This window comes from Uloborus diversus, chromosome 6 (assembly GCF_026930045.1).
Source record: "Uloborus diversus isolate 005 chromosome 6, Udiv.v.3.1, whole genome shotgun sequence".
Classification (NCBI taxonomy): domain Eukaryota; kingdom Metazoa; phylum Arthropoda; class Arachnida; order Araneae; family Uloboridae; genus Uloborus; species Uloborus diversus.
This window is the reverse complement of record NC_072736.1, coordinates 86,486,821-86,558,909: the sequence shown is the minus strand read 5'-3', so window position 1 is coordinate 86,558,909 and position 72,089 is coordinate 86,486,821. Positions and strand designations below refer to the sequence as shown.

The window sequence follows — 72,089 nt, the reverse complement described above, 5'->3', positions numbered from 1 at the left end:
AGAATTAACGGCCAATTCTGCTGCTGAAGATTTTGGAAACTGCCGTGAATTCACTTATAGACTTTTTGTAAATGATAAAAAAACTGGTTTAAAATTTCTTGTCGACAGTGGAGCGGATGTCAGTCTGATTCCAGCGACGTCTAGTGACAAAGTAAGTAGTGACTTTAAACTTTATGCCGCGAATGGTACTGAAATTCCATGTTTCGGACACAAGATTTTAACACTAGATTTAGGTCTTCGCCGTGATTTCCAATGGCCGTTCATCATTGCCAAAGTTAGTAAAGGTATTTTAGGTGCAGATTTTTTGAACAGGTTTAATTTATTGATTGATATTAAAAACAAAAAACTAGTTGATGGTGTAACTAAACTAAGCATTATTGGTGAAATTACGTCGTCCGTTGATGAATCAAATGTAAGCACTTTAAACAAAAATAATATTTTTTCTGAAATCTTGGCGCAATTTCCGGAAATTACAAAACCTAATCTACTAACATGTAATACAAAGCACAATGTTGAACACCATATAATTACGAATGGCAGGCCGGTTTATTCAAAAGCAAGACAGTTGGATCCGAAAAGATTGGAAATAGCAAAGCAGGAATTTAACTTTATGCTTGAAAATAATATTATAAGACCTTCAAAATCACCGTGGGCTAGTCCACTTCATTTAGTTACCAAAACGGACGGTACTTTGAGACCATGCGGAGATTATCGCCGCCTAAATGATATCACAGTACCGGATCGTTACCCTTTGCCTAGAATTGAAGATTTTCAGCACATTTTAAAGGGCAAAAAGATATTTTTAAAACTTGATTTACTTAAGGCCTATTACCAAATTCCAATTGCAGAAGAAGATAAACAAAAAACAGCAATAATAACACCATTTGGACTTTTCGAATTTAACGTTATGAGTTTCGGTTTGCGCAATTGTCCTTCCACCTTTCAAAGATTTATTAATGAAGTTTTCTTTGGACTAAATTTTACTTCTCCATATTTGGATGACATACTGATAGCGTCTGAATCTGAAGAGCAGCATAAGAAACATCTTATGGAAGTATTTAAGAGACTTCAAGAATATGGTTTACGCATAAATCTATCCAAATCGGTTATGGGAGTCGACAAACTCGAATTTTTGGGATACTTGATAACACCAAGTGGTTCAAAACCTCTTCCAGAAAAAGTGCAAGTCATCACAAATTATAAACTTCCTGAAACTATTCACGAACTTCGTCAATTTTTGGGAATGATTAACTTCTATAGAAGATATTCAAAAGATGCAGCTAAAACTCAAGTTCCATTAAATGAATATTTGAAAGGCTCTACGAAGAAGGATCCAAGGAAAATTGAATGGACAGAGGAAGCAAAGAAGTCTTTTGAAAAATGTAAGCAAGATTTAGCCAATGCTGCCTTACTATCCTATCCCAATCCCGATCTACCATTAGCTGTACATGCAGATGCCTCTGATTTTGCAGTTGGGTCTGTTTTGCAGCAGTACGTAGACGGAAAATGGAAACTAATAGCCTTTTACTCCAAAAAATTAAACGAAGCGCAAAAAGTTTACAGTACTTATGATAGGGAACTCTTAAGCGTGTACCTTTCTATCAAGCAATTTAAATACATGTTAGAAGGTAGAGTGTTTACGATCTATACGGACCACAAGCCTTTAACATTTGCTTTTAAACAAAACAATAACAAAGCCTCTCCCAGACAACTAAGACAGTGGCAGTACATCTCACAATTCTCTACAGATATACAACATATACATAGTCAAGACAACGTGGTAGCAGACAGGCTATCTAGAATTGAGAGCATCGATTCCACTGTACTTGATTTCGACCAAATAGCAGATGCCCAAATCAATGATGAAGAACTGCAACATTTGAAGTTACACTCTAAATCACTGCATTTTAAACAACATCAATTGCCATCAGGGAAGTTTTTGTATTGCGATACTTCTACATCTGATATCAGACCATTCATACCTAAAATCTTCCGGATAAAAATTTTCAACATAATTCATGGCTTAACGCACCCTGGAATTCGCAGCACTGTAAAGGAAATTACTAAAAGGTTCGTTTGGCAAGGTATAAATAAAGATATCAAACAATGGGCTCAAAATTGTATTGAGTGCCAGAAAAATAAAGTAATTAAACATACCAAAACAGAATATTCAAAATTTCAAGCTCCAGACGAAAGATTTAGCGTCGTTCACATAGACTTAATTGGACCTTATTCACCTTCCAACGGATACACATACTGTTTAACATGCATTGATAGGTTTACCTCTTGGATGGAAGTTGTCCCTTTATCATCTATCACAGCAGAAAGTATAGCAAGAGCTTTCTATGAGAATTGGATTACCCGTTTTGGTGTACCTTCCCGCGTTACTACGGGCAAATGTCGGCAATTTACTTCAGAATTATTTAAAAATTTGGCTTTCCTATGTGGTGTGAAATTAAAACGTACAACTCCATACCATCCGCAAAGCAACGGGAAAATTGAACGCTTACACCGCACTTTAAAAACGGCTATTAGATGTCATAACTCTCTTCGTTGGACAGAAACCATACCAACAGTTCTTATGGGTTTGCGAGCTGCTCTACATGAGGACTGTCAATTTACTATAGCTGAAATGGTCTATGGGAAAACAATCAAATTACCTGGAGAATTTTTTGAAGACTCAAACTTACCAATACCTAATGATGATGATTTTGTAAGCAATCTCCGTAACCAGATGTCTCTCCTAAAGCCCTACGAATCCAAATCCAAATGCAAACAGAAAATATTCATCCCCAAAGATTTGTACACATGCTCGCATGTGTTTCTGCGGGTAGACAGAGTTAAAAAACCATTGGAGCCCCCATATGAAGGACCCTTTTTGGTACTGCAAAGAACACCAAAATATTTTCTTCTATCAATTAAAAACAACCAAGTCAATATCTCCGTGGATAGATTAAAACCAGCGTATGTGTTACAACCTGATGAAATTCTAACACCAACTTCAGAAAGTTATCATGCATCTGTGCCAACGGAGCCCACAATTGTGCCAAATAAGCCCATATCTATGCCAACTAAGTCTACATCTGTACCAACTCAGCAAACATCTGTGACAAACCAGCAACTACAGCCTAAAAATACAACACGCTGTGGAAGAGAAGTGAAACTTCCTGTTCGTTTCAAGGACAATGTCAAATTTTCTTGAAATTCACTTTCATGTTTACTCAAAAATTTTATTTTAGTGTGTTTATTTTGTGTACATAGTTTGAATTTGTATATATTGTATCACTGTTATTTGTATATATATATATATATATGAAATTTTTCGAACAATGTGGCCGCTAGTATTTCTTTACATAATATAAAAACTTAATACGCAAAAAAAAAAAAAACAAAGTCAACTTTTACATTACAACACTTTTATTCTATTCCCTGCGGCTGCCATTTTTATGGAAAAACGTCTACAACCATTTTCAATAACTCGCATTTTTTTATATTGAATGTTGCCACTCACATTGTAACAAAAAGTGTTATGTCCCCTACATCACTCCCCTACCAGTAACAGAGTTACGTTTCTCTGAAAACATGGGAGAAAAATTTCATATGGTTTGTCACAGATGTTTGCTGAGTTGGCACAGATGTAGACTTAGTTGGCATAGATATGGGCTTATTTGGCACAATTGTGGGCTCCGTTGGCACAGATGCATGATAACTTTCTGAAGTTGGTGTTAGAATTTCATCAGGTTGTAACACATACGCTGGTTTTAATCTATCCACGGAGATATTGACTTGGTTGTTTTTAATTGATAGAAGAAAATATTTTGGTGTTCTTTGCAGTACCAAAAAGGGTCCTTCATATGGGGGCTCCAATGGTTTTTTAACTCTGTCTACCCGCAGAAACACATGCGAGCATGTGTACAAATCTTTGGGGATGAATATTTTCTGTTTGCATTTGGATTTGGATTCGTAGGGCTTTAGGAGAGACATCTGGTTACGGAGATTGCTTACAAAATCATCATCATTAGGTATTGGTAAGTTTGAGTCTTCAAAAAATTCTCCAGGTAATTTGATTGTTTTCCCATAGACCATTTCAGCTATAGTAAATTGACAGTCCTCATGTAGAGCAGCTCGCAAACCCATAAGAACTGTTGGTATGGTTTCTGTCCAACGAAGAGAGTTATGACATCTAATAGCCGTTTTTAAAGTGCGGTGTAAGCGTTCAATTTTCCCGTTGCTTTGCGGATGGTATGGAGTTGTACGTTTTAATTTCACACCACATAGGGAAGCCAAATTTTTAAATAATTCTGAAGTAAATTGCCGACATTTGTCCGTAGTAACGCGGGAAGGTACACCAAAACGGGTAATCCAATTCTCATAGAAAGCTCTTGCTATACTTTCTGCTGTGATAGATGATAAAGGGACAACTTCCATCCAAGAGGTAAACCTATCAATGCATGTTAAACAGTATGTGTATCCGTTGGAAGGTGAATAAGGTCCAATTAAGTCTATGTGAACGACGCTAAATCTTTCGTCTGGAGCTTGAAATTTTGAATATTCTGTTTTGGTATGTTTAATTACTTTATTTTTCTGGCACTCAATACAATTTTGAGCCCATTGTTTGATATCTTTATTTATACCTTGCCAAACGAACCTTTTAGTAATTTCCTTTACAGTGCTGCGAATTCCAGGGTGCGTTAAGCCATGAATTATGTTGAAAATTTTTATCCGGAAGATTTTAGGTATGAATGGTCTGATATCAGATGTAGAAGTATCGCAATACAAAAACTTCCCTGATGGCAATTGATGTTGTTTAAAATGCAGTGATTTAGAGTGTAACTTCAAATGTTGCAGTTCTTCATCATTGATTTGGGCATCTGCTATTTGGTCGAAATCAAGTACAGTGGAATCGATGCTCTCAATTCTAGATAGCCTGTCTGCTACCACGTTGTCTTGACTATGTATATGTTGTATATCTGTAGAGAATTGTGAGATGTACTGCCACTGTCTTAGTTGTCTGGGAGAGGCTTTGTTATTGTTTTGTTTAAAAGCAAATGTTAAAGGCTTGTGGTCCGTATAGATCGTAAACACTCTACCTTCTAACATGTATTTAAATTGCTTGATAGAAAGGTACACGCTTAAGAGTTCCCTATCATAAGTACTGTAAACTTTTTGCGCTTCGTTTAATTTTTTGGAGTAAAAGGCTATTGGTTTCCATTTTCCGTCTACGTACTGCTGCAAAACAGACCCAACTGCAAAATCAGAGGCATCTGCATGTACAGCTAATGGTAGATCGGGATTGGGATAGGATAGTAAGGCAGCATTGGCTAAATCTTGCTTACATTTTTCAAAAGACTTCTTTGCTTCCTCTGTCCATTCAATTTTCCTTCGATCCTTCTTCGTAGAGCCTTTCAAATATTCATTTAATGGAACTTGAGTTTTAGCTGCATCTTTTAAATATCTTCTATAGAAGTTAATCATTCCCAAAAATTGACGAAGTTCGTGAATAGTTTCAGGAAGTTTATAATTTGTGATGACTTGCACTTTTTCTGGAAGAGGTTTTGAACCACTTGGTGTTATCAAGTATCCCAAAAATTCGAGTTTGTCGACTCCCATAACCGATTTGGATAGATTTATGCGTAAACCATATTCTTGAAGTCTCTTAAATACTTCCATAAGATGTTTCTTATGCTGCTCTTCAGATTCAGACGCTATCAGTATGTCATCCAAATATGGAGAAGTAAAATTTAGTCCAAAGAAAACTTCATTAATAAATCTTTGAAAGGTGGAAGGACAATTGCGCAAACCGAAACTCATAACGTTAAATTCGAAAAGTCCAAATGGTGTTATTATTGCTGTTTTTTGTTTATCTTCTTCTGCAATTGGAATTTGGTAATAGGCCTTAAGTAAATCAAGTTTTGAAAATATCTTTTTGTCCTTTAAAATGTGCTGAAAATCTTCAATTCTAGGCAAAGGGTAACGATCCGGTACTGTGATATCATTTAGGCGGCGATAATCTCCGCATGGTCTCAAAGTACCGTCCGTTTTGGTAACTAAATGAAGTGGACTAGCCCACGGTGATTTTGAAGGTCTTATAATATTATTTTCAAGCATAAAGTTAAATTCCTGCTTTGCTATTTCCAATCTTTTCGGATCCAACTGTCTTGCTTTTGAATAAACCGGCCTGCCATTCGTAATTGTATGGTGTTCAACATTGTGCTTTGTATTACATGTTAGTAGATTAGGTTTTGTAATTTCCGGAAATTGCGCCAAGATTTCAGAAAAAATATTATTTTTGTTTAAAGTGCTTACATTTGATTCATCAACGGACGACGTACTTTCACCAATAATGCTTAGTTTAGTTACACCATCAACTAGTTTTTTTGTTTTTAATATCAATCAATAAATTAAACCTGTTCAAAAAATCTGCACCTAAAATACCTTTACTAACTTTGGCAATGATGAACGGCCATTGGAAATCACGGCGAAGACCTAAATCTAGTGTTAAAATCTTGTGTCCGAAACATGGAATTTCAGTACCATTCGCGGCATAAAGTTTAAAGTCACTACTTACTTTGTCACTAGACGTCGCTGGAATCAGACTGACATCCGCTCCACTGTCGACAAGAAATTTTAAACCAGTTCTTTTATCATTTACAAAAAGTCTATAAGTGAATTCACGGCAGTTTCCAAAATCTTCAGCAGCAGAATTGGCCGTTAATTCTGATTCTGCTGCGCATGGGAGTTTTCCTGGTTTTTCCAGTTACATGGTGGTTTACATTTTTCCGGAAAGCATCTTGATCCAAAAGTAAAGTGATAGTAGCACAATTTTCCTTTTGGGTTATAACGCTTCCGACTTCTACTTCTGTCTCTTGAAAATGATCGGTTATTTCTTTCTGTACTACGGCTTCTTTCATTTGCTTGGCGATGAAAATGCAACTCTTCAATCCGCCGTTCTAACAGAGATACCTTTTCTAATAATAGCGAAACAGTATTTGGCGACGCGCCAGAGTCCTTATTTTCACTTGAATGGGCTTCGTATAATTCAGTCTGTGGATGAATGTCAATAATCTTATCAGCCATAATCGCCAATTTATCGATATTTTCATCACTAACCGCCAATATATGCTTAATATGATGCGGAAGTTTTTCCATCCATAATGTTTTCATTACAGTCTCAGAAATGTCATTAGTCGCCAAAGATTTCATTTTATGCAACAGATGACTTGGCTTTAAGTCACCGATTTCCACGCCAGCAAAAAGACGTTTCAATCGTTTGCTTTCGCTTTCTTTGAATAAATTTAACAAACGTTCTTTTGTAAGTGAATATTTATTCTCGGATTTATCAGCGATAATGTCCCATATAGTTTCTAAATATTTCGGCTCTATCTGCGAAACGATGTAATTAAATTTAGTTGCTTCATTTGTTATATTATTAATTTGGAACTGCGCTTCTATTTGAAAAAACCAAATTTCAGGTTTTTCAGTCCAAAATGGGGGAATTTTTATGCTCACCTTCATAGCTTCGGAAGACTTACCGCTATCTGACTGGCTTTCAGTCTTCGAGTTTTCATTTTTTTCAGAACTTGACATCATATTAAAAGAAAGTCCGGTTCACCATGTTCGAATCTGTCTAGGAAGATTGGGCGCCGGGAACTTTGGGCGCCGGGAACTTTGGGAGCCGAGCATTTTGGGTGCTGGGAACTTTGGGCGCCGAGCACTTTGGGCGCCGAGCACTTGGGGCGCCGGGAACTTTGGGCGCCGAGCATATTGTGCCCAGTATTCCCGGGGCCTAAAATGTTCGGCGCCCAATGTTCCCGGCGGCGAATTTTGAAACGCTCTCAAAGCTTACGTTACGGTAGCTACCGGTTAGCTAACCACGTGACAGCTAATGATCACGTGCTCCAATCAACTACTTAGAATGGTAACCGGTTGATCATAGAACGCTGGGGTTAGTTACCGGTCGACCGCGCCGAGCTCAACTGGTAGCTACCGGTTAATCGATCACGTGACATCTAATGATCACGTGCTTCATATTAATACGGTAACCGGTTGATGATAGAACGCAGCGGTTAGCAACCGGTTACTCAGTGGTCGACCGGTTATGATCGCCGAACAAAACCAATTACAGTACATTGGCGAAATCTTACATATAATAAAATAAGATGTTTGTGTGTGTGTGTGTGTTTGGCGCGCATCCCGGGAAAACGGTAAGGCCTAGAAAGATGAAATTTGGTACACAGGTGTAGTTTTTGCTGAAGTTGTGCACCTCGGGCTTCGATTTTTGATATTTTAACTAGGAAAAAAGTTATTTAATGTTTTATGTGATTTTTAGCACTTTTTAGTACTTTTAACCTCACAGACCCCGAACCAATCGCGCCAGACAAATATTTTTTGCACTATAGTGTCCGAAATTTAATTTTAAATATGATGAACAAAAAAATTTTGAAGATAGAGCAATTTTTGTATTTTTTATGAATTTTTGAAAAAACCTTTATTTTGCATTTTTTTCTGGGTTTAATTTTTCTCTAAACGCATCCCGTGAAAAATATAATAACCGCTTTTCTACAATTTTACTATATAGTAGCCAGAACATTTCGCCCTCTACAGAAAAAAAAAGTTTTCAAAAATGTTCAAAAGTTTTTTTTTTTTACAATTTTTTAAAGGCAGAACAAAGATATGAGCTATCGCTTCACCGAAGATCTGATGTCCGTTGACCGCTCTGAATATGACGTAACGCAACCACGTGATCTAACTGAAGTACGTAACTTGCTTTTTTCTTTTCTTCCTTTCGAAGGATTCATTCGCTTTTTTTTTCTTTCCAGGCATTTCATTTGTTTCTCCCCCCCCCCCCCCGGATGTTTTGCTAAACATTCGATTTCGGTTAATCAGACGGACCACATCGGATCGTTTTGGTCCCAGTCACTTTTTTTTTTTTTTTTTTGAATTTCAATAAAAACAATGATTTTTATACTTTGGCAAATTCCGCCACCACAAAGACATCAATTTTTTGTGCATTTTAATAAATAAGTAAGCGCGCTTTTTTTGCATGCTTTTCTTTTTGTTAGGGAATAAGATTGGAGTTTAGATCAAAAAAATAGAGATAGATGAGAAAATTTAGAGATGGGTCGAATAGGTAGATAGATATACATTGAGTGTACAAAAAAAATGTTTTTTTTTTTTTTAATTTTGTTCTCGAATCAATACTTTTTTTCTTTGAAAAAAGATTGTTGATTACTATCAGAGGTAAATTTCCATGGATCTAGAGAAAGATAAATCTACAGGTCGATGTACAGTGAGAGATAGACAGACCCCGTTATTTAAAGAACAACAACGGGGGTTGGGGGGAGGGCGCAGCTGCGATTTGAAAACATTGTTAATTACTGTCAGAGGTAGATACGCATAGATCGTATAGATAGATAGATAGATAGATAGACAAATGCAGAGGTCGATATAGTAGATGGAGAGCAAGAAAGAGACATGCCCGTTATTTAAGGAACTTCAACGGGGTGTCAATGCCCCCCCCCACACACACCATGACTTTGAAAAAACAATGCTCTCAAGTAAAAGTGAAAGTGTTTTTTGTTATTTTTCGACAAAATTTGCATGAAGTGCAAGCAGTTTGTGTCTCTCCTCCCCCTCCTTTAAAAATATTCCAAACGACGGAACTGGAGATAGATCTAGAAAATATTTTATTTAAATTAATAATGATATAGATATAGATCGATTGATACCGCCACGAAACTTATTTAAGGAGCTGCCGAAGGCGGCAACACTGGCGTAAAAACGCAGATGATAATATTGATATATAGAGAAAAACATTGATTAATACCGTCGCTAAATTGTCTATGCAGCCACCGAAGGCGGCAACCCTGGCGTAAAAAGGCGGACCAGCTGGTCGCCGAAGCAGGGCTGCGGAGTCGGAAGGAAAATGGCCGACTCCGACCCCGACTCCTGGATTTTGAAACGCCCGACTCCGACTCCGACTCCGGATGTTTTTGATTTTTTCAATTGTATTTTTTCAACTCCCTCTCTCCCTTCAGGGGAAGGGGGAAAACCCCTAAACAGAGATCGAAATATTGATTCCTTTTCATGAAAATTTCGCATTTTGTTTTTTATTGTAAACCCAAGACGCATACAACGTTAGAAATTCAATTTAAAAATCAAATTTTCCAACAGTTACGAGTTAAGAAGTGAGATGACTTAAAAATCCCTTTTAAAAAATTTGAAAAGGATTATCTGCAATTTGCCCCCCTTTAATGTTTAACAAATAGATATTGATCAAATCGTGTGCTTTCAATTTTTAAAAGCTGTAACTTGAGAGAAAAAAAGCTTTTTTTTTTTTTTTTCTAAATCCAAGTTCTTGAGAGGGGGTGGTTTTGCCTGGGTGACACCCATCAGGAAGATGACACCCAAAGTTAATTTCAGAGTTTATAAATACTTTAATTCTGAAAATTTTCGCGAATATATTTTAAATTATATTTCATCAATCAAATTTCAACGAAAATAGGGCACATATACATCAGGAGCTAATTTTACATAAAATGCGGCCGGTATACAAATTTGAACGAATAGCTTTTACTATACCTATATTTCTTCTTCGCTAAATTTTTAATTTAAATTTTATTGTCTGCTTTAGAATTAACCTTAATATTAAGATTTTAAGATTAGCTGCAATTATTGAGTGTTGCAATCAAGAAATCATTAACACTTATTTTGTTCCATACTTTTTAGTGAGAACCAAGCTTATAGAAATAGTCTTAATAAAGAAAAAAACATTAGATTATTTTTCATCGGATCTTTTGGATTCGTGCTTTCGCGCCAGAACGTTTTTGAATTTGTCGATCACCCTTAAACGTTTCAACCTTAGCTACGGGCCTCGATTTATTAATTTGTTACGTTTCTTTCGCTATTTTATAACTAAGATCGAACAAAACACTATATTTCTATTTTTATTTGAAAGTGATTACTTGAAAATGTTAGGCAACAAAACCGTTTGCTGACAGTCGCTATTAGTTAAGTTAAAAAGCAAGCAAACTAGAGGACGGCTACAGTAAGTTCGGTAAGCATTCAGGCTAGCTGATTGCCATAATGGCAGTTATTTTCTCATTAGTATCTTTTTATACATGTAATTGAACCAATTGGTAGTCAGTTTTTAAAAAATGCAAGGAGAGTCAGTGAAAAGGAAAGAAAAAAAGAAACCCGGAGTCGGAGTCGGAGTCGGCAAGTTTTCTAACAACTCCGACTCCGACTCCTTTACCCCAAAATCAGTCCGACTCCGACTCTTCAACTCCGACTCCGACTCCGACTCCACAGCCCTGCGCCGAAGGCGGCTAGTGAGAAATAAAAACGAGCGCGTTCTATTAAACAGCATGGTGACCTGGATACATTAAAGCAACCCCGAGTAAAATGTAAACAGAGCCGCCCCTTTAAATTGTGAGGTAGAAATTGCAATGCGAAATATTGCTGTTTAAAGTTTTAATTCGTTTTAATTTCACGATTTACTGTTTTTTTGTGTTAGGAAATATTTCCGTTTTCGTAGGGTTTCTTCTGAATCTTAATTTACGTCTGTATTGTTGTTATGTTTGGAAAATTCTGCTTGCTGTAAACATTCGCAATAAACTCACATTGAAAGAGACGCAGAACAGATTTTAACATGGTAGATAATACATGCTATTTCAAAATGAGTTTCTTTGACTGTTGATTTTTTTTTATATACTTGAGAATAGTAACTGAAATACAATCTGAGTGCGCTTCTCTTATGTTGTTGATGTTTTAATTTATTGGTTTTCTCTGAACAATATGTTGAAGATTTTGGTTATTTCATTAAAGTTTTTTAACAATAAAAATGTCGTGAGAAAATTTGTAAAAAATACTACCATTTAATGATCTAAGAAATACATTTTATCTCAGGAAAGAATATAATCCTTTTCATTTAATTTAATTTCACCTTCATCTGTCTCAGTTTTTAGTTTTATAAAAAAAATAAAAAAGGGAAAGGATGGGTGGGAAGATGTTGAGTCACTGCTCCTATGCTCTGTGGGGCTCGTGAGAATTTGAGCGACCAGTGTCAACCTTTGCACACTCCCCCCCCCCCCCCCCCCCCCCATTTCCTAGAAAAAATTAAAATGACACGTTTGGCTACCACCAACTACTCGCAATCAGTAGTCATTGGCCCCAGGAACTGTAAGCTTTTCCATTTCGATTGTTTTATGCTATATTCAGAGCTCTAAAATTTTTTTTTTTTTTTGAACTTGTTAATTTTGCCTGAATGAACTGATAATTGATAACAATTTGCAGATGGCACCAAAATCTTAATTATATTAAAATGTTCCCTATCAAAAAAGTTTACAGCAAATATTGTATAATTGACTTTGAATTCATAGCACCTGTGATAGTTAAGTTAGAGGGGGGAGGGGAGCCAAAGTGAGAGCCCTTGGCTAGTACATTCTTATTCTTGCACCCTTTGAACTTGTTCGTTTCCGTTTTTTTCCCTTACATTCATGGCATGTAAAAAATCCGGAAAACTTGCAGAAGGGGTTGCTATTCATATTGTATTGTAATTAACTCTGAATTTGGAGCACTTCAGAAGTGATTGGTAGTTGGGGGAAAGGGTTCCAAACATAACAACAATACAGACGTAAATTAAGATTCAGAAGAAACACTACGAAAACGGAAATATTTCACAACACAAAAAACAGTAAATCGTGAAATTAAAACGAACTAAAACTTTAAACAGCAATATTTCGCATTGCAATTTCTATCCACAATTTAAAGGGGCGGCTCTGTTTACATTTTACTCGGGGTTGCTTTAATGTATCCAGGTCACCATGCTGTTTAATAGAACGCGCTTGTTTTTATTTCTCATTTCGCCAATGTACTGTAATTGGTTTTGTTCGGCGATCCTAACCGGTCGACCACTGAGTAACCGGTTGCTAACCGCTTCGTGATCATTAAATGTCACGTGATCGTTTAACCGGTAGCTACCAGTTGAGCTCGGCGAACGCAAGCATTCCTTGCGTTCGACGAACCTCACCGGTCGACCGGTTACTAACCGCAGCGTTCTATGATCAACCGGTTACCGTTCTAAGCAGTTGATTAGAGCACGTGATCATTAGCTGTCACGTGGTTAACTAGCCGGTAGCTACCGTAACGTAAGCATTGAGAGCGTTTCAAAATTCGCCGCCGGGAACATTGGGCGCCGAGCATTTTAGGCCCCGGGAATACTGGGCACAATATGCTCGGCGCCCAAAGTTCCCGGCGCCCAAAGGTCCGGGCGCCCAAAATGCCCGGCGCCCAATCTTCCCATTTCGGTTCGAATAGCATTGCCTGTTAACTGTATCCACCTGACGTCTGAACGGCATTGTAGGACACAAAACCCAGTGGCCTGACGTAAAGTTGATACTGCATTGCATTGTAGGAACTGTAGCAGACGAAAAAATCCGGTACTACAGCGTATAATAATACATGCATTTATGAGGCTCTCTCTTCTATTTAAAACTAAGAGGTTTTTTAAGTTTCTAACTAAGAAACGTTGTAAAAGAATGATGAATACGAAATACTCTCTGTGTTATCGTATTTTCATGAGTTTTAGCCTCTTTGGTTCCACATCAGAAACATGGTGAAATGTCGTTCTCTTTTTACTCTTCCCATTTATCGGCATTTTTCATGCAGTCATAAGTCTGTATAAGCCCTTAGCATATTCGTGATGCCTATGAAGTATGAATTTAAGGTTTCCAATCCCGAATCCCGCATGATATTTAGCGGGATTAATCCCGCGGCAATGTTTTTTCAATGCAAAGTTTTTCCAACTTTTGCCGCTCATAAAACAACAATTTTCACGAGCATTATCTGAAATTTGAACCACCTCGTATACTTAGAGTGATTTATGATGAACGGTGGATTTACAATTGAAGAACACAATAAAAAGCGTTTTGTTCTTTTTTTTTTTGAGATTGAATTGGTATTTTAAGAGGTCTCAGCTTTCATAAGTTTAGGAATTGAGAAAAGGCGTAAAATTTATTAACTTTTTCAAAACCATGTCTAAATTTTAAAATAAAAAAACAGAAAAATTGTAATTAAGGTTGAAACACCCTCTGGAGTAGCCGGAATGCAATGTTGGAGCACTTCTGTAAGTTTAATAAGGAACGCATTAAAAAAAAAAAAAAAAAAAAAAAAAACGACTAACTTAAAGAGGCCCTAGGCCCACAATAGATTGGGACCCCATGAGATCTATTTAGCGGAATGCAACGATTGTTTTACTGGTTTGGGGACCGCCTGAACGCATTTTTGGCTTTGGGGCCCTCTTTGTTTATTACAGAAACATGTAAATCATGTGCATTTATGAATCCATTTTGGGGCTCCAGATAATTATGACATTAAATTTGCTACTGGCAGAATAAATAATAAAATAACAGTTTAAAAAACTAAAAAAACACGCTTTAGTAGCAAAATGAACTAAAAAGTTAAAAATAATCTTTTAATTGATCAAACATTTAATTTTACTGGAATAAAAAAAAGCGTGGGGGTGGGGTGCCTATTTACATTTTTGCATGGATAACAATTGGAAGAAATTTAAGACAACTGATAAGAAGCCCCCCACGCTTTTTTTCTATTGCAGTAAAATTAAGTGCTTGGTCAATTACTTGATATACTTGTACTTGTCATCCAAAGATTATTTTTTACTTTTTAGTTCATTTTCTACAAATACGTGTTTTTTTTTTTTTAGTTTTTTAAACTATTATTTCATTTGCATCAGACATTTTGAATGCTTTCTGGTAAGTTCATGAGCAAACAATTGTTACACTCCGCAGCTCTGATTTGTACGTTGTAAGTAATTCTAGCCACTGGCTATTTTTCCAAAGGAAAATTGGACCCACACAGGGACGGATTAAGGATTTTGGGACCCATAGGCATTAGAAGTGTTGGGGCCCCCTCACACGTGTATTTTATACATAATATTATATATTATTTCTCTAGCCTGTATTTTTGTCACCATGCAAAATCTTCCTTATTCCTTTATCAAATTTCATAACTTACCCCTCATTTTAAAGCTTATAGTTTTAGGTTCTGACTACAATTTTAAGTATTACCAATAATGTTATTAACAATTAATACAGTAACTAAAAGGGGCCCCATTTTTTTTTACTTTTTCCTTTCTTTTTTTTTTTAATGTCGAAAATAACTTTTTTCTAACATATTTTCAACTTTAAGATTTTTCTGGAGCCCCTCAGAACCTCAATGTAGGCAAATGCCTACATTGCCTATTTAGTAATCCGGCCCTGGACCCACAAACATACAAGTTAAGCTAATAAAAGCGTGTTAATTAGAACAAACTAATAACTTATCGTTAATAAATTAATTTGATTACAAAATATTGCATTGTCATCGAGTCTGAGGTTGCATTTCAAATTTTAAAAGAATCCGATCACAAAAAGTGGGCGAAAATTGAGTTGCAAGATGTTCGGTGTAGACGGAATTAGAACGTACGCGCAGTGATTCCCGGAGGTGGACGTCTACGAAGACCCGCGCCTTAGAGCGCTCGGCTACGAACGCTCATAAAGTGGTGGAATGTACTAACAGTACTAGCTCTTAGTCCAAAGGAGAGTTACTCACAAACATACAAGTAAAGCTAATAACAGCGTAATAAAAAGTATCCTTTAAGGATGTTTTTTTTTCCAATTAACAAATCATATTTTAGTATTATTTTGAAAATACACGTATTTTTTGCATAGTTCTAAAGTTATACATAACTCTTTAAGTAATTTGGGGCCCCTTAGGAAGATAGGGCTCCAGGCCCAGGCCTGGTCGGCCTGTGCTGTAGTCAAGCCCTACATTCAAAACCTTAAACTTACTAAAAGTTCACAATATTTTTTCAAATAAGAAGGGAACTCTGCTCAAGAAGCTGTTTCAGTGAAACCAACTGCTGTGGAGCAACAGCACGTGTTTTCATCAAGCGCATCATTTTTTGAGCAAAAATTCCTTTCCTGTTCCATACGAGCATTGTTAAGATACATTGAACATTTTAGAACACACTTATGTGTGTACTAAATGATAATTGCTAACCAGGAATTGAATTTCTAGCGCGAAACAATTGATGTACGGGATTCGAAAAAACTACTAATTCAAGTAACAAAAACAGTTTTTTCTAAAAAGCTCAACTTTTTCTATTTGACATTAAAATTTAATTAATCAAGTTGATCCCGCGGGATTGTTGCTTTACGATCCCGAAATCCAGCAGGACTGAATTCGGCGAGGGATTGGAAACTCTATATGAAATGCTGCTTTGTACCGTCATTTTTTCCTGTGATTTGATAAACTCAGAAAAATAGACCGTAGCTCAATAAAGCTATATTTGGCATTACTAGGACTCCGGTGTCTTATTTAACACCGAATGATCCTAACAAGGTCAATCCGCCATTTTTCATTAAAACTACTGACACCACATAATTTATACTTAAAGTTTTACATGGAATGAGTTTTTCTTATTTTAATGATTCATTTGACGAATACACATAGGCTGTTTAATAAGTAATAAGACTAACTTTACTGCCCCGAAACCACTCATCGGACTGTTAATTCCTGTGGCATGAGAAATGTCTGTTGTCTGTATTAACAAAATCTACCGATAAATGGCGCGTACAGACTCATGTTCCTGAGTATGACGTGATTGAATTGAAGTCTGTTGAGGGGCGCCTACAAGAAATAAGACTAATTTTACTGCCGCGAAACCACTCATCGGAATGTTAATTTCTGTGGCATGAAAAAGATGTCTGTGGTCTGTATTAACAAAATCTACCGATAGTTGGCTATCTAGGCAGATTGGGCGCCTAGCATTTTGGGCGCTGGGAACTTTGGGCGCCTGGCATTGGGCCCAATGTGCTCGGCGCCTAGTCTGAAGCCCAATCTTCCCATTTCGAATAGTTGGCGCATACAGATTCATCTTCCCGAGTATCACGTGTTTGAATTGAAGCCTGTTGGCGGGCGTCTACAAGACGCAGCCAGTTGTCAAAATTTAAGCGTCGTTGGAACAAATGCGACTAAAGTTTGTTTTCGTTTGCAAAAATCAGCATCGGAGATCTTTGATGCGATACGTGAAGTTTTCAACGATGAATCTATGTTTCGAGTAGTACTTTTTGCTGACATAAAGCTCTTAAGGCAAGCAGAATATGGAAGATATTGAACGTGAGGAACAACCTTCAACGTCTATCACAGAAACAATAATTTACATTGCTGCTATTATTATCCAGGGGAAGCAATCAGTTCTGGCTGTTTCCTCAACTTAAGAAACCATTACGAGGTAATCACATAGCTGCCAACCTCAAAATAAAAAAATAGGAGCAATGAAGGGAAAAAATAGGAGCAACGAGGGTTAAAATAGGAGCAAGAAATCGTGGCCTTTGCTAAGCTTTCCTTCTGTACCACAAGCTTCTATAAGTTTTAAACACCATTATTATGCTTTTCTGAATTTTCATGTTTGATTTTCAGCAAAGCTACAACCAAGATTAAAATGAAATTATTTTACCAAAAAAAAAAAGCATCGTTATGTAGCTACATATTGAAAAGTAAAAAAACATGACTGTTTGATTTCATAAAACTGCACCCTCTTTTTAAATATTTTTAATGCATATACGTGTATTAAAAATGCATTGCATAAGAACATATTGAAGAATAAAATACACAATTTACTTTTCGTGCTTGGAAGTAGAGCTCTTATGTAACTTCATAGTAAAGATCAATTCTCAGGAATTTTCCAAGTGACCACTAGACCCCAAAATTTTAGTGGCCAACACTACCGCTAAATTTTGAAATACAAAGGGGGGGGGGGAGTTTTTACATTTTTCATAAATAAATTAATGAATAGGACTTTGCACATTCTAAAAGAGTATTATTCAATACTTTTTTTACATATGGAAAATTTAAGTTAAGATAGGTTTCTGATCCTTTCTGCAAAAAGAATAAATAAATGAGAAGTCAACAGGAAACGGCAGTTCAAATGAAATAGCTTCTACAAAGCCTCCAAGACAATGAGGATCAAATACAGATAAAATTTCCCTTTAAAAAAACATTTTTTTTTCTTTTTTTGCATTGTATGTTATTTTTAATAGTTTGTATTGAGATAAATATACAATTCTATTTTCGGAAACTTAGGCAATTAATAGTCTCGTCTACTTACATTTTGCGGATGACCAAACATGGCGACTACGAAAAAAAAATAGGGTAATAGATTTTTGAATTAGTTGCAAAAAAGTAAATATTATAAATAATTAATAATCCTTAAAAACTATAATTTAGACGAAATAATCAGTATTTAGTAGGTTAGCATCTAAACCAATGAGGATAAAATAATATTCTGAAAAAAAAAATTTTGCATATTTCAAGAAAATAATTAAGAATTTTCTGAAAAAAAAGGCCCATTTTGAATTATTTTCAATAGTTTGCATTGCAAAATGCATCATTCCGTTTTTGGAAACTAGGTCACTAAAAGAGACTTAAGTGCTTAAATCTCACAAAATGACCAAATATGGCGACTAAGTCAAAAATTAGGATAGAAATGTTTGAACTTGTTCCATACAAATAACTTAAAATCCTCATGAAACTACAATTTAATTGAGAATATTCAGCACAATAACTTCCAAAGCAGTGAGGATAAGATGAAATTTTAAATAGTATGATTTTTTTTCATTTCTCAAGAAAATTATTTAAAATATTTTTAAAAAATGTAGCACATTTTACTTTACTTTAATGATTTTTCAGTTAAGAAAAAACCCCAAATCTGCTCTGTCTTTGAAAACTTAGGCACTTAGCATCGTCGACTTCCATCTTGTGAATGACCAAACATGGCGGCGATGTTTTACACGCGTGCAGCTGAAATGCTCGATCAAAAACTGATGTTCTCCAATCGTTGCTCTCCTCAGTGTTTATCCTGATACTAATGCTTCCAAAGCATCAAATTGTCTTCTCTTTTGTTGAGTTTGTACATAATTCCTGCCTTCAAGGATAAGGAAATTTCATCTGAAAACGAAAAGTGAAGAAAAGTCGAAAAATCGGAGTTTTTTTGGAATAAATCGGATTTTCGGAGTACGCAATAAAAATCGGAGAAACTCCGGGAAAAACGGAGCACTTGGCAGCTCTGTAATCATTTTGAAAGCAACAAAACATGTCTAAACTGTTCAGAGGCGGTTTTGAAGTAGCTCTCACAAACCTTACGTTCACAAGTTTTTAAAAAGTGAACGGAACATTGGAATAAATGCATTTAGTCCCGCAGAAGCAATTCTTAAAAAAACCATGTAAATTATGAAGGTTAAAGCTGCTCTTTACTTTTTATAAATTTAGTCTTATTACGTATTGAACAGCCCTCGTACAATAATTGGAGCCATCTGAATCCTAAATGAGCGAGATATTAGGCCCTGAACCAGTGGCGTACCTAAAGTCGTCCCCAAATAATGTCGTGGTTTGAGGGGGGAGGGGTTTTCGTGAACTGCGACAGTTTGTAACAAGGGGGAAGCAGAGGATAACAATAAATGAACCATCATATACAGTAGAACCTCTCAATAAGGGACACTAAATTGACTGGACTTTTTGTCCCTTAAATAGAAGTTTCTCTTCTTCGGAGGTAGATGAATTCATGCATGCCGACTTGATATTTAACTTAGTACAATATCTTAATAAACGTAAACTTTTAATATTTGAGATTAAATATCACTAAGTATTTTATATATGCTAAATAAAATTCACAGTTGTTCAAATTGAGCTATTATTGTAAAAATTTAGTTAAAGATTTAGGATAATGAAAGTTATTAATTTATAGAAATATTTTAGAAGTAATTTGTTTCATGGATTTTCTTCAAGACATGTAATTTACAATACAATGTAATGTAAATAACAATGTGATCATATTTCAAGTTTTCTCAAAAAAAAAAGTCATGGGCGGTGAAGAATCCGTTAGAGCCCTATGAATTAAGCTCCCCCTCCTTGTTAAGAGAGAAAAACATGATTGTAAATCTCAGCAATAATTTTGAAATACATATTTGCTGCTTTAATGTCAAGGGAAACTTCTATCAGTAATTTAAAAAAAAATCCTTCATGTCAATCAACTAAACGCGAGTGCATTTATTTTTTTATGCATAAATTACTGCAGTTTTTCTCCGTGACTGGTCCCTTACATGGAATGTCCCTCAATCGGAGGTAAATACATGGAGGTCCTTATTAAAAGGAACCGAGACCAGAAAATTGTCAATTAAATACAGGTGTCCATTAAAGGAGGCATGTGCTACTGTATTTATATTAATGAAAATGCTTATGAAAAAATAAACGTTATTTATATTAATGAAAATGCTTATGAGAAAAAAAACATGACATTGACGAGGGAGGAGGTGGTAATGTGAAGTGTGACACATTATGAAAAAAGGGAGATGGGGGTAAAAAGGTTGAAAACAATTGTGAAATCATTAATGGGAACAGCTCTTTTCTTCTTCAATCATATAACATCGACCCTAATGCATCGATGTTTTAGCAAAAACGTGTTGTTTAGGGTTTAGCAACGACATCGATGTCGTATCTCAAGTATTAACCTATCAACAAGAACAAGTTAAATCAGAGGGTTTTTTTTTTTAAATATATATTTTCTTTTTTTAACGCTATTAGCTTCACCTGTATGTATATATGTATCTTGTTACGGAATCTTGCAACTCAAATTTCGCTCACTTCTAGCGATCGGATTCTTTTGAAATTTGGCACGCGAGCTCAAATCCGTTGACTATGTAATATTCTATAATCAAATTAACTACTAACTGTTAGTTTATTCCAATTTTAATCAATATTTTGGCCTGAATTCCAATAATGTGAAAAATAAAGTTAACTCAAATTTTCAAAGTAATGTAATGTAAATCTGATTTCCGCACCCATACATCGATGACTGAGATGGATTAGCTGGATTAGACAATTACTCGACAGGCATTTTGAAGTTGAATGTTTTTATAGCTAGACTCTTTTTCACTTTAAGGGGTATAGTGGTTCTTATTGGAGTTCGAGAGACCGCGTTTCAAATGCTGCATGAGACCTCTAATTTTTTTTTTTTTTTTTTTTTTTTTGACAAATTTCATGAATGTAAAAGATTCTGAATTATGTTGAAATGAATATTTTTTCGTAAAACAAGTTAAAATAAAAACAAGAAAATAAAGCAATAGTTTAAAAAACTAAATAAAACACGCTTTTGTAGCAAAATGAACTAAAAAGTAAAAAATAATCTTTCGATAATAGTAATTGACCAAACACTTAATTTTAATGTAATACAAAAAACCGTGGGGTGCTGTCTATTTACATTTTTGCATGAACAACAAATGGAAGAAATTCAAGACAACTGATAAGAAGGCTCCCACGCTTTTTTGTATTACATTAAAATTAAGTGTTTGGTCAATTACTATCATCCAAAGATTATTTTTTACGTTTTAGTTCATTTTGCTATAAAAGCGTGTTTTATTTAGTTTTTTTAAATTATTGTTTCACTCTGAAATCGTTAATTGTAACACTGTAATTGGATCCAAACAATATTATGTGCGTTCCGCATGTGTACATTTTTTTACGAATCTGTAACTAATCAATACTGTTACAAATTTTGTAAGTATTTTTTATATTTTTGTATTTTTATGTGCTTAATTTGTTGTAATCTTGCTGAATTTGGCGTTTATTCCATTAATTTTCTCTCATAATTACCTTAGTTCTTGAAACTTCTCCTGTATGGAAATTTTTCCTGTGAAGCACAATTCAACATTACGCGAATAGGATTGGTGAAAAACTTAGGAGCTATCGCCAAGTCGGAATCATTTTTGGCACCAAATTTTACGAGAAATTGCCAAATGTGGCCAAGTTTGGCAACCTTTCGATTATTAACATATAAGGGGCCATTCATTAATAACGTAAGCGTTCCGAAGTGGAGGGGGGGGGGTCGAAAAATCTCTACATACCTTTACTTGGGGGGAGGGGGTCAAACCCACGCTTACGTAATATTTTCCAAGTCGATATTTAATATTAGAAATAGCGCAGTCAAGTGGTTTGGCAGAGATTCGTTTTCGTCTGGAATATAAAAAAACTTAGTATGAGCTGTTTTATACTTGCCAGAGCAAATGTTAATGACTTGCCAACAGCTGACCGTCATAGATTTTTGCGTGTTTTTTGTTTTTATTTTTACTTTCTGTTATCTGTTTCATTACAAACTGTAATTTCCTGCACCAAATTCTAGATACGTGCCCCAGAAAGCGAAAAATAACGTTCTCAATCAGAAGTGGCCTGCAGACCTCTTCAAGAATCTGCAACGGGCGATTTAGCGTCACGTTGTTTCTGCTACCGGGATCTTATACCCGTTTAGATCGTTTATGAAACATAAGCTTCCCATAAAAATTTTACCTATTGTCAGGGAATTTCAAAGACCTCTAATTGTTGAATGATGTGAATGATGAAGAAGGCAAAGATGCATTCCATATTGGAGCAAATGCCTTGAACGTTATCTCGACCCTTGTGTACCTATTGATGAAGATGATGCAACAAGTGGCTTGACTTCTGTTCAAGAAATTGCCAAAGAAATAGACGATGATACCGATGGAGCCCATCAAGCCATAGAAGAACCAGTTCCAACTCTTGCTGAAACAGAAAAATATCCTTTTTTCTTTTTCAGTCTTAAAATCGGGGTAGCTTCTGTTGACAAAATACTTTTTTAATCAAATTTATTACATGGTCATTAGCATTACATTCTTTCATTCAAATACATTTGTTAAAGAGTTTTGTGCAAATTATATTTACAATCTATTATTCTCAACCACATAGTTATGTAGAATTTCACGAACTCTACTATCGCTTCTTCCTAAGCATACCTTGCTTCTGAGGACCATAGTGAACTTCGCTTATGAAATACAGTTTTTCCCACTTAGGCATGCTAGCAATGGTACATTCAAATGGTGCACCCATTACTGAAGGCTTATTTGGGTCGAATTGGTAAAATTTGTAATTTTCAACTTCCTTAGCATCGGCTTCGATGCGAACAATATCCCCATTCTTAGCAAGCGCTATTTTTTTTAACTTAACAGTTACTTCAGAAGAGTTTTGAATTCGGATGTGCTCCTCGTGCCTGAATCCAGATGGGAATACAAAGATTCGAAGGACTAGATAACCAATGCGACTCTTTGCTGTAACAGGTTCTTGGAAGACCAATTTGACGGCCGTGATTTGATGTCGTCCTCCTATGCATCTCATCTCCAAAAAAGACTTCAGGGCATCTAGATTCTGAGGATTGAACGGTCTGAGGGCGATGGTTAATTTGTCAACTCGATCAGTTAGCAATGATAAATCTGAAAAATAAAATTCATTGGACTTAAAGTCAAGCATTAGATGTACGTGGTGACGTTCAGTCGAGAGAGAACTGAACGTCTGCCAGGTATATAGATAGAAATAGGAATTAACGAAAAGAGACAGTAACTAACCAATCGGCAAACTACAGAGGGTTGATTGCTGTCTCTCGTTGTGAATTCCGCGGTGTCCACGTGGTGACGTTCAGTTTGCTCCCGAATTTCTTGTTGTGTGGTGAGTTTTTTTGCACTAATGAAGAGGCTCCATTGTAGTCTTGAAATAGCTACATAGCTACTGCTGCATTTTTTTTGAGAATTTGGGCTGTATTTATATTTACTTACTTTACACTTTAATCATATTTTAGCACAAAGCTTATTTAATTATTTTTCATTTAAGGTTTCACTTACTTTTCCTTTTTGGGAGACAACGAAAAAGCGCTTTATACAGTGTCCTCCTCCCCTCCTGTTTCGTTGAGGGTGGGAAGGGGAGCGGATTTATAAAAACGCTGCAGTAAGTGTCAAGTATCGCTTTCAGCTTTCAACCGTTAAATTTGTGAATGGCGCTCAACTTCTTGCTTTTCAAACAACAGTAAGCATTACCTTCAACAGGGAAATAATGCAAAGGCCAGGTGATGGAAACATTGTCACGCATTTGCACTTATTTAATCATCAAACTCATTACACTGTTTTATAGATTAGTGAGTCTGTGAGAACTCTGCGTTCAATGCACAATACTAACAACGTGAGATTAAGTCTTATTTTCACATACTTTGCATAATATATTGGACAAAATGAGTGTAATATGTTGGCCTTAAAATGTTATTTCATGTCTATAAAGCTCTAATTAGTTTAAAAAAACGCATTTAAAAGGTCATAATTTTCTACTCTCAAACAAAGAAAACATTCGCTTTATAAATTACTACCGGTACGCATTTAAGCATACGGTACTCGAGTATGGACTAGTGATGGGCATAATCGAGATCTTTTGATAATCGAGATCTCGGGAATCGAGTACTTCTGATAATCGAGTGATTGATAATCGAGATCTTTTTAAGTCGATCACTCGAGTGATTGATAATCGAGATCTTTTGAAATCGAGAACTCGAACGATTGACTTCTCGAGATCTTCCGAATCGAGTACTCGAGCGATTGACTTCTCGAGATCTTTGAAATCGAGTTCTCGAGCGATTGACTTCTCGAGATCTTTTGAATCGAGTACTCGAGCGACTGACTTCTCGAGATCTTTTGAATCGAGTACTCGAGCGATTGACTTCTCGGGATCTTTTGAATCGAGTACTCGAGCGATCGACTTCTCGAGATCTTTTGAATCGAGTACTCGAGCGATTGACTTCTCGAGATCTTTTGAATCGAGTACTCGAGCGATTGACTTCTCGAGATGTTTTAAATCGAGATCTCGAGATGTTTCAAATCGAGATCTCGAGACGTTTGAATCGAGTACTCGAGTAGTTCATTTTCTGAGCCTTTCCAAAATTGAGTTGACTGCTACGGGGGTGCCCACTAAAAGGGGGTGGGGCATGGCGCAGAATGTGCAACTAAAATTTTTAGAGCCGGTTTTTTGAGAGGGTTTTTTAAATCTCATTTTCGGAAGTGAGGGAGGGGGTCTATGGCGCAGCCTGCGAAACCAAAATTTTTTGAAGCGGTTTTTTGAGATTTTTTTTTAAATCTCATTTCGGGAGGGGGGGGGAGAGCTTTTTCTAGACGGATGCTCCGTAACATTTGAGAGGGTGCGCCATCGCCATGCGAAAGGGGGGAGTGGACTCCCTTGACTTCAGTTGAATTCCCGAGTTGTTTTGGCAGGGGTGCGCTCGAAATAGGAATGTGACATTTAGCCTACCATTTAGGGGTATAATAAGGGGTGAACCCTCCTGGCTTTTAGAAGTTTTAGGTAAAATTGGGGGGTATTGACACCCCCCTTTTAGAAAAGGGATCAATACCACTGCCCCCAAATTCCATGAAAAATTCTAGTTTTTACATTTAAGTGGGTCTAGTTTTTTGTTGTTTTCCGATAAAATGAGCAGATACACCTTTTGTCCCCCTACCCTCCGGTAAAGTTCGAAATGCAAGCTTGTTTTAGGGGGTTGATTCGCTAGATTTTAGTCTTCATTTTGGGGTGGGTCGCAATCCTTGGGGGATGCAGGTTCGACTAAATTCCCTGTTAGCTTGTCAAAAACTAGGAGCTCGGCATTTGGACGACTGAGTGATTTATTCGAACGGTTATGCATTTGAACTAATGATTTTCAGTTATCACGTGATTATTTCGAATGGTTTCAGGCTCTCAAACACGAAGTTAATAATGTAAACAAGTAGGGGAATAGTTGCTCTGTACAAAAGTACTCATTCTTTCCTAGTTTATAGCTTTGCTTTTTTTTTTTTTGATGTTCTTGTTAAGAGTAATTAAGTATACTTATCTGACTAATACATGAGGAGGGAGGGTAAAATATTTCTGATTGCGTTTTCCAGAGGATTGGGATTCATTGAAGTTCATGATTTTTTTTTTTTCTTTCTTGATCCGCTCTTTTTTATTTTTATTTTTCATTCGTCGACTTTAGGAATATGCAATAACAGTAAAAGTGTTGGGAGTGAAGTTGAAATGTTTCTGAGTGCATTAAAAAGAAATATTGAAGTTTGTCGCGTGGGATTAATTTTAGCTTCCACTCTTCGGCCCGATTTTTAAATAAAAATTACATTTTATACAGATTTCTTTTCTTTTTTTTTTTTTTTTTTGAAATTCCATACGCAAGATATTTGTGACTTCTTGTGTGCGTAGCATTTATTTTCGCGTGGGTAGTTAAATTTAAGTATTTTGCTTGTTTTACTCGCTTCTGTTTATGTCATATTCCTTATAGTTTCGTAAATGTTGATTAGTATATTTACTCAACTTAAAAATTTTCAGTCAATTAATGTGCTGATTTTATGTTTTTTTTTTTTTTTTTTTTTTTTTTTTTTTTGTAAAGTTGAGGCAAAACTGCTGAAAATGCTTAGGCTCGCAACGATCCATTTCGGAACTTGAGGTTCCGTTGCTACGTTTCATTTTCCGTGCGCTGGTCCTCAAAAAGGTTAAAATTGATTGTCGAGTTTCTCTGAAAAGCAGATTACGTATTCGGTTTTCAAATCATCCGAGATGCTCGATAGCTGAGCATTCCACAACAAACAATATATTATACAAGAGAGAGCACAGGGGAGGGGGATAAATGGCGCAGATCGCGCCATTGAAGTTTTGAAGAGGAGAGGGTAACTTAAGCGGGCTTTAATTTATTTTAGAGGGTTCAACGTCGCATTTGAGGGATGAGTGTCATCGCCATGGGGGGGGGGGGGGCACCACTGCATTATAAACACCTTGCGTTTAAACATTTCATAAACGTTTTAACATGGCTGCCACAGCGTTGACAATCGCTTTAAAACGTTTACTCAACGAAGTGTGCTCTTTGAGTAACCCCATTCGAAAAAAAGCAGAAGCAATTATTTGATTCAATAACCTTATAGAATGACAGGGGTGACACATTTGAGAAGCAATTATTTGATTCTAAAACCTTATAGAATGACAGGGGTGTCCGTCCGTCCCTGTGAGCAATGGCGAGCTTTCTATGACAATCCCCCCTCCCCCAAGAAACGATAATCCGAAAAAGGGCTAAGACTACATTACATTTTTAATTACACGGTTTGTACCATACCGGTCAAGGGCGCCCATATGCAAAATTTTAAGGGGGAGGGGCTCAGATATTTTCCCCATGGTTTAATAGAATATTTTCCCCATAGAAACCGATTTCAGTACAGATTAGAGTTATTAAAATTTGCCATTTTTAATAACTTATTGATTAATTGCTGGAGAAGGAATGATTTTACAATTTTGCAAAAAAAAAAGTACTAAAAGCAAGGATGTCCTAATTTCAAAGAAGAGGGAGGGGGCTTGAGCCCCCACTTGCTCCCCCCCCCCTATATGGAAGCCCTTGATACCGGTTTAATATATTTTTAAGTTTAACAACTCTCAAGTTTAAACCTGCTAGTGTCGCCCAACGACTTGCCCATATTAACATTATCCCTCACTTTTTAATAAAAATTGTACATACGTACGTATTTAATCTTAATAACTGTCAAGTTCAAAACAGTGTGGAAAGCGTTTCTCTATCCTTTGTTTCAAGATTTCACCACCGGATCACACCAGGGGCGGATACAGAAAACCACTTGAAGGGGGTGGGGATCATGCTGAAGAAAGCCCTCCCCCATGAACGAAATTCCCGTTTTAAGTACGAAAAAATTCTGAAACTTTTTTGGGAGTCAATAAAAAGCCCCAAATCGGTCAGGAATAAGGCACATAATTGGGGATAAACGTTGCAAATTAATTTCATAAGCAATAAAACAAAATAGTAGTTCAAATATTTTCTTTGAAAAATAATTGATGTATTGAAAAGATAAGATATTGTCATCGTTTGCATTTTATGCATAAATTATTTGAACACAATGTGTACAGATACTATTCTCGAGAGTTCAGGGGGGGCGGGGGGTCATGACCCCCACGACCCTCCATTGTATCCGCCACTCACACAACACATGCCCCTCCATAAATCCGCTCATATGATAATAAACAATTTTCGTTCTAAAAATTCGTTCGATTATTAAGGAATCTCAATTATCGAAAATTCGAAGCCAAACATTCAACTATTACCCCATTCGAATAAAGCAAGAGAAAAGCAATCATTCGATTTTAAAAATCATTCCAAATCTATCCATTCCAAGAGCAAAGGGCACCACCTATGAAGCTCTTCCCCCAAGTGCACAACCCCCAAAAGAGACAAAATCCCCTGAAAATTACAATCCCGCATTTTACGTCAAATTCCCCCCCCCCCTCCCCTCTTATTTGCACCCATAGGAATGAATTACACGAGAAGTTAACCACTTGTTTTATTAAGAAATAACTAAGTACCTTTGTGCCGAGAAGTAACATGAAATAACAAACGTTTTGTATCCCAAATATACAGAGTACTGCAGAAACGTGTTTTGGAGTTTTAAGGTACCCTTTTTTCAACAAAATAGTAAGCTTTTACATATAAGGGGCCATTCCTTTGTTACATATGGATGATTTTGGCCATTTTGACCCCTTCCCGCCATGTAAGGGTACGTAAGGTTTTTCAAACCCCTCCCCCTATTCTTACGTAAGATTCCATTTCGTTTTTCGAAATAATGAAATAACTAATCTAATATCACTGGAATCGAAATTTAATTCACTATTATTAAATTAAACCTTTTTGAGTGAAGAAATATTTACTAAAAAGTTGGAATCTAGACTGAATGTGTTTTCGACATTTTTTTTGTATATGATGCGATAGTAGTTAAAATAAAACATGCCATAAGTGCAATTCTTTTATTATGTTTTACATTATTAATTCTTCGTAAAACAAATAAAAAACAGTCATCCTAATACGTTTTTATTTTCCAGACGCAAATGAAACATCGGCTTGGAAAATACTGCGTAAGAATGCGTTTGAACCCCCCCCCCCCCAAGTATGTAGACATTTTTCCTACCCCCCCCCCCCCCCCGGGACCCTTACGTAATTAATGAATGGTCCGTAAAGACATCCAGTAATGTCCTTACATCCACAATCTCACTATTTTGCGTTGAAAAAAGGGTTCCTTGAAACCCCGAAACATGTGTCTGCAGTGATCTGTATATTTGGGCTCTAAAACGTTTGTTATTGCCTATTACATTTGTATCATTACCCAATCGTATAGCCGAAGGTGAACGTAAGGGGGAAGACGTCCCCTCAGGTTTTCAACTTAAGTATTCCCCCTTTTTACCTGAACTTTACATTTAAGGCCTCTCAAGTTAGAACCTTATAAGTGCCTCCAACCTTTACTTCCACCACCGGGACACACAACACATGTCTCCCACAGACCCGTCCATGTGTTCATTCATTAACACCTTTCGCTCAAAACATATCATTAGACTACCAAGCATTCCCAAAGAATCATTTGATAATCAAGCATTCAACAGTATGCATTCAATTATAACACTATTCGAATGAAACATTCGGAAGGCAATTATTTGATCCTCTCTCCCCCTCAAGAAGGACACTCCCTAAAAAAGTCTAACGTCCATTAGGAATTTCAATGGCGCAGTCTGCGCAATGACCCACCTCCCCTGTGGGCTCCTCAGCGCAGCCCGTCTTTCTGGGGGGAAGGGTTAAAAGGTTTCAATGCAAATTTTTTCGGAAGACAGAAAAAAACCATGCTCATTCATAAGTAAAATCATTAACTTTTCAAAGCCAGCCCTTCGACCGCCTAAATGACGGATCCGCCCCTGCAACTAAAACACTTCAGAAGCAAGGGTGACCACCCGCCCTGAGGTCAAGCCCCCCCCCCCCCCACCCTCAATATCGCAGAGACCTCCCCCGAACAAATGAGAAAAATACCCCTTAAAACACCCCCCTAAAAATGTCAATGTCTGCGCCATGACCCCCCCCCCTCCATAGGTGGGCACCCTTGTCAGAAGTCAACTATATTGAGAGGTTCATTCGATTATGAAATTGATCGAAGAATACACTGCTCGAGTGATTGACATCTCGAGATCTCGAGAACTCAATATCTCGAGAACTCAACATCTCGAGAACTCAACATCTCGAGAACTCAACATCTCGAGAACTCAACATCTCGAGAACTCAACATCTCGAGAACTCAACATCTCGAGAACTCAACATCTCGAGAACTCAACATCTCGAGAAGTTCAAAGCGAGAACTCGAGCAGTTGATCGCTCGAGCACTCGGAAAGTGACAATCGAGAACTCGAGCAGTTGATCGCTCGAGCACTCGGAAAGTGACAATCGAGAACTCGAGCAGTTGATCGCTCGAGTTCTCAGAAAGTGATAATCGAGAACTCGAGAAGTTCATCGCTCGAGAACTCGAAAAGTGATAATCGAGAACTCGAGAAGTTCATCGCTCGAGAACTCGAAAAGTGATAATCGAGAACTCGAGAAGTTCATCGCTCGAGAACTCGAAAAGTGATAATCGAGAACTCGAGAAGTTCATCGCTCCAGAACTCGAAAAGTGATAATCGAGTACTCGAGAAGTTCATCGCTCGAGAACTCGAGATACGATAATCGAGTTCTCGAATGTTCTTGAATAATCGAGTGATTCGATTATGAGAACTCGATTATGCCCATCACTAGTATGGACATGTGAATAACACGCGCTCTTCATTGGTCGAATCGTCTGTCAATCAATTGCCTTTCGCTCCACCGCCGCTGAAACGAGCGCCATGTTGTTCTGAGATGGCCGATATGGATTCGCTCTCGTTCTCCATGAAAATAAAAAGCGAACATCTACCTGCTAAGTTTCACAATATTATTGTAGAAAATGATGAAAAGATCTTAGTAAGAAGCAGCGTTACGTCCACTGTGGACATAAATACTTGGGTTCAAGAATTTTGAAAGAAAACAAATATTAAGTGGAGCACGAGAAATTTATGCCCATCAGGTCAAAAATTCGTTTGCTGGTAAGTTTTTTTTTTCTTTCGACCCTTATTTAAAATATTTAATTTAACTTTGAATACATTGATTTTTTTTCAAAGATTTTTTTTAAACATGTTATGAACTTTTAAATCAAATTGTGCAGCTATGTTTTCTATAGATTTGTAGTGTTAATAAATGATTAAAAAAATTTATGGCTAGTTTATATATATATATATATATATATATAATATTTCAAAGTAAATTTTGATTAATTAAACTGTTGAACTACAGAGTGATATATTCCAGGATTTATTAGTACAAAATTTGCCATTGGTGTTAAAATATTTTAAATTATTGTTGAATCAATCAATTGCAAACTGTTTTAATTGACAAAGGGAAACACAGCTAAACATCAAAATTATGTATAAAATTTCTTATAAAATGCAATTAAAACAGGGAAAGGAGTTATTTTTTATATTTAAGCAATTGTGGTTATTTTTTGCTTATGCTTGACTGAAAAAAAAAATGTTCCTATGAAAATAATTACTATGATAATAATAATAGCTGTAGCTTGTTGTTTTAAAGCCTTAATAAGAGAGATTAATTTTCGTTAGGATGATTACAATTTATCTGCGGTTGCGTACCTTTTTTTTTTCAAAGCTTAACTAAACCAGAATTTACTTTAAAAAACGGGTTCCTTTGTGTCAAATCACAGGATTTTAGAAAACACATACCCAAGGGCGGCTACTAACTACCTTTTTTTGGGGTGGGGCGGGGGGAGTGGAGGATGATGCTAATAAATTTTTACAGTTTTGACCACAAAAATTTTTTGAAATTGCTAAGGTGTCAATAAAAAGCACCAAATCAGCTAGCAATAAGGCACCAAATAACTTTACGGATGTATTTTATGAACTATTTAAAAAAAAAAAAGGTTTCAACCTTTACAATTCAAGATAATTCATAAATTGAATCAATTATTGTAATTGTTTACAATTTATTCATAAAATATTTCAAAACAAGGGATGGATACCATTGTGGTCAATTGGGGGGGAGGGGGGCATGCCCTATGGCCTCTCCTGTATCCGTCCCCGCGTATACAAAACGCTGATACACACAAGCCCCTACTAGCACACAATGATGACAAAATTCTAGCTTTAAATCGGCGTTAAAGTTTGTGACAGCGTGGAACAGAAATTGAATATACTATAAAGGATATGTCTAGCAAACTATTCCACATAACTTATCTGAGCTATTTTGCAGGCCTCTAAATCATCGTCTTTTTAATGTCTCTTTTAAGGTTGCTTCTAGTTATTGCATCACTCGAGTTTCAGTTGGTATAACGATTCATAGTAACGTTGGAAAACAATTATAATAAGATTATTTTCTAGCAAACTTCACCTTAGCAATTATTGAATATTAAGATAAAAATGTATATTCTTAATGATCCAATCCATGCGTAAAACAAAACGCCACTTATGCATAAAATTCATTAAAGAAAAAGGTAATGAAGAAGCATACTCGAATCGCAAGCAACAGAAATCCACAATGTAAACAAAATAGTTACCACTCAAACATAACCTTCTTTTTAAAATTAGAACAAAATTGCGGCCACTATGCTTTCGAGAAACATGAAAAGACAGCAAAACAATTTATTTCTCAAAAATGAAAAATAAACAGCTTATAACACGATGTTTACATTCGGACTTAACGTTCTCGCATCACTTCCAGGGAAAGGCGATTGATTGACAGACGATTCGACGAATGAAGAGCGCGTGTTATTTACATGTCCAAATTCGAGTACCGTATGCTTAAATGCTACCGGTACCCGCAAGGCTTTACCCGCAGAAGAAAACTAAACGCTTATTTAGTCACCCGTATATTTAAAAATAATGGATGATAAATTTCTCGCCAATATGTTACGTTAATTGCTCGTCCAAGGTATGGTAATTCACTCGGTGCAGAGGAATTAAATCCACAACAGTGGTAAAAATAAAATCATAGAAAATGAACAAAACTGAATCTTAGAAAGATCGCTTCGAGGTGCTCACCCCTATGCTACGAACTAAATTTGTGCCAAATTTCATGAAAATCAGACGAAAGGTCTAGGCGCTATGCGCTTATCAGAGATCCAGACTTTCAGCTTTATTATTAGTAAAGAAGAAACCTATTTCGCGGAGTAGAGGCTGGAACGGATAAACCGAGATAAACGAGGGTTGACTATATCCGAATGAGCGATATAACAAAGCACGATGTACCGAAGGGTTGCTGTAATAAAAATATATAGCACATAAATAAATAAAAGGACTTAAACGCAAATTTGTTACCTGCAAATGAGCTAGTTACTCCAGAAGCAGGTCGGATTAGGCACCGATTTTTCGTTTCTTTATTGCACCAGGTGGGCAGGTCCACGGCCATTCTTCCATCACGAGGGGGGTTCGTTATGAACATCATAATGTCCAAGGCTTCTTTGGAAGACAGAATATTGGGATAATGTTTCACGAGGGAGCTGAAGACATTTGGGCTCATCGTCAGAAACCTGATGCATTTCAGCAAGGGTTCGATCTGGTTTCTGTGATTGCTGACTCCACAGCTGCAGGACCATCGCATAGCTGCTTCAAAGAGCTCTGCTTCGGAGCGGAGACTTAGTTCTTGAAGTTTGAAAATAGTGCGTATTGTTGTGATGTTGCACTCTAAGAACTTTTGTGTCCTGTAAAAGGAAAAGTCCCTTAGTTTAATACAATTAATTTGGGGGACGAGAAGAGACTTTTAAGACAAGAAAGCAGGTGGGATGCCATAGGGGCAATTTTGAGTGAGAATAGCACCAAGCGTATGCAGTTTTCACTAATTTTCAGCTTTTTAATTTTTATAAAAGTTGATGTTAGTAAAAAGTTTAAAGCATGAAAAACAGAGTCCAGCAACATAACCTTATTTCAAAATGCAATAAATCTCATTTTAAAAGTCCGAATGTTTCAACTTCTTAACCATGTATACAGGAGCGAGCACAGAAATTTTGGGGCCCGTCACAAATGATTTTTACGGGCCCCCTCCATTTTTCTTACCCCTACGTCCCTACATATATTTCATACCTCATTAAAAAAATCTCGGGCCCCCTTCAGGCCCGAACCAACAGGTGCCCCTTCTTCCTCCTGTGCACGCACCTGCATGTAGGTACACATTTCAAGATTTTTTTTACACAGCTTCATGAAATCAGGTAGGTGACGTGCCGCACATTTCATACACTGAATAAAACGATTTCTGGCCATTCTCATGGTTCCTATAAACAGAGGAATATTGCATGTTAGTAATTTTTATCTGGATGTTGTTCAGATCTTGTAGGGTTCTTGAACGTTTGTCATAAACTGGAGATTTCAAACAACGACACACTATATTGCAACTGGCCAAATCGGTGGAGCGGGTAGACAGGGCTCTTCAAATAGCTTCTCATTGAGATAAGGCGGAAAGGTTCCCTCAAAACAGCCATTGACACCCTTTCATTGTACATTCTGTTGGAACCAAATACTCCCTAAGTTAAATTCATTAAATCTTGGTTATAAAGGGGGGGGGAGTGCTTTCGCTGTATGGCCAATGGGAGGCGTCACTTACGTGACATGATTTTCAAAACCGTGTATAACAAAACTTCAGATATTTACCTACATTGTAAAAAAAAAAAAACAATGATAAACAAAATGGATTTTTTTTTTTTTTTTTTTTTGCGTTTTGAAATAAGAAGTTATGCTGACTGACCCTATATACCTTTTCAGAAACCACTTCAAAACTTTAAAGAGAAGCTGAGTAAATTTAGAACTTAAGAAAATTTAATTAAATTAAGCAGCACTTAAAATAACTTTCTAGAGAAGGACTCTAAAGATTTTTTTTCTTGAAAAAATAAACAAAGTTACGTGATTTGTTGTTCCCTTCATGCTTACCTCAGTATTTCACTAGTATTTTCTTGTATAAATTGAATGCATCGATTTTTCAAGGCTTCAATTTTATTGGTGACAGATAGATTCAGCATGGAACACACGTTCTCTTCTGATAATTCACGACTTTCAAAGAAGGCTTCACATTTGTCCACTAGAGGTTGAATCTCAAAATTCTTTGCCGTAACAAAAGTTTCCACTACAAGCGAATCATCTTCGAAATATACTTCATCTGTGTATAAATACCTGGTGAGAAAAAAAAATTCCAGAACTGAAAATTTGCACAAAAATTCTCAACAATAAGTATACATCATAGTAGAGAACTGTGAGGATCTGTTTCAATCGGGTGAAAATAAAACGGGCTGGATGATGCATTGAAAAAAAGCGAATAAAACCTCAGAATGCCCAAGATAGAAGAAAAATACAGACAACTGAGATTTTTAAAGGGCTGCACCCTTACGAACAAATTAAGAAATGCAAATACTAGTAGAGAATTCAAGATTTTGACTCGTTATGGAAAAATTAACCAATGCTGCATTGATTGGAAAGATCAGATCTGATGTATGAAACGAGAGATACTTCTTACAGCTGCCTGCTACTACAGCCCAAAAGGCAAGTGAGACTGGCAGGCCCAGAAAATGGTGGTTGGACCAAGAAGCCGGAACAGGCTTTTAGCTTAGTGCTTGATTATGATAATGACGAAAATCTCCGATTTATTTGTTTTAGGAAAAAATATTCGCACATTGTCCTATGTTTTTCAATACAGGAATATAAAAAAAGATCATCGTCTTTGGTGACAGTTACATTACTATCTTTAAAGTTGAAAACCTCCCGTCAAGATATGACAGGTGAAAATTGCTTCTACATTTGAACGAAGCCATTGCCTGTTGATATTTCGATAGTTGAAATGTTAACCCTAACTCCAGTGGATTGACCCTAAACTCCAGTAGATAGCGTTCATTGGTGATCACGTTTTCGTTTCTTCATTCCCCTGAAATGAAACAGTCTCACCAGTAAAACAGTTAAGTTATCGGGTCCAGTTCAGCCTTGTCACAATAAAGCCATTCCCTGCAGTTTAAACATTACCAAAACTTATCAAATTATCATGCAGTAGCGAGAGTTTCATTGTAGATGACGTCAGGAGCGTCACTCGATCATTGGCTATTATAAATATGAGGATATTATAGTGTCATCTGAAATTTCTATATTTTTACTCATATGTGTTCTTCATTTAAGTCAGTTACGAAAAACACGTCACTAAGTGCGACGTTTCTCCCTTGCAAAGTTTGAGAAGAAAATTACAATATCAAATATTTCTAGCATCATTTTTGGAAGCACACGCCACAGCATTAGAAAATACAATGAAACCCAGATTTTACGTCCCCCGAATTTACGTGTTTCCCATATTTCACGTTTTTTTCATCAGGTTCCAGTTTTTCCGTAAACTAATAATGTTAATTAAACCCGGATGGAAAATCTCATTTATGAATTTCCCGCCTTTTACGTTTTTCCTGAGAAGTAAAAATTAGAAAAAAAAAAGTCTTAAAATAAGCAATGTGTTTCCTTTTGGGCTTTTTAAAAGCTAATCTACGCTGTGCGCCCCCCCCCCCCCAATTTTACGAAGCTCCACCGCACCCAAAAAAATTTTCCAATGAGACTGAAATATTTTTTAAACACCTCTAAAAATGTTTACGGTTTAGTCGACACTCTGATCCCCTCCCCCCACCTCGATATCCTTGCTTTAGCTTTAGCTGTAGCTATTAAAATTAATTGCTGGAATATTTACTTTCCAAGAAAACCGATAGATTTTGAAAATTGCAGGTGTTTATTAAGATGGTTTAGCTATGGGTCCCCCCCCCCCCAAGAACGAAAGCGCAACACATCCCTATCCCCAAGTTTTAAGAAGTTCGCTATCAGTATCGCCAGAAATGCTATCCTCCAACAATGAAACTTTTATGTTTTTAAAGCACCCACTGTAAAAGTGTGAACGGCATAAACAGAACCAACCCCTCCCCCACCCCCGCGCTTTAGTAATAATTATTTGAATTAACTTGATGAAATATTTACTTATCAAGATGAACGACTGCTTTTTTACTTTACAGAAACTAATATGCAGATAATCTATGGATGTTTCCCAAGGGTAATGGCGCAAATTCTCCCCCCCCCCTTTTTACGGCCCTTACCCCTAATAGTGCCATTTTCCATTAATGAGACTAAAAAATCCTTTTAAAACGTCTTCTACAAAAATATTAATGGTGTAATCTCCACAATGAGCCAGCAATCCCCCCACTCCACCGCCCCGCGGACGACACTTTTGCTTTAGCTATCATTTTTAGAAAAAAAAAAAAAAAATACTAAAACATTTAATTAACAAAACTACCTATAGCGGTTCTACACAGACACTTTTGCTAGGAATGCTCATCCCAAGAGTGATGGCACTCCCTCTCACAATTTCACAGAGCCCCCGCCCTCCGAAAATGTGCACTTTAAAATTGAGACATTCTTTTACAATTTTTGCGGATGTAGTCTCCATCATGAGCCCTATCCCCCCTTCCTTTTCCCCCGACGACACCCTGCTTTAGCTATTATTATTTGAAGAAATTGCTGTAATATTTATTTACCCAGTAGAATGCAGAAACTTTAGCAAGAGTTACCCACCCCTTCTCAGTCATGCTCTCCCCCCTGCAATTTTAACAAACACCCCCCAAAACGCGACCCCCATAACGAGACAAAATCCTTTTGAAACTAATTCTCATAACTATTCTTTTTTTTATCGCAAAATAAATTATAATTTTACTAACTTTTCTATTTTAATTCAAATTCGTCAATTCAGACTGTCTGTTTTAGTAAATGATATTTTAATTAGCTGAAATAATTCAAATGCAGTTTTAATAAAGAAATAACAGACACGCAGTTCTTCAAAAATCCGCTTTTGACAAATTTTACAATCCAGTTCCTTTTTTAAATTTTTCCAGGAAGGATGAAAAATTACACCAATTGCTGTAATGAAATATCTGTCGAAATAAAGTAAAATACGAAACCATTATCGCTAACAAACTAGTTCTAAAGTTTCAATAAATTATTTTTAAACTGCTTTGAAAGCTTATAGTGTACGAAATTCATATAATGTTGTAGGAGTCATGTAATGTTCGTGTGGCTTCGAAAAATAAACACCCCGGTGCCGCATATAGAACTTATTCGAGAATCTATCTTTTATGTTGAAAGAAGTTCGATCCGAAAAACGGAGCTTTTAAGCTGCGAAATTAGCAAATAATCGCTTATTTAAAACGAGTCTGATTGAGAAACGTAGCGTGCTCCCTGGGCGCAGCGCCATCTGGATTTTCCTCAGATCTGACCTCACGTTTCGTCCGTCGATCGGCACACTGCTCTTTCTAGGCACTAGAGTTTTGGGTAAGTGCAGAGTAGTGATAGGAAAAATAAATCGAGTTCTCATAATCGAATCACTCGATTATTCAAGATCATTCGAAAACTATTTTCATTTTCGAGTTTTTGAGCTCGAGCCCCCCCCCCCTCCCCCCAACTTATCAATTATCATATCTCAAGTTCTCGGTTTGCAACATCGCGAGATCTCGATTATCAACATCTCCAAATCTCGATTATAAACATCTAGAAGTCAATCGCTCGAGTTCTCAATTCGAAAGATGTCGATTACCAACCATTCGATCATCAGAAATACTCTATTCTTGAGATCGCGACTATCAAAAGTTCTCGATTGTGCCCATTACTAGTGCAGAGCCATTTTCACGTAGTTTTATTAGAGGCTCGCAATGTTCGCAACATTTTAAAAATAAATATAGTATATAAAGAGGTTCAACGCCATTTTAGTGCCAGTGTGTCCAAAACGTAGCTAAGTCGGTTATGGATAACTGAAAGTACTATTCCCTTTTAATCACATACGTACTGGTATTTAATTATTTTAGTTTCGACAACATACTTTCTCTCCTTTTTCTTCTTACATAATATTTGTGGCGTACGTGTTGAAGTGTTGATAAATAAAGTAATATTTTCCTACATATTTATTAAGTCATTATCTTCCAGCTACACTTGATAGCCCAAGACCCCATGAGGGCCAGACCTATGTCATAGTATAAAGGCTCAAAATTTTTCTGTGTAAGGAAGCCAGCGTGACTACTCAGCGTAAATAGCGAACCGTTTTTTTACCTGCTGTGGTGTCCTTACGCAGAAAAAATTTGGCCTTTATACTATGACGTAGGTCTGGTACTCATGGGCTCTTACTCTATGAGATTCCTCCAAATTTTGAACCAGAAAAAATATATGAGAAAAGTTTTATCAGTTTAGTACCATAACTGCAATTATTTTAAACGTATTGCAAGTACGTATATTGAATTTATTGTAAACGTATTGAATTATGTTATTATTTAAACTATTTGAAAGATTAAAAACTTTCTTACTTACTCTACAATGTTTCTGAATGCACCAAACGATACGTTATTGATTTCAATCTCGAGCATATCTTTCGGTGACATACCGTAAGAACCTGGGCCAAAGAGCATCTCTTCGAATTTTGTGCTACCAACGGCAAGAATCGCTTTATGTGCCAATATAGAAGACTTGCTCTTTTTACCTTTTTTGATGATGAATTTGACATCTGCGAACTTCTCACTTTTGTACAAATTACGCATGCGCACTCCTATATCAGGCGCCCGAAGAGTTTTGCTTCCTGAAAGAAAATAGACAGAAACAAGTAATGAAGGGCCGTAAGCAGTGGCGGCGATTCGGGGGGGGGAGGGCAAGAGGGGCACCCCCGCTTTTTATGGTTGATTTATTTTATTTTCCAATTTAGGAACCCAAACTAGAAATTATGAAAAAAAAAACATTACGGCAGCATATACAAGCAGTAAGTTTTAGTTTATGTATTCATTGTTTAGATATTAGTAAATCAACTAGCTGCGTGCCCGGCGTTGCACGGGCTACTTAAAAAATGAAAGAGATGTCCAATTGATGTTTTTGTATTACTCTGACATCAGTTTCTAAAGCGCTAAGGAGTAAATAAATACGCGTAGTGCAAGGTTTGCAAAACACCAGTAGAGCATATTTTTGGCAAAAATCTCTTTAACGTTAATCATAGTTATCAATAATGCAAGTTATGAGTTTTTTCAATTAGCACAAAAGATGAAAATATATGCATTATCAATTATAATCTGTGCTCACTTTAAACTGAATTAAATCTGATATACTATACCTGAAACATTTGTATGTACAATTACGATCAGCTTTTTACATAAAATGACACACACTTTTCGGTTGCTTACGTGAAACTAAAGCATCAAGACTTAATAAATACCAATCAGCATTAATTTAATACCAAGTCATCAGATTCGAATAAAGCTTTAGTTAAAATCCTTAAAAACAATATTTTTGTTCAACTCTGCTTCACTTAAAGAAATCCAAACAAGCTTAATTTAACATGGTCTTTTAACAATACAAACTATATTTCAAAAATTGAAACAGGAAAGAAAAAGAGAGTTATTACAATTCGAAAACTCACAGATGTGACGGGAAAAAGTCCAACAAAATAGACATAATTAGTCGCACATCCTAAATGTACCAAAATATGAGGCCGGTGAATGATAAACTCGCACTACAATCAATAAACATAACTAAAGAAACAACTTTCATATGTTGAAAGGAGTTAAGAACGTTGAATGTAAAAAATAAAAAAAGGACAGACGATAAAATAAAGGCTATATCCGAATAGAGCAACCAATTTTAAACTAATTTAAAATGAAATTCTAGATGGAAACGTTGTTTTAAGATTTGGACAGCAGCCAAAAAAATCTCTTTTAAAGCAATTATTAGAATTTTACTTGCTCACGCAAATTCAAAATGGCAACAGGAAAGAAATAAAATTCCCGAATAACGTTATGTTAATTAACGTTTTAATTAATATCTCCGCTCATTAAAGTCGCACAATTACGAGATTGGTCCTATTGTTTTCTTTGGGAAATTTCGAATTGATCGGTATCTCGTTTGACTCCCGATTTGCAGCGGTTCTCGAGAAGATAGATCTTCAGACAGACAGACAGACAGACGCGAACAGATTTTAATATTATAGTGGATGGATGGATGGATGGATGGATGGATGGATTGTTTCACGAAAACAAGCCATACTTGCTTAATGTACCAGGTGTTTGGGACCTCTCCAAATACTTTGCGGTAAATAATGTAAGTCTAATTGAAGCAGTGAGAAACAGAAAGATGTAAGTGGACATTTTTTAATTTTGAGTAAAACGTGTTTAAAGATAAGGTCCTAGGTAGGCTTTCATTGAAAAGTTTTTCTTTATTATGCTGTACAGCAACACCTACTAAGGTTACTACTACTATATCTTGCCCCAAGACAGTGGAGAGGTTCCCCTACTACTTGCACTGATGGTTATCTCCAAATTTTCAGTTTTGCCACTTTCACCCCTTTGTTTCTCACTGCCTTAATTCATGTCAAAGTGTTTCTTCGGGGAAAGTTATTGTGTACATAACGCATCAAAACTTTAAGAAAAACGTGAGTTAAGCTGTTAGATTTTAATCAATTGCCTATGATATGTTCTCAAAACCAGCCCCAACAAAATTCTGTACTTTTTTTCTTCTTTTTTTTTTTTTTTTTTGCTGCTACAGTAAAACCTGTAAAGTTGACCACCCTTGTAAGTTGACCACCTGTCTAAGTTTACCGCCGTTTTAGGTACAGAAGAGGTCCTCTTATGAGTCCCAATCGCCGCCTCTGGCCTTAATTATTTGTATATTACGTAATCAGACGAAAGGGTTGGTTCGTTTAGTTGTGGTAAACATTGTCCATATCCATCGGGTCCATCGTTGTCCATCGGGCTGCCGAGTCTCAAAGCTGGCCTCTTGTCAGTTTTTAAGCCCTGAATCGCAGAACGAAGTAGCGACACGTCCGCCATCTTGGGGCTAAATGCCGCTTTCTTCCTATATCTGCTATGGCGAAATAGCGTGTTTTGCTTCTTGATTGTGGTTTCTTATTAACGCCATGTTAATCTACTCTCAAGAAGTACTACAATCAAGAAGCTAAACACGCTAGTACTTCATTATAGTAGACATGGAAGAAAGCGGGATTTAGCCCGAAGATGGCAGATGCATCGCTAAAGCCACAAATTCTAGCAGGGCTCGTAATTTATTTATTTATTTATTTTTTTGAATTTTTTAAAGAAATAAAAAAAGTCGTATTTTTTAAATTTAAATTAGATTGTTTTTTTTATTTTTTTAAAAAAATCTCCAAAGATTTGTAGACATTAACTACTTTACATTTATACACATAATATATTTCATACAATAGATGAATCCATTCTGCTTACTTTTAAATTAAGTTTTCTAACTATTCAATACATTTATAAAAAAATATATAATGCTTAGATAAGATGTGATTTTGTATTACGCTTTGCTTAAAAATAAGGTTTTCATCATTATGCACGTTTTTAGTGTAAAATAATATGTTGAACAATTACTTTTCTCAGCTATATTAGTCATAGTCTAATCGTATGTAAGAAAAACTGCAAATTTTTATTTTGTTCTGAACTGTACTTTCGGAGTAAAAGCAATATTGCAAGAGTGAAACACAGAAAAAGGGACCTATGTAGTTCTGCCTCCTGAAATTAAGATAGTATAATGTAGTATTGTTAAATTTTGAGCAATACGTTCTAAAAATGCAAAATTAATTTATAAAAAAAAGTCAACTGATTCTAATAAATGATTTTGTTAAAAAAATCACTTGCTTCAAATGAATTGATTTCAATCAATGATTTTTTTTTTAATCACTTGATTTAAATCAACGAACCCTGCGATCTAGGTCTTTAGTCAGTTTGGGAGTCCCCCTATAGAACTTGAGAAACTTATACTACTCCAATCTCGAGTCCTCCCCCCCCCCCTCTAAACAAACCGAGACCTTAGTTTCCCACAAGGCTGTCATTGCCTCTCGTCAGCCCTGCAACTTACCAAACTTGATCTCTGCAAAACTCGATCCTACATTGGCAGGGAGACAGCCTGCTTATTACACTGGTCAACAAGGTTTCTGTTCCTTAGTAAGTCATGACTTTTATATTTTAGGGGATGTTGAAAAAGAATATGACGATAAAAATATTCCATCACCCACAGATTTTTGAAAAATCCAAAATCTTTAAAATTTTAATTTAATGACATTTATTCAATGCTAGTGGTACCTGTCAATAAAGTTCAAGAGCGCTTCTTCTGGAATAAGGCGGAGGATGACGTGGAGAAGTGGTACCGTTCTTGTGACGCCTATGCTGCTCGTAAAGGACCGAAGAAAAGAAGCCGAGAGAAGCTACATCTGTACAACGTTGGAGCTCCTTTCCAACGAATAGGGATCGACATCCTGGGTCCTGTACTAAGAACTTCTGATGGGAACAAATACATCCTTGTTTCCATTGACTATTTTACCAAATGGCCTGAAGCATAGCCCATTCCAGATCAAGAAGCTACCACCATAGCAGAGACTCTTGTCCAGCACTGAATCTCGAGATAAGGAACACATTTGCAGATTCATTCCGATCAAGGGAGGAATTTCATCTATGCTGTGTTTAAGGGCCTATGTCAAATTCTCGGAATTGAGAAAACTAGGACAACACCACTACACTCACAATCGGACGGCATGGTGGAGAGATTTAACCGCACAATTCTGAATAATCTCTCGCTTATGGTTTTCAGAAATCAAAGGGGTTTTGGGACAAGAAGTTACCTTTGTTCCTGCTGGCCTACCGCAGTGCTGTCCACGAGACTACCGGATATGCCCCATCTCAGATGCTCTTCGGACGAGAACATCGGTTACCCTGTGATCTCGTCTTCGGTCGTCCTCCGAATGCGCCTTTATCGCCTGAGGAGTACAACCAGGATCTCCAGGCCCGGTTGAAAGACGTTCGCACGAGAGCGAATCAAGATCGCGGTGGAGAAGATGAAGACCAAATACGACACAAGGTCCACTGGAGATGAATTCCATGAAGGTGACAAGGTTTGGTTATGGAATCCCATCCGACGGAATGGTTTTTCACCCAAATTGCAGTCGCATTGGGGTGGACACTATAAAGTCCTTAACCGAGTGAATAACGTCGTAGTGAGGAACCAAAAATCACCCAACGCAAAACCTAGGGTTGTACATTATGATCGGTTAGTCCCATACTATGGCCATAGTTCATGAACAATTACGTAAACAACCATGGTTGATAACATAAAAGTTCATAAAAGTTGTAGATAATTTTTGCCTTTAATATTTACTTAATATTTTTTGTTATTGTGTTTTCTGTGTCTGGTTGGTTATTATTTAATGTGTGTATTTGTAAACTTGTGATATAAGTTTGGCTTCCTTACAGGGGATTGTACTGCCCTGGACGTGCAGTGCTTAGGAACGGGGCAATGTTACAAATCCTGTAAATAGTAAGTATTTGATTAATTTGTTGTAATCTGGCTAAATTTGGTGTTTATTCCATTAATCTTCATCTAAAATTATTGTACGTAGTTGTAAATAAATCTCCTGTGTTCAGCCACTTCAAGAAATTCTTTAAATGACGACACAGTTCTTGAGAACCACCTTTAAGGGTTTCTTCGAAAAATCTGTGAAACGGATTGATTACGAAAAACCCAATAGAATTTTGAGTCATGAAATTGCTCTTTCTACACATTGACGGGAAATGTTTTTTTTTTTTTTTTCATTTTTTAAAAACCTGATTGTTAAACATGCCTCTCTAGACGGAACTTTTATTTTCGAGGTAGACCGTGCAACGCTGGATAAATGCAGTTAGTGACATATACATTAGTAAAGGTATATTTCATAGTTCTGTGTGCTTAGTGGGTGTATGGTGTGATTGTTTCCAAAATTTATAGCTGCATTCTTTAAAGATTTTTTATTAGTATTTTACTTAATGTTACTCAACTAAGAAGCAAAACGTCTTAAAGCAAAAGCTATTAAATGACTAAAAATAAACTATTTAAGACGTTAATACGAAATATAGTTCAAAGTACATTCAAATTATTGAGACTGCTCAAATTGAAAGATTTAAACAAAATTATGAATAGAATCTTTAAACTTCTTCGTTGTAACGCATTTTTGTCATGCATTGAGCTATATTATTTGCACCCCCCCCCCCCACCTCTAGGAAAGTTTTGAATTAGAGAAACAATTGCATTTATTATATTTGGTAGTATTTTTTGTTGTTTTTCAATATAATGTGCACCCCCCCCCCGGAAAACTTTGAATTCGTCCACGAATATATCGATACATCGAAAATATCGATATTTGGAGAGTGATATATCGCGGAATTTAAATTCTGATATCACCTAGTCCTAGTGCAGATTAATACTGTTTTCTTTGGCAAGTGAACGAACAGTGTGTGTCTTATTCGCACAGTGTGTGTCTTCGCACACTGTGTGTGTCGACTGCAAGTGTCTTCGACTTTCTGTAGAAAGATTTCAGTTGGTTATTTCTTAGAGCTTGGTTCAAGTAGGTAAGTATTGATTTTAGTACTAAAGTCTAAAAGGAAAGAGTGGTTCTTGAGTTATGGCCAGGTTAAAAAGGGCAAGATGAATGGCCCTCACCGAATGTTAATTCCACCAAAATAAAACTTTTCACTTAAACACTATCAAGTGGTATCATTGAGCCGATAGCATCGTTGACATTTTCATAGCACGGATTTTTCGGGGGTCTTAGTAACTTTTTTTCTGCGGAGGGGGGGGGGGGCGATAGTTTTAAGGGGCTCCGTAGCTTTTTAGAGGGTGCGCCATTAATCAACAACAGTGACGTACTATTTTTTGAGATACTTTCTGGTATTGATGAAAGGAACCTAAAAGATATCGAAGATGCTGTTTTTGATGTTCAGAAATTTATTTATGTCTATTCAATGTTGATTTTCACGCACCATAAAACCCGCTTTCGTACAAAAGTTTTTTCCGTTCTTTTGTTGATACTCTTTTTTTCATAATGCAGGGCAATAATTTCAAAAATAATAATCTTTTGTCAAAGCCAACTTTACTTCAATTTTCAAAAACGTTTCAAAATTGTTTTGCTTTCGGACAAAATGGTTAAACAACAACACGAATTCTGAACAGTAAATAGAATCCGATTCTACACTTCTTCAAATATAAACATTTTCTTTTTCCAAAACCCTTTTCAAAGAACCCAGTCCAGAAACCGAGCTCACTTTTTGAATTTTCATTAGGATTCAGGAGAATCGAACGAGTAAATAAGACGAAAATTGCTGGAAATGAATTTATAATGCAGTTTATTTGACCACGATGCGTACACCCTAGTCTTAAATTATAGTGTTATTCATTGCTTACTTACGGACGACGCGTTTAGACATTTGCCAGCGATATAAAATTGAATACGAGTTCCTAGAATTACGGATGGATAAATCGAAGATAATTATACGGTACGATAAGAAATGGTAATCATGCTTAGAAAATTTATAGGTTCAGAAATACGGAGTTAGTTTTTTTTCCGTTTATTTTTTAAAGATATGAGTTAGCTTGGCTGTCCTTGAGTTTTTACCGCAGGATAATTTATTTAATTAAAGGATTCGGGCAAAGAATAAAAGGAAAATTTCATTTGAAATTGCATTTGGGTCAGTGAAGATTTTTCATCCTGTAATCGAGAATAGAAGTGTACCCCACCCACCAAAGAAATTCCAAGAACTTTAAACAATTTTCTTATGCGTTCTTTGTAATGAGATTGTTTTCACAACGCAAAAATTTTTTTTCGTACTTTCTCTGTCGTGTTATGTTTTTATAATACAATCTGGTGTCAAATAATTGCGTTCGAACATTATGTAGGGGAGATTTGAAAAGAATAGAATGCCTGAAAAAAAAACTAACTCATCCAGAGTGCGGACTCAAGTTTAGTGCGGATTAGAAGTTAAAACCTCGAATATTCCTTTACCTCGAAGCCGTCATCGGGTCCCTAACTCTTGAGACTATTTCCCATAACTCGAACGTTTTAGCCGATCCTTTGGGAGTTCGAGTTATTGAGAGTTGACCGTATTTGCTCATTCAGGGATGTACACGAGGGGGGAGGGGGGCTCCACGGAACAGAGAGCTAAATTGAAAATTTTCGGGAAGTTAATTTTAGAGGATTTTTGATCTTATAGGATTTGAGGGGGTGCGCCATCACCCCTGGGGGGGGGGGGGGTAAGCAGCACTGGCTTATTGAAACAAGACAATTTTAAAGTTCTTCATATATAGTAGCGGCTCTACTTTTATTTGATCCATGGAAAATACTATTCCTACAATAATATTTTCATGAGTAACCATCCCTCTTTTGCTCTATTATCAACAAAGATTTGGTACCTTGGATACTTCGCGGTCGCCTCTCCCTGAGGCAAAATAGAACGTCACGACATCCTTTTTGGGATCCACTGCTCCATATGATTAATATACTTTTTGGGAGTCGCATGAAATAACTGTTTGCATGGATTATGAAATTTTTTTTGTGCATTTCGTAAAGTTTAGTCTACATTGTCTTTAAATAGGATTTAATTACTGTCGACGAGTTAACTGTTTAGCTAGCACACAAAGAACCATTATGAAGATCCTGCTTTGTGCAGGGGTGGATCCAGCAGAGAAGGGGGGGGAGGGGTCGATGAAGGGAGGGCCCCCTCCCTCCTGGATCGTGCTCCCCGTCATAATTTCACACAGAAACAAAATCACATATTTGCTCCAAAAATAACACAGTAAAACCTGTCTACAACGATACTGTTGGGACCTAAAAAAATATCGTAATAGATAGGTTATGGTTTTAGACAGTTTGATTAGTCATTTTGCTGGAGCCAAAAAAAAAAAAAAAAAATTGTTATAGACAAGTTCTGGTTATAAACGGTATTGTTATAGATAGGTTTCACCGTATGTGAAAGAACCAGTAATAAACGCCTCCAACTGACCTTCGTTCAGTTTGGACATCATTGCCCATTCAGTGTAAAACCATATATTGCAGCAAGTTTCGGCGGAAAAACAGCAATTTTTTATGTTTTATTTCGCCATCACTTCTTGTGAAACATGGCATAGATTGGTTGAGAGAATCAACGGGGTTCTATATTTTCTATAAATATTGCCTGCACCCTTTGGCAGTCTGGAAGAGATAAGTGAGTCGCTCAGAAGCCAATGCGGTTAAGTCCATTTTTTGATATTTTCTGATTTTTGGAAATTTTGATGACATAAATAATAATCTTCTTAGTTATTAAAGGATTTACTCATAGGTTACTTTTTTCTAGGTTAGACAGCCCTTTTTTTAATAGCTTCTGAATATATTGTATAATAATTTCAGAAGCCATTGTGAATAAGTCCTCCTTTTATCAATATTTTTTACATAAACTTTGAAATAAAAAATTAATTCTTCTTCTTCTTTCTATATTTGTTGGCAACACTGAAAAACAAGATATTCATCGTAACCGTTACCTTCTAATTAGAATCGTTTGAGTTTTATGCATGTGCGTCAGAACACAAATATTACGTTGAAGTGTTTGCGAAAATTATTGTGTTATCAAAAAATTAAATAAATTTTCTTTAATAACTGTAAAAACTCTGACTTTTTAAAATAATTAAAAAGATTTATTGTAAGGGTATAAAAACTAAAAATGTCAATGGAAATAGGACACAGTGAAAGTGATACGATATTTCATTCTAATTCAAGGAGAGTTAACCGTTTAGTATGGCTAACATCGTATAGTATGGCTAATGATCGACTAAGAGCTTCAGACGAAATATACGGGTTTAGTTTTGATTTAGAAAAAGCATTACCATTTCCGAAACTATCCACATCAGTAACTTATTACAAGAGAAACTTATATGTATACAATCTTGGTTGCCATGATTTAAAGACTAACGAGGGCTACATGTATGTTTGGCCTATAACCCAAGCATCACAGGGTTCACAAGAAGTGGCATCGTGTTTAATTAAACACATTAAATTGTACGCAAAGGATTTTCAAAAAATTATAATGTATTCAGATTCATGTTCAGGACAGAATCGAAATATAAAAATTGTGTTAAGTTTACTGAAATTGGTTCAGAGTGAAGATATAAAAGCTGAATCAATTGAGCTTACACTTTTATTAAGTGGGCACAGTTATTTGCCCAATGATGCTGATTTTGCAGTTATAGAAGCTTATGCAAAAAAAATTCCGTATATTCATAACCCTAGTGACTGGTATCATATAATACAAAATAGCAAAAAAAAAAAAAAGCCTTTCAGAGTTGCCGAAATGAATCCACAAGAATTTCTATTTACAAAAGCATTGGAAGAAGCTGTTACCAACAGAAAAAAAATCAACAAGTGGACTAACAGTCAATTGGCTTAATATGAGATGGATAAAATTGGAAAGATCAAACCCAAGCAGCATTAAGTTCAAACATAATTTTGACGAGGATACCTTTCATGTAATTGATATAAAAAAAATAGGTAGGCCAGTAAATTTAAAAAACATAACTTAACCTATATTATATCCTAATGGCAGAACAATTTCAAGAGAAACAAAAAAGACATCATGTGTTTAAGTAAGTATATACCTCCAATTAAACACGACTTTTACAGGACATTAAGGAAAACACGTGGAGATCAAGATTTACATTTAAATAACTCGGAAGAAGATGATGTTTGTTATGATGAATAAACGTAAAACTTATGACAATAATGTTATTTTATTATTTTTACATAAATTTCTTATCTTTTTCAGCTGCCAAAAGGTATAAGTCCTAAAATTTTTAAGATGTTGTCATTATTTAAATAAATACTTATGTTTTTATTTACACATCCTGTACATATCTTGTTTTTTTGCAGAGTTTACACCTCGAAAAAAGATTTGATACACTTTTCTAATTAAATTAATGAACCAAAAATTTTAAAAACTAATGTATTAAAAAACATTAATTTTCTCAATTTTTGTGTTTTGGACAACCGCATTGGCTTCTGAGCGGCTCAAGTAACAACCCCTCATTCTTCACGTTGAAGTCCAATCACTATGAGCGGCAGTTTGTAAATTGATGTTTTTGTCAAGCCTTAAAATTTCAAAAAAAAAAAAAAAAAATGGTGTATAAAGCTTTGGTGCTCTTCCGATCCAATTGCTTCTCTCTCTTGTTTGCAACAAAGGAATGTCAATGGTCAAGACAGCGAAATTTGTTTCAAACACAATTTTAATCAGCGCTAAAAATAAATTTTAAAGTACACTCGACGAAACAAGGATTACTGAACGTTTAAATCCATTCAGTACGTACTGTACAGATTGGATTTTGAAATGAGGAATTTTAGAACAGTTGTACTACAAAATCGTGTTAATGCTCCATGTTGACTGATCCTAAGAACATTTACAAATAAAAATTTCTTTATCGCCTGGTTTTTCTCATTGTCAAACTAGATGTCCGCTTTAAAAAGCAAAATGATGATATGATACGGAAATTACAAAAAGAAGTTCCTTTCATTTTACTTCCAACCAATTTTATTGATTCTGATTTAGATGTTATTGATACCACTTGAAAATATGAATGTGATTTACGCCAAAGCACAGACGCCCTTTCTGAAGGGCGTTGTTTTCTTGTTAAAAGTTTTGAATAGAAAAAAACAGAAAACACGGTAGACCAACAAATGAAAGCATTCAAATTTGCATTAATGTTTCTTAACAATCTGCATTTTGTTTAGTAGTGATGACATTTACCCTCCAGCTCAGTTATTCCCTATTCCAGATTGATGAGTGTGGAGTACAAGAAGAATGAAACTGCAGTCTCCGGATGGGAAAACCGTTCTATCGATATATATTGCATGTAATGCATGTTGTTTTTTACCAATCGCTAAAACCACTGCGGAAAATTTACTTGAGCGTTTTGAAAGTAAAGACACTTTCATGATCCCTCAAAAATCAGAAGCGGTCTGAGTGTCTTTGAACGAACAGGCGTGCCTGTAGACGCTGAAGAGTTTTTCAATATAATTAGCGAAGAAACATACTTGAAAATCACAATTGAAGTTTCCTTTTCTGTGTTAGGTGCACCTGCTTTATTATTTTAAGTATTTATTTGCTGTAAGTTAATAAATAAATCCTTAAAACATTACTTTTAGGTGCACCGCCCCAATGATTTATAAACAAAACATAAAACGTTTGAAGTTCAAATCACAGTTAATCAAGTCTTTCTCAGCGTTTTTTCTTTCTCTTAAACATGAAAAGCAACTCCATTATGTTTGGCGATCGCATATCCATCTTTCAACATTCCCGAGAAATTGTTCGACTAAGTCTTTATCTCAAGAATCGTTGGCTTCTGAAAGATACATACATTTTTACTGCATTATATAGAACTCACCTGATCGGGAGAAAGACTGATTCGAAAACTGTGACGCTGTTTCACTTGAATCGTCCAATAAACTACCTGAAGCCCATTGGATTCGATCTTTCTGTTGATTTGAAGCATTTCCAAAAGGTAAACCTAAAAGTGAAATTATATATATATATATATATATAAAACTAGAGATCAAAAGAAATAAAATCACACATGTAACAATTTTTAAGTGCGGGAGGCATAGACTAAACAAAGTTTACTAAACTATTCTTTTTATTGGATGAACATTTACAATGTTGTGGCAAATTCAGGGGAGCCCGGAACATTTTTTTGGAGGAGAGGGGGGTAATTTGCAGAATGAAACTCCGATTTTGATGAATGATTAAATTAGACCCCAACACTGCAATTTTACAATGCTGTCCCCAAGTTCTTCGAACTGTAAGACAGAATGGGGTTGTTTCCTTCAGTCAAAAGTAGTACTTTTTGTCAATGAAATTGATAGAATAAGCAAAAAAAAAAAAAAAAAAACATGGACCCATAAAATACTTTCATTTTCCCAACAGTTATATTTTAATTAATTTTTTTAAATGTCCGATTTTCCAAACAAGGCGTGGTCTTGATGACGTCACAAATGACGCTTTGGGGCATCTTGCTATCGCGTTTCCTCGTTATGATAATCCAGAAGTGAAATGAAATTGCACTCTATGCTTGCTATCAACCATATCGTTGCCAGTACATGTGAGTAAATATGCGAATTAAATATTTTGTTCTGTGAACGGCAACACTGAATGGCATTTCATCATTTGTGATGTCATCGGCAGAAGTATAAACAATGAAAGCATACCGATTTAAGTATTTTTTTTAAATATCAAATTATTTAAAAAATGGTCAGATCCTATGTTTTTAAGCATGATCTTTCAGAAAAAAATACTTTTAAAATTTTGGAAACGACCCCATTTGTCGAAGAAGGGTATTTTTGTGGAGGTCACGGTGACCTCCCAGACTGTATCTACAAATACCATTTACACTCATTCTCAAGCTTGTATACCGCAGTATTGATCAATGTTACCGCAGTACCTTAAAGTTCCTAAACCTCGGCTATGCTGCTTCTCACGGTTTCCCGCGTCATACACAGTGTTTCCACTCTGGCTGACTCTCATATAAATTTCTTTGAAATACTATATTAATTGCTTTTTGAATGAAATGAGCGGAGCTCATTCTATGACGATACGCTCCTCCCCCCTCCCACTGACTCAACTTGATAGCGTTCTGTTTTTATCACATAGGGAACAGTAGCTGTGAAACCATCGAATATCTTTTTTCACATCATTATTTTTAGTTAATTGTGCAATAAAATGTTCCGTTTTTCAATGATCTTTTTCCTTCGGCAAGTCTCATAGGGGTCATTCCATACGAAATGAACAATATTCCCAAAAAAGTGGTGGCCGCATGGTAACAGATTTTTATGAAATTTGGTATACAGGTTCCTTTTATGCCTATATAAAAATATCTAAAATATTTTTGCTTAAAATTTTTTATTTGACTAGTTACATGCGATTGAAAATTGGTCAAATTGAACAGCATTCTCATAAATGCTAAATATTGCACATTTGAAGGCTTGTATCTTATTAACTATTTAATGAAAACATAAAAGTTATATGTTTTTGCAATCTATGGAGTAGGGAAATTTATCTGATATCAGTAAAATTTTCAAAGTTATTATAGTTAACTTTTAACCGAGTTTCAAAAACTGAAAATATTTCAATTTTCTCATAATTAAGCATTTTATTTTTTAATCTCAATCTTTAAGGAATGCATTAGCTTTGATGAAATTAATACTCAATAATGTGCTAAGTATCATAAAAGAAATACCTTACTTTTGAAGTTGTATTTTAACTCCTTTGTCTTCAAAATCAGTTTTAAACTTAGTGACATTTTGTAAAATGATGATTTTCCCCTTCACATACATACAAAAATTCAAATGAGGGAAAATTCAGACAACTTTAAAATTTTACAAGAATATAGAGCTGTGTTTCTACTATTTGCTTGAAGAAACTGGAAATTGGTTTTTGATTTCCAAACGTAAAATAAAATTCAGAAAAATAGTTTTTTTTTTTTTTTTTTTTTTTTTTTTTTTTTTTTTTTGTTTTCTGAGTCAATTCATACAGGTTCGACGGATGGGTGCGCTCGACCATTTTTATTTTTTTTTTTTTTGAAATTTATATTTCTAAAAGCTGCATATGAAATATTTTTAAAACCACTTTTATTTTTTCTCTCAACAGGACCTTTGATTTTTTAGAGGTCATCAAAAGTGATTTTCGTAGTCAAAAAGAGACCTTTGCATTTTGACCGATATCTATTTGAATTACATTTATGACAGTTAATTTAATGCTTTGATGTAAAAGTGCATAAGTTGATAGTCTTTCATGTTGAGTTACGTAGCTGTAAGTTAATAATTAAAATAATGGCAACAGGTTAAATTTCAAGACCAAATGTAAAAATTTTACTCATTTCAAAGCGGGATAACTCACGTAGGGGACGGAAACACAAAATGAAATACGACAAAAACGAATCACTGGAACCATGCTAAAAAGAGCATATAACTGTTGCTGTGTATTTGTGCACCCTTTATAGATTACAGCCCTTCAAAAATCGGAAAAATGACGAAAATGACATATTTAGACCCCTATAAACAAAAAGGGGATGGAATTAAAAATAAAATTTCCTGGCCAATTGAATATTCCGTTCAAGTACTATACATGTTATACATAGTTTTTTGTATTTGGTTTGTAAAAAAGATACAGGTCTTTGAAATTAAGCACTTTTGCTAGTCAATTCACACACTAAAACAGAAAGCAAAAGTGTGAAAACGTCATGGCACCTTCTTAAATTACGTATATTGTGCCCTATATAATACCTTATACTGAAAAAACATATTGTAATTTTCAAAATAATTATTTTAATTTGATAACTTAGAAATATTTGAACATGAATGAGTAGTTTATACTGTATGGATTGACCCTTATGTGAAATTCAAAGAATTAGATAAACGACTAAATGATGCAAAAGCAAGTAAAACTAACATTTATTTCAATTAAAAAAATGTACATTTCAGACTGTACTTCATAAACATGCTTTTGAGAAAATGAAACACGAAAGAAATGGTTAGTTTTGCTAAACTTACAAAATAAAAAGAAGTAACTAATGAAATTTTACCTTAGTTCAAGTTACTCTAGTAACAAAAATACGCTGATACCAACGATTAAAATTTAGTAGCATCTAAAAGACACTTCAATATGTTACGTAAAAAAAATTGAGTAAATTTAGAGCATTCCCTCATCTTCAAAAAAAAATCTGAAACAGAGGAAAAAATGAAAATTTTGGAAATTTTCGAATTTTTAAAGTATAATTTCGTCATCAAGAAATTCATAAACAGTTACTAAATTAGAGCAGGTAGTTAGTTATAGATAGTTTTTCCATCTGAATCATTTTTACTATTATTTTTTCGTTAAAAGAGCTAGAAGAGTGATTTAAAATCTGAAGTAAATTGGCAAAATTTCAATCTTTGTTAATATCTCAGATTCAAAAAAAGATCCGAATAAACTTTACTTTGCTCTTTCTCGATAGAGAATTTGTTATAGAATGCAGAAATATTTATTTTTTAAGTGTACGTTTATAACTTATGGAGTTATTGAGTCACAAAGTGGTAGCAATGGACTCTGAAAATTTAGGCTTAGCGTAAGCATCAACTTCTAATTTCAATAACAAAGCAACAGTTTTTAAACTTCCATACTTTGCATTCCCTCATAGATATGTATGGTTTACCTAAATAAAAATTTTCATTGAAATCTGTGACATGTCAGCTACAGCTGATTTGCTCATTTCGCATGGAATAACCCATAGTTGTTCGAACATAAATAGGATCGTAAACTGGGCGCATGCTATGGGATGTTAGTTTACTAGTATATTGTCGGGCGTAAGGACGGATCCAGAAACTATTCAAGGAAAGGGCGATTGATTTCAGATCCTTACCTTTTTAAAAAATCACAAAACTTCCGCCCCCCCCCCAAACCATGAAAGATCGCCTCATTTCTTTTTTTGGGGGGGGCGGCTTAATTTTCTAGAAAATTCCGAAGGAAAGTACTAAATCCCATCTCCTACCTTAACGTCATCAAAGGAGTCCTATAATTCTTTTTTTTTTTTTTTTGGGCTTCAATTTTTAAAACTTTCCTGGGAAGAGCGCCTGAACCCTATTTATTATCATCTTACATCGTCTAAAACTTAGTTTTTGGAACTTTGAAAACTTCTTGTGTGCAAAGTTCCGATCCCTATCACTTAAGTGTTCAGATATACAGTGGCTCCCAAAAGTCTTCGTACACTTTGAAATTTTTTAGTAAAACCAAAATAACGCGAAACTGAATTCGAATATGAAGTCCAATATTTTTTCACATCATTCCTTCGTCATTCTAAATAAAACCCTGTAGTTTTTTCGAAATATTGACGGATTTTCTTTTTGAAATGGGTCAAAAAACGAAGAGACAGAGAAATGATACGCCACAAAAGTCATCGTACACTCACATATTTTCGAATAAATTCATAATTAAAATTATCATATGTCGTTTTTTTATTATTTTTGCATTGTGTGGACCCTTAAAAGTCATTTGGCTTTAATTTTTTGTTAATTTATTCCCTAATATTGTGCTTATTACTTTAAAATGACTGGTATTCGGAAAAAACCACAAACACCATTCGAAATTTGATTTTTTTTCCTCGCAGTAGCGGTAAATTGGTTTGAAATGTCTCTAAATTAGTTAATTTATTCCATTCTATAGTAAAGTGCTTGATAAAATGCTTCAAATATAAGAACTGGTCCGAAAACAAGGTAAGAAAAGGTCAACCGGTAAAGTTGACAAAGCGTGATCGGAGATTTACAGTTAAAAAAATTATGAAAAATACACATTTGAGTGCTGTAAAGGTTTCTGCAGAGATAAATGAAACTTTTTATATTTAATTTTCACCTTAAATTGTTCGCCAAATTCTCTGATTAGCTAGATTAAATGGGACCTCTTCACGCAGAAATTTTCTTGGTCGTGCGAAAAACAGAAAGCTTAACGTTTTTCGTCGCAAAATCAATGATAAATAAGCTCAAAATGTTTTGGCATTACGTCTTACTTACAAATGAAGAAAAATTCAACATTTTTGGTTGAATTGTTGTATAATTCAACAATTCAACCAAATACAGGATTTGCTGTGTATTTGTGCACCCTTTATAGATTACAGCCCTTCAAAAATCGGAAAAATGACGAAAATGACATATTTAGACCCCTATAAACAAAAAGGGGATGGAATTAAAAATAAAATTTCCTGGCCAATTGAATATACCGTTCAAATCTGTGAATAGAAGAAAATATTAGGAATTTAATCTTAAGAACTGAGTTTGACCAGTTAATCAGGACTGTGAATGTGTTCTAGTGTGAGGGTGCATATCAGCATCAGGACTTGATAGTTTGGAATTTTTTGATGAAATAATGAATAATGTTGTTCATTTAAATATTTTAAAAACCAATTTTAAACTCTTAGCCAAAAATTCGGTTATCGGAAACAACTTTTTTTTTTTTTTTTTTTAAGATAACGATAATATGCTCACGGTTTTCAACGTTTGCGTCTAGCGCCTCAAAAATTGACCTAGAGTTTAGAAAATATCCCTTCAATCTCCAGATTTAAACTTAATGTAACATATTTAGAGATATCTGGAGGCTAGATTACGAAAATACGGCTTTAAAACGAAAATACAGCTAGAAACAGTAAGACTCGAAGTGTAGTTGAGCACTTACTCAGAAGTTACGCAAAAAAAAAAAAAAAAAAAGAAAGAAAGAAAAAAGAATGAATTCTATTTCCAGACGTTTAAAAGGTGTTGTTGATACTGTATGATATTCTACTAAATACTAACTTAATAAAAAGTTAGATTATTCAATATGTAGACATTTTTTAAAGTGTACGAAGACTTTTGTGAGATGTAATTTCCGGCACTTTTTGGTTTTTGATTTTTAAAAAATTAGGTTTTAATATTTTTTTTAAAAAATTTCATGTATTTTTGTTGAAAAATGATCATAGATCTTATAATTAAATACCTATTCCGAAATATTAATTCTAACTAATGGATAGAGTCCTATTTCATTGAAAGTCGTAAGTGTACGAACACTTTTGGGAGCCACTGTATGTTACAATTACATTTTCAAGATAACAAGAGGGAGAGTCCGCTTTTTCAAAAAACTATTGAAGATAGTCAAATATTTTTTTTTTTTTTTTTTGTCTTTAGTATAAAATGCCGTGGGAGCGTTCCTGCACCTCGACTCAAGTAGGGGGGCGATCGGCCACATCGCCCTTCCCCTTGCATCCGTCCCTGTGCCGGGGGCAGGTAAAGGGCAGTAATTGCAAATTTTCCATTTTGTTTGAATTTTTTCTCATCTATTATGCGTTAGCTTTGCTGCACAAGCTTGCTTACTAGGTTTCCTCTGCAAAAGAAGAGCGGAAAAAAAAACGTCTTATTTCAACACTTTCCTATTGTTAGTAGTGATGTGCCGAATCGTTAAAAAAGTAGATCCGCGGATACGGATACGGATCTTTAATGTCAAGATCTGCGGATACGGATCTCTCTTTTTTTTTTAACCCAATTCAACTATCCAAGTGCAAAATTTGTTACGGAAGGTATTCCCGTCGAAATAATAACACTGTCTCTTCAAAAAATGTCATCTACGGCGAAAATATAATCAATACTATGATTTACTCTTTAAAGAAATCTCCGTTAAAATTGAAGGAGAGTTGGAAGGAATGGGTCAGCTTTGCATTAATGCTTAAGCAGAATATGAAAAATTATTTTTAGCTTGCTCGTTAGATGTAGGATACAGGAGCAAGAGTGTAAAGTTGCTTCTAGACATGCTAGATTTTTTTTTTTTTTTTTGCATTTTTTTTTTCAGCATAAATGTAGCGCTGACCCATTCCAACCAACTTATCCCGACCGACGGAATAGCAGAGCCGGGAACACCTTTACAATCAGTAAATAGAGAATTTAGTATCACTTTTTTTGAAGGATGCCTAGAGAAACCAAAATGAAGAATAACACAAACCCCAAATACATAACAAAAACCAATATTTAAAAAAAAAACGTCCCTGAGGGCCGACCTTATATGAAGATGAATTTCGCGGTTCAGAACACACATTGTTAACAAATATGAACTGACAGCAGATAGAAATTTTAAATCATTGAGCTTTTTCTTCTTGTTTTCCGACTATGAAATCTCTACCAATCACGCGTATAAAGGCTTAGAATTGCATTTAGAATTTACTTAAGATTATAGCTCCTACTGTATATAACTTGGAAGTTCCAAATAAATATAAAACGCAGAAAACTTCGTTCTTTCAATTAGCTCCAATATTTTTAACGTACGGTAAGTTTTTACTACCATAATTGTGAAAAATGTTAAGTTGGCTTTTAATATCTTCGATTCTTCGGTAATTAAAGTTCTACAAAAACGAGGCTAATCTAAGCCCACTTTCAATCAAGTCAGCTTTTGAACGAAAAAAAAGAACTATCAAAATCGGTTTATCTGTTTAGGAGCTATGATACCACAAATAGACACACATATACATATTTTTAAAACTTATTATCCCTTCCTTTTTGCGACAGAGGGTACAAATTGGCCTCGGAAATGATACCTTATATTCAGTAAATTACCGCCATTTAGCCAGGGCTAGAGCAGAAATACATGAAATACACCGCCAGTTAAGATCCGTCAAAAAAGTAACGGATACAGATACGGATACAGATCTTTATTTTCCCTCGTATATCCGCGGTTACGGATACGGATATCCGGAACATCACTAATTGTTAGTACGGAAACGGAATCCAAAACGCGTTTCTTAAAATATCTGCAGATACTGCCGTTCATCTGACCAATGGGGAGTGTAATATTTTTCTATGCCTGTGTAAATGTTAAACTGCTCCTGCTGCAGTTTTTCCCATTTGTTCATCGTAAAATTCTGGTAATTGCTTTTACTACTTCTGAGAAGTTTTTCCGGTAACAACGAATTTTTAACTTTTTCTTTTGATTCTTCTTTCGCCACTAAATACTCATTTTCTGAATAAGACAAAGGATCGATAAAGGCACATATTCTAATCGATATTTATCCACCAATTTGAAATGGGGTAGTTTCCAAAATTTTAAAAGAATTTTTTTCTGAAAGAACATGCTTAAAAACATAGGATCTAAACTTACTTAAATCGATGCGCTTTCATTTTTTACATTTCTCGTGGATGACATCACAAATGATGAGATGCCGTTCTGTGTTGCCATTCACAGAGCAAAATATTTAATTCGCATCTTTACTCACGTGTATTGGCAAGGATATGGTTGCTAGCAAGCGTAGAGTAGTACAGCGCAATTTCAATTCGCTTCTTGATTATCATAACGTGGAAAACGCGGTACAAAATGCGCCAAAGAGCATCATTTGTGACGTCATCAAGATCACGCCTTGTTTGCAAAATCGGACAGTTTAAAAATTAATTAAAAAATAACTGTTGGGAAAATGAAAGAATTTTCTGGGTCCATGTTTTTTTTTTTTTTTTTTGGGGGGGGGGGTTATTCTATCAATTTCAGTGACAAAAAGTAAGTACTTTTGACTGAAGGAAACAACCCATTCCTCCAAGACAATAATAACTTCAAGGCGGCAGCAGTAATGTGTGGCTCAAATTTTAGATGAAGTACAGTTGCAAATCGTCAAGTACAATGCCAAGGAGTTTTTTCACGCCTCGAAAGAAGGAAAAAAAAATGAAAAAAAACCAGCAAAATTTCTGGTTAATGATTGTTGAACTCCTGTCAGAATCAAGTTCCTCTAATTTCTCCAGGGGTGCCCACAGGGGGGGATTATGGCGCAAGTTGTGCCATCAAAATTTTTGGGGGGGGGATTTTTTTCCAGAAGGTTTTTTTTTCGTTAGAAAATGAATGTTTGAACTTCGGAATGAAAAAATATTTTAACACATTCAGCAAGAAATAGATGCATTAATAATACTTTTTTCACGCGTACTCTTCAGGGCCATCGCCGTAGCACCACCCTCCCCCTCCCCCCCCCCCCCATTTTTTCAGAAGTGGGGCCGCATATTTCATTTTAGCGATGCAACTAACGAAGAAAAAGGAAAACTCTTCGTTGTTTTTTAAAATGAAAATAGTTATTATAAATGAACAATCGAAATAATAGTGACAAAAAGTATTTTTGTAAAATTTGAATAGAAAATGTAATCTTAAAATACAATTTAGGAACATCCATGATTCTCTTTTATTAAGAGTATCTAAGTAAGGACCGCGGAAATGTAAGCTTCAAAAACTTTCACTAACGCAAAAACAAAAAAAAAAGTATTCTGTGCAGTACACTTGACTACGCCGCAGAGTGTGTATGTCTGTAGTCGGAAAGTATGGGCTCGACTCAAATTAAAGTATTGTACATAGAGTAAAATTAGCAAAATGGGAGGGAGGACCGGCGACAAAACTAACATGGTGCACGCCTTGTCTCTCGGCGGCCCTGGTTATACAAAACCATGCTTCATTTAGTTCTTCAGTTTAAAGAGAGAGACAGAGGGAAAAAAACCATAAATAGGGCAGCTTCATTAGGGCAGCCCATAGGATAGGGGTCGCCGAAACATTCCCATATGTTTTTTTTTTTTTTTGAAGAAAAATGTTGTCCTGAAAATAATTGCTAAGTGGAGAAAAATGTATAGGTCGCCGAAATAAATTTGAAATAAAGAGAGAGATAGAAACAGTTAAATGCAAAGAGAGATTCAATGTATTGTAATGAATACTCACACCAAAAATTCTAAATGTTTGAATGTAAAAATCGTAAGTAAATCAAAGCTTGATCAAGAGATGCGGGAGGCACATTTAAAATAAGATGAAGTGGAATAGAGACCTAAGGTATCGCTGAAAATTACCACCTGCGTTCAAAATGTTAAAAGTCCTTTTTCTAAGGCCACAAACGTTTGTATTGCAGGAAAACAAAAATATTAGGCGGGAAATTGAAAACTTTACTATGGAAAAATCCAAGCAAATAACCATGTTTGGCAAAGAAAAATTGGAAGAAAATACAGTGAAACCTCCCTTAACGGACACTCCCGAATAACGGACACCTCTAATTAACGGACATTTTTGCAAGTCCCAGTCCCTCAATATAGGGCATTCTATGTAATTCACTCTGAATAACGGACACTCCGAATAACGGACAGTTTATTTCACAAAAAATTTCCCTTGCGATCGTAGCACTTCCGGTTTTTTTTTTCTTTTCACAGAATATCTTAGTAACTGCTTGCATTACAAAGCTTTTCATCCTCCACAACTGATATTCCCCCCCCCCCCCGGCATTTATTTATCACTGTTTCTTGGAATTAAAAGGGTGGTAATGGGCAGAGGCAGCGATTGGGGCTTAAAAGATGGGGGCAGAAAAAAAAAGAACTAAAAGGCATGGTACTTTTTGCGGGCAGCAAAAAATGGAAAAGAAAATAAAAGTCATAATTTTGTAACGGCTAGTTTTGAGAGTATTGAAGCAGATAAGTGAAAACTGATGTCAGTCTAACAATTAACGTACGTTTTTCTTAAGATTTTAATGAATTTTGTACACAATAACTATTCAAAAGTTAAGATAAAAAATGGGAAACTGGGTGCTTTTTCTAACTGGGGCTCTCGGGAGATGCAATTGAGCAGACCGGCGCCGGTAGTAGTCGGCTTTATGGCGCCGTGGTTTCGTTGGGTTGTTTAATTTTTAGATATATGAAAAAGATTTGCCCATATTCAAGGTCATATTGCCAACTATGCATCATGCAATAGTGATACTCGAGATAAAATAAATAAATTAACCATAAAAAGTGTGTGGTGGGGGGGGGGGGGGGGGTTGCTCCGCCGAATCGCCGCCGTTCGTAATGCAAAAAAGAGATGTCAAACTGTTTTAACTGATTACTTTAATTGATTAGATGCTTTTTAAGACAAGTGTGTGCTGTCAGTATACCTTTATTAAGAAAAAACAGATTAATTACACTTGACGTAAAATGTAGTAAACCTTTCGCAATTGTTTCGATTGTGTTCTAAAAAGGGAACAACAGCCCATTTTGAAAAAGGTAAATTAAGTAGTTCCTCCTAATAGCGGACACCTCCCAATAACGGACAAAACTTCTAGTCCCTTGACTGTCCGCTATTGGGAGGTTTCACTGTATTACCACAATATGTTTATCAATAATTAAAATTTACAATGAAGATAGGAGGGACGTAGCCAAACTGAAAGGAAAAGTGGGGAACTCCAAACCCTTCTTTTTACGTCCCCAAAGCTGGGCTGGAAGTGAGTTTTTAAAACTTAGGCTTTGAAAAAATCCCGGGAAAACGTTCTCAAACCCCATCCCTTACCATAACGTTATTAAAGATGGCCTACACCTGAGTATTTAAGACTGCAATTTCGAAAAACCGTGAGAGTGCTTGCTCCCAACTTAACCTCCGAGAAACACCCTCTCCATTAATCATCATTCAAGGCCGAATAAATTTCGTCTTTTGGGCAGTAATGTTAAAAAAAAACTCCCTTAGGTTTCCCAAAACTGTCGTCCTCCAAACATTACCGAAGATCCTCAAAAATTTCATTGTTAAGGTTTCAATTCAGAAAATTTTTCGGAGAAGATCTCCAAAACCTTCTACAGTACTTAAAATCGTCTACGATTGCGTTAGTTGAATTTCAATTTTGAACATTTGACAGGGGAGGACTCCGAATCTCTCCACCCATTAACATTGCCTAAAAATTTTTAAACTGCGGTTTCAACAGATCCAAAATTTTTCGAGAGACTGCCCCCCCCCCCCCCCCTCTCTTCAACATCATCGAAAAATATCTTAAATCTCGCTTTTAGTGCTTCAATCACGAAACATTTCCGATCGCGACCCCTTTCAAAACTCCCCCCTCCCCTTTCATCGATGGTTAGCTTAAATTACGTTTTCGGAGCTTTACTTATAAAAAAACTGGCGGTGCACTAAATTTTAACAAAAGAAAGTCTACAATCTCGTTTCTAATGCTTCAAAATTTCAAAACATTTCGGAGGGGGGGGGGGAGCATCTCTCTTTTCCTTAATATCACCATAGATGGTCTAAAATTGCATTTTTCGAACTACAATTTTCAAATTTTTCCCGGGAATGAGTTCCCGGACCCCCCTTTACTTGTCACAATCAGAAATAATTCACAATTGGGAATGCGTCATTGAAGTTTATGAAAAATTATTGAACGATGACCCCGATCTTCCTTCCTTAACATCACCATAGATTGTCTAAAACTGTTTTTCGATTAAGAATCTTAAAAATTCCGAAGGGGGCAGCCCCCCCCCCCCCCCGACTCCCTCTTCTGAACATAAATATAACGTACGATTGTGTTCGGAACTTAAATCTGGAAAAAATATCGGGAGAGGCTATCCTGGACCTCCTCCCAAACTTAAAATATAGTCTAAAACTGCGTTTTTATGTCTTCAATTTCAAAATAATGCAAGAAGGTAGCGCTCCGACACCCCCTAATTCTGATTGAATATTATTCTTACGATTAAATTTTTATTGCTAGCACTAAAAGGTCTAGTAATGTGACTGTATCTGCTAAACCAGAAGCCAAATCATCTCTTTCTGCATATTGGAAAATGCGTTGGAAACAAGGAGCCGCCAAAATCGTAAACCCCCTCCAGTTTTTTTGACTTAGCGACGGCTCTGGTACTCCTTTCCAAAATTTAATGACCGTGTCTCTTTTTCAATGAGGGGAACATCACAGACGATATAGAATTGGTGTCCGAATTTGATTTCTTTTCAGTTTTTCATAAATTTTCTGGAAGAAGCACAATTTTGCATGATGAATACGTGTGACAGTGATAAGAGGGATAATGGTCTAAAATGTTTTATTGTTTGTAATAATTCTAACCAGTATGCCCTAGTCCTTTCGTTGATTCATTTAACAATTTTTATGAACTAGTTTTGAAGTTTGCGGAAAACACATTTTTTCTCCCTCCAATCGACAATTAATATATTTTCTTCATTAACTAGCTTAAGCTTATGAAGAATTTTTCACACACACATTTCACTTTTATCTTCTCTACCATTTTTAAACTGACTGTTTCAATTTATCATTAGATGATTTTTATTAAAACTTTCAGTGATGTTGGTTTTTGTTGATAGAAGCAGAACATTCTGTTCCTAAGGTGTTTAAATTATTTTTCGTAAATCATATTTACTTTCTTCTATATCTAATACGTGTAGAAGGATATTGGATTCGTTAAAACTCTCGAGCTCTGAATCCATTTTTGAGGATTTCCGAAAAATATCTGTCACAGTGTGTGTGATCCATCTTTTTTGGCTATGCGACTTCAATTTTGGAAAACTGTAACAGCCCGTACTGTAATACCAGAATAATACCCTCTTTATCATCAGTCATCTAAAACTGAGTTTTTAGTACTGCAATTTTGAAAAATTTATAGGAGAGAGCCCCTGATTCCCCCCTCTTTCTTTAACACGATCACACTAGCCTAGAAATGCGTTTTTGGAGTATCCATTTCAAAAAATTGGCGGGGGAATGGCACCGAAATCCACTTTCCACTACCATTATAAAGATCTATCAAAACTGCGTTTTTAAAGCTACAAGTTTGAAAATTTAAGTGGAGCACCCCTCTCCCGACCCCCCTCCCTCACTCTCATCAACATTATTGAAAAATCGTCTTAAAATTGGTTTTCAGGGCTTCAATTTCGAGAAAACTTCGGCAGAGCTTCCGAAAACTTTTTTTTCTCTTAACATCACAAAGGTCGGCTATGATTGCGATTTTAGAGCTTCAATTTCAGAAAACCGCTTTCCCCCCAACCATAGATAGCGTTTTTAAGACTTTTAATTTTAAAAATTTCCCTGGAGCAAGCCCTAGGATATCTTTTTTCCCTTAACATTACCACAGATAGTCTAAAACTGCGTCCTTAGAACTAAAACTTGAAAACAAAGGAGAGCCCTCCTCAACACAACGTTGACTATCTACAGTTGCGCTTTTAAAGTTTCAGTATTGGAAAATTACTGGGAAGGGAACATCAAACCATGTATCCCCCTAACATCACCAGAGATCGTCTAAAACTGTAGTTTTAAAACTACAATTTCGAAAATTTTCCGGGGGAGAAACCCCCAGACCCCCCATCAAACTGGCAATAAATTTTCGTTTCAAGATTCATATTGTATACATCTAGTAATGACTCCATCCCAAGCCAGAAAGTTGAATCCACTCTCCCTGTAACTATTCATACGTTTGAAAAAAGAAAAAAAGGTGTTGCGAAATTCAGGGGTACCTAAAATTTGTTTACACAAGGACTACATTGTAAAATTTGGGAAGGCAAGCAAGATGGGTCACACAATCCAACAATATTTCAGTTTGTTAGCGCTTCCCCCCTTCCTTGAATTTGACTAGAAATTACACTCTAAAAACTTATGTGTCACCCCATTCGAAAGCGGGAAAATTTGGGGCTGGGGGGAATTTGCGCCATTGAGCTTGGGGGGGATGGGCACCCCTGAATTTCTCACTGCAAGATGCAATCCTAATTTGTGAAAAAGAAATGAAATTACTGTAATAATTTTTCGACATTGACATTTATACTGAAATATGAGGGAAACGTGATTAAATTATTATCAAGTTTCGATTGTGGGATCACTGTTAAGAACTCTTATCAAATTGCCAACGAGTAAGTTCTGCTCGCTACGGAGGGAAATTCCCTTTTTTTCACTGATAAGTACAGCTAGCAGTACATGCACTCAAAAATCACTGAAACACGCAGGCAAATATGCACTAGAAATCCTTTCAATTCTTCATTAAAAATTTAAAAAATTATGATTTGATATTTTTTTTACAAAGTAAAAATAGTCATTTCTGAATTTAAAAAAAAATTGCCTTTAATTTTTTGCATCTTGTTATTAAGGCGATAATTATAAGTAGTATTACAGTTATTCTCACAGAAAAGTGGTGTGCACATTAATTACTTTCATGACAATGACTCGTAAATATCTTGAAAGATTTTCTCCAGCTAGACATTATGTCACTGAAAATCACTTTTAAAAACTGAAACATACTATACTTTTGCAAATGCTATTGGGAAATATTTGAAGCATATCTTAGCACAGGTGAAACCTTGGATCGAAATCCCCCCCCCCCCCCAACCGTTAAAAAAACAGGAACAACTTGTTTCCATTTGTGTGATATTATGATCAAGTTTGCTTGTTTGCAGGGGGAAAAAAATCTGTACGCAGTTCATGTAAATCCTGGCCTATGTGCATAATGTGCTCTACTATCGTCGAAAATAGATTTTCCATTGTTTTTAAATAAATTTAAAAGACTTGATTCTTGTATGCAAGTAATTTCCACCGTTTTCGATCCTTGATTCGTTTACGCGTGCAATTCGGGCTGTTAAAAAATGTCATACTTTTTTTTCAAGATGTATGACCCCCCCCCCCCCCACCCGCTCCCCACTTTTTTCACAGAGTGTAACACTTTAGCTTACCCCCTTTCCTCCACTTGTCACGTTATATTACATAAACATATTGTGAGAAAACATTTGTGATGTCACACTTTTTGTAACCCCCTTTCTCCTCGTAGTCACACTCATAATTTCACAAACCCCACCTGACCCCCCTCTAAGCATTATATCATTTGTGGGCGACACCTTTGTCCCATGCCGACTGTTTCTCTCTCCCCCTCCCCTAAATTATAAATAACTTTTCCATCTGTAGTCGAATCTTTTACATGATCGGTAATCGATTTTTTAACGAGTATGCGTCAAACAACTATCATCATGAGTGGCACCATAAGTTCGCAAATCAAAATTCTCAGTCGCTCAAAACTCATTAAACGTGTGGTAAACAAAAACTTAAATTCAGAATTGCTAGCTGAACAGTGAAAATAATTTTTTTTTCCTTATTGGCAGCTAGAAGGGGAAATGTTTCATTTTCATAAAATTGCTTTCTATAAGTTGCTTGAACTTTTTTGTGAAGAACGAAATATTCTATTTTAGGGAATGCATCATAAAAATATAGTGCATAACTTTTTGGTTATTTTCATTAATAAATGAACAATATTACTATGACAATCTAACTTTTATATTGAAAATAACGTAGTTGAAAAAATAAATATCAAAAATATTAAAATATCATGTTTTCAAAATAAATACTGGATATATATCGAGTGATATATATCGCGAACCCTGTTGTCCACACATAGTGTCACGCTTTGAAGGGGGAGGAAGTTCATAAATTGTGTCAGTTTGTGACAAGGGGGAGAGAAAAGATAGCAAATAGTGTGACATCACACATTTTAGTTGATGAAAAGTATTTTTTGTAACAATGTGTTTGTTACATAACGTGGCATGTGACAAGGGGACAGGAAGGGAAAAGGTGGGGGCGGGGGGGGGGGGCAAATATGTTGCAAAAGGCCATCAATGGAAATCATTTATGGAAAGCCCCTTACAATAATTCTGTGCCTCTCTAGGGGGAGCGCACACAACAGACCTACCATGAGGCATGTTGGAACATTGTGAGGCCATTTGAGACACAATTTAACATGCAATCTTCCTCAATAATCATCTGCTTCTGAGTGACGTACGGGTGCTCACCTAGAGGGGGGGAGGTCATGGCGCAAACTGCCGCCATTGAAAATTTTATGGGGATTGTTTTGAGGGGTATTTTTTACATTTTGAGTGGGCTCTTGTTTTTCTTTTTTGGGGGGGGGGGGGGTCTTCGCGATATTTAGGGGGTACGCTCTTGCTCTTGGAGGGCACCCCTGGAGTGACGTGTCTGTTATTTTACATAAAAAATAAGATTCCAACATTGCTTTCACTTAAAATACAATAGAATTTCACGAGATTTCTTCTTCACTTTAAAAATTTAACTTTTGATTCATGTCAATAACTCTTTGTTTTCTCTCTTTTTAAAGCAATTGGTTTGAATCAAGTTAATCTCGATCGGAGAAACCCGGGAACAAATATTTCATCAATGAAATTTAAAAATTATTATTTACACCCTATCGTAAACAAACGCCCCATCCAAAGTGTTCCAACAAACTCCCCACTAGACTGCAGTTTATCTGTTAGTTTAAGCCTTGGTTTCCTAGAAGTGAATCGACGATCTTCGACGTCGCTCACCGACGTAACGCTGAAATCAAAGTCAAGTGGATTCCGACGTGACCACTCAGAACGCCGAATTGGCTCGGGCGCGCATGAGCAGAAGAATCAAGTTTTCGCCTCGGCGAGGAACGAAAAAACATCAAAATACATGCAAAATAAACAATTACATCATGTTGTTAAAATGCAGGGGGTCAATTGACCTCTTCTCTTCTGATCGTCCAAATGACAGGTCTCATTTTTGACCTAACATAGCTGTGGCTGCATATAAAAGTTTCTATTATTATCATTTAACAGCCTCATTTTCAAGGAATATGAAAATTAATCTATAAATATTATGCTTGAAAAATAAATCAATATTTCAAAGAATATGAAAAATTTACTTACCTTGCTTCAAATTATAAATATGTAACTGCCCGAAAATATTTAAGACCCACAGTCCAAAAAACAACATGGATAATAGCTGTTTTTAATTAGTCTTGCCAGATTTCTGAAATGTTCAACCGGGTCACCGAAGTGCCCCCCCCCCCCCTCAGGGTTGTGACTATTCAAAAGAGTACAGAACCCTGGCTGGTTTTTAGTGTTAAAGAGGGTAGTTCATTATCCATGCTATGGATAAAAGTTTACTAATTATGAACCTAAAACAGGAGTAATAATAGATGACATAAGCAGATAAATTCGAACATTTTATTTCCTTCATACAAAAATAAAAATATAAGTTATTTTAGTAAGAAGGAACACTTTGAATGATTAATACAAAAAAATAAGCATATTTACTTGTACTTTTCATTGGTTTGGACTTTTTTAAGAAAATCTTTTTTAGTTTTAATATTGTTATGAAAGTCCTCACAAGTTAGATATTAATTTTACAAGTCAATGTTACAAATGAAAAAGTAATTCAAATAATACTTCACAATTATTAGACTATTTTAGTCGTCTAATCAAATTAATCTTTTACTGGGACGTGAAGTAAACCGTCGGGACACCGGGATTTTGTCTGCAAGCCGGAACGTCTGGCATGCCTTATCTTAATATACACATTAATTAAAACTTTCCACGATTTTCTTTCTTTTTCAATATCTGCGAACTCCAATGTTTCAACATGCCCCACTCTACCCTATTTAGAACTGCAAATTAAAATAAATAGTAAAAAAAAATCTTTTAGCTGATTGAGTAAAAGTAAAGTGGCCATTATTTCAAAAAACTGGCGACTGAATAAACTGTCAACGTGCTGCACGGCAGTGGACAGGGGGAAGAAAAAGAATGCGATGCATTTTGACGCGTCGATCATTCTATCAATGTACTTTGTCTCGTTTTACTCTTATTCAATCGAGTCTATTTTACTACCCTCCTTTACGCCAAGGTTTCTACACAACTTTGGTGAATTAGAAAGATATTTACATGATACACTTTGTGGAACGAAAAAGTCCCCTCACCAGCAGACACGTGTGTTTTGTGGACCAAGACGCTACTGAACAAGTATCCTGTTTACTTTTTCTAATAAGTTGATAAGATAATGTTAATACAGAGTTTTTCAGTTTTATTGTAGGCACTAGGTACAGTACAGTCGCTTTTTTTACATGGCCAACCAGTCATTTGGGCGATATGGGGAGGGGTTGACCCCCTGTTTTTTGGAAATATGATGTTATTGAGCATTTTTGTACGTATTTTGTTATTTTTTTCAATATAAAATGTGTTGAACACAACCCTTTGCCTCTCCCACCCCCCTTCACACTTGGAAAAATTTTAAATGAAGGGCCTGCTATGGCAGCACCGACTACTCCCCCCCCCCTAAAAGAGGTACAGGCATTAGCGCAGCCAGAACTTGTAGGGGGGGGGGGAGTTGGTCAAACCTCATAACAAACCTTACACGTGCAGGGGTGTCCATTTGAGGGGGGGGGGTCATGGTGCAGATTGCGCCATTGAAATTTTTAGGGGGTGAGGTGTTTTTCATTTGGGGGGGATCGTTGATATTAAGGGGGATTGCACCCTTGCTCTTAGGGTGTGGGCACCTCTGCATGTATATAAAATAGTGTACTATAATTGGCAATTTGACTTAAAACAAAGGGTTCTGCAAGGCAGATCATTATCGGAAGGAGGGGGTGTCATAAATGTCATATTTGGGTTAAAATAGGAGGTCTAGATCAAAGTTTTCGAAATATAAGGCCCCGTAACACTGTTTAGGCTACCTTTGATGGCATATAAGGGGGGGGGGATCCATATGCACCCAGCTAGATTCCCACTTGGGTTCTGGGGGATTACACCCCCACGCTTGCATCTTTGGGTGCCAGAAAAAATTAAACACACAAAAAGTGTAGCAATTACACAAAACATCACTCTGCACTTCTTTGGACACGACAACAACAACAACACTACACAAATACTATGCTTCAACTTTTCAATTACATCAGAACAAAGCATTTATATATTTAAAACAATATGAACGTACCTGACATCTTGTCAAACCACAGAATAAGATAGAAATAATTCTTAATCCAAAAACACCATAGATAACTCACTAGCCATTCATTCCGTCCATGTGCTCTAACAATCGTCAACAGCTTCCAAGAAGCTACGCCGCAAACCCAAACTTTTTATGCGCATGCGCCACTTTCAAGCCAATCGGCTTATAATGCTTTGGTTCGTAGTTCGCAAGCGCTGAGTTTAACTTCAGACTTGAAGCTGCTGATAAGGCGAACAGACGTGATAAAATTGGCTCTTTTTTCAGGGAAAGTTATTTCGAAATATCCACACTTTCTAATCACTAAATAACAAATACAAGCCTTTAATCAATTTGAAGTCGAAACGAAATGATAATAAATTCTTTCTACTTGTTTCAGTAGCGTAGCTGGAGGGTCGGATTAGCTATGGAGCAGAAGTAGCAAATGCTACGGGCCCCGCGCTTCTGGGGGCCCCACGCCATGACAGAAAAAGAATTAAACTACTTTCCTATTTTTTTTTACCCGTTTAAACTTCTTTATTTCTATCTCTCTCTCTCTCTTTATTTAGATTTAGCTTATCACAGCAAAAATAAATGTCCATCAGAAAAATTAAATTCTGTTTTTTTGCTGACCATTATCATCGGTGCTGGAAGGGGGGGGGGGGACTGATTCTTGGCGTTTTTTGGAGACTGTTAAGTAACATTCAGATTGCGTTCGTACGCCCATTGAGCTCCGCTTTTTTCTCCGCAAAACCGGTTTTCGTTCTGCGTTGCCATGACAGCAAGCCGTATTGTACGGGGTCCGTCGACGGGACGAGAAGCCAGATATCTGACGTGCGTAGAGTTAGGAGTCGCATTTCATTGGTCTCCATGAGATGAGCGCGCTCCCTCTATTGTGTGAGAGTACTGACATGTGCTTTTCTCGCGTTCGCAATGTATGAATGCTTCTCCCTTTTCGGAAAACGTAGGTCTGTCCTCTTTACGTGGCGAACGTGGTGTGCGGACGCTGTCTGAATCACGCTTAAGTGTTCAACCTGACAAAGATTGAGAAAAGTCCCTGCCTTAACTAACTCCATTATTGTGTCCTTTTATCTATATAGACATTGGAGGCAAAAAACTTGGACCAACTTTTGAATGAAGTTTCGTCAATTAGATTTTGACCACTTAAGGCTATTACCTTCCCGCTAAATACTCCTCTGAGATTTACTTAACAATTTTTCACATTAACATTTGACCTCTTAAAGATACGCACTTGCGAATAAAATACGTCTTTCTGTCCCTAATGTCAATTTGAAGCTCAGGGCAAATATAGCGACAAATTTAAGAAGGAAAAAAAATGCTTACAAATATTTTCGCCTGATAGGTCCTTTTGTTCTGAAAAAGGTGACTATTCCGAACAAAAAGTGAAAATTTCGTAGATGTAGGCGTAGGTGTTCCGT

The 72,089-nt window shown here is 35.9% G+C and overlaps 1 protein-coding gene across 1 annotated transcript; it reads right to left on the bottom strand.

Moving 5' to 3' along the window:
• Positions 1 to 22,694: 22,694 nt before the first annotated feature.
• LOC129224464 (uncharacterized) lies at positions 22,695 to 70,771 on the bottom strand. Its single transcript, XM_054858917.1, has 6 exons — positions 70,660 to 70,771; positions 51,049 to 51,171; positions 39,154 to 39,418; positions 34,723 to 34,962; positions 33,121 to 33,503; positions 22,695 to 23,336 (listed from the first exon to the last, which is right to left on the bottom strand). The coding sequence occupies exons 1-6, from the start codon at positions 70,664 to 70,666 to the stop codon at positions 22,840 to 22,842; spliced, it is 1,515 nt and encodes a 504-aa protein (XP_054714892.1). The 5' UTR covers positions 70,667 to 70,771; the 3' UTR covers positions 22,695 to 22,839.
• Between the last annotated feature and the right edge of the window lie 1,318 nt (positions 70,772 to 72,089).

Bases quoted from the DNA above. Each gene is read 5' to 3' on its own strand.
- LOC129224464 (XM_054858917.1), bottom strand. The intron at 33,504-34,722 runs GTAAGCATGAAG...TTCCTTTTACAG, and splicing joins AATACTAGTGAAATACTGAG to GACACAAAAGTTCTTAGAGT. The intron at 23,337-33,120 runs GTAACAAATTTG...TTTATTTTTCAG, and splicing joins AGTAACTAGCTCATTTGCAG to ATTTATCATTGCTAACTGAT.